This window comes from Vigna umbellata, chromosome 7, assembly GCF_029865625.1.
Source record: "Vigna umbellata cultivar VRB3 chromosome 7, Vumbellata_1.0, whole genome shotgun sequence".
Lineage (NCBI taxonomy): Eukaryota > Viridiplantae > Streptophyta > Magnoliopsida > Fabales > Fabaceae > Vigna > Vigna umbellata.
In genome coordinates, this window is record NC_142171.1 from 19,302,611 (window position 1) to 19,374,699 (window position 72,089).

Sequence of the window (72,089 nt, forward strand, 5' to 3'; positions counted from 1 at the left end):
CGGGTGTATGTGAGAGGAGGAAGGAGAGAGAAAAGGTTAGGTCGCTGAAAATTGGAATCTTTTTCCCTGTACAGAAACTTCTCAAATCACTTCTATCCGATGATGACGACAATTGCACACACTCTGTCAAGGTCAACTTGGATTAAACCCTAAATCCCCAAAATGATACCTCAATTTGTGAAATGGAATGAACGGTGGACGAACCCTAAAAATACTCAGAAGAATCTCAATCCCTAATTCGATCAAATAAAAATCTAAATCCCAAGTTTGGTTTAAAACTTTCATTTTCTGTTTACTTAAAAAATTTTATTATCCACGTACTTCAGCTGCCCCTGCTTCAGTCAGCCACGTTAGTTAAGAAACTGACTACGGTGTGCCACGTCAAACACACACTAACGCCGTTGGAGACAATTTAACAGAAAGGATCCAATTGTTGCAATTTTCATAAATTTGGGACTCAATTGAGGTTTCCAGAAACAACGGGAATAAATTGAGATTCCACACGAAAATAGGAACTTCGTGAATGATTAAACCTTGTAAATAGTAGGGAACAACATTTTACTAAAAACTGATAGTAAAAGGCGTGAAGGTAGCAATTGCTGGTGAAATCTCATCCATTTAAACAAAAAATTTCCTAAATGAATTCATTAACAGTATCGGTGAACTTTAATATCTATAAAATGAATTCAAAACAAAATGAGTATCTCATGATTATGCTAAACCCACTAAAAACACTGGGAATAACAAAGGCTAGAAAAATTTATTCTGGATATTCAAGTTCTCCGTCCATATCCAATTCGACAAACCCTTCTTTTCTTGTCGCCATCGCTTTTTTCATTATTTGAAGGCTTAGACTTATGTCAGAAAACCTTTTCTTCAATATATTTTGTTGCTTCTGTAAATGATTCTTTCGGTTCTCCAGTATGTTGATATTTGCTTCCATTTCTTTTACCTTGCGAAACTCTTAACGTGATTTCTCATCTCCATAGCAGAATCAACATATGGCTGGAGCCGGTTAAAATTAAAACATTGAAGTTCTTCCCATGCTACTTGTAGATGATCACATTTCTCATCATTCATATATCTGATTTGGGTTAAATATGTTTTTAGTCCCTAAGTTATTGGTCGTTTCTGGTTTTCGTCCCTCTTTCAAAATAAGGTACAATTTGGTCTCATTCTTTTCGAAACGTTCGTTTTAGTCCTCAAAACTTTGGTTTTAGTCCTCATTTTGTTGACTAAATGAGGACCAAATTTTTAGCGGTGTTAGTTTTCGAGAGTTAAGAAAATTTGCATAGCGCACCAGTACATTTGCGCTGAGCGAATTAATGAAGTTAAGTGGCTTTAAAAGACGTGACAGAAAGACAGAAACATTCTTCTAACAGAAGTTCTGGACAAAAAAAAAAGAAACGAAAACATCTCAGGAACTTCCGGAGACTACTTCAAGGCATCAAGACACCATTTTTGTAAGGGATTGCTTCAAATGTGTACGTTTAGATGACTAGGAGTAGTTTTTCTTTCGTTGGAATTGGATGTAATGAATTTACTCGGGTGTAATTTTCTTGTTTAATCAAAAACTTGTAACTTTTTGGCAAGTATACCAAATCGTTCCAAGTAATATAGAGTAAGTTCAAAGTATCGTTCTCCTATGGGACTTGTGCAACACATGACAATTCTTTCTTTTATAACTCAATTAGACATAAAAGAAACTTTGTTGGAATTGGGTTCATGAATCATATGAAAATAAAACTCTGTACAATATATTATTATTTCATTCAAACATTCACATCAAGGCATACTAGTCCTAATCCCTTAGCAACTAGTTCTAAATTAATATATCAAAATGCTAATTCCTTAGTCAATTTAACATACAATTTGCATTAAGTCCGATGTTAAGAATGACCAAGTTATTGAGTCTATCTCTAGATCCCAAATCACTTAGGTGCTCTATCTATGTTCATGTTCAAAGTTACTTTCCAGTAATCAGAAACATTCAAATAACATTATATTTCCATATAATGATAGTAAATTCAAGAAAGAGCATATGAACGAACAACGATATATTAAACAAGAAAATTACACCAGAGTAAATTCATTACATCCAATTCCAACGAAAGAAAAACTACTCCTAGTCATCTAAACGTACACATTTGAAGCAATCCCTTGCAAAAATGATGTCTTGATGCCTTGAAGTAGTCTCTGGAAGTTCCTGAGATGTTTTCGTTTCTTTTTTTTGTCCGGAACTTCTGTTAGAAGAATGTTTCTGTCTTTCTGTCACGTCTTTTAAAGTCACTTAACTTCATTAATTCGCTCAGTGCAAATCAAATGTACTGGTGCACTATGCGAATTTCCTTCTTCTGGCAGTGCAAATTTTGGCTTTCGCTTTGCGAAAATTGGCTGACAGTCTAAATAATATTCCTGTAGAATATTTTACATAACAATTTACTATTATAACTTTTCAATGAGGAACAACATGAATAATTATAAGATTGAGCTCATTTATAAGTATAAAAACAATTCATTTTCACACTTATCAAAACCTACTTACCTCAACGGCAGGGGAAGAAAGACAACCCAAAACCTCCACCAAGATGATTTAGACAAGCTCGCTCACATGCACAAACCACACCACACTCCAGCAAGACCCCTCCAAGAACAACCCTCGAACAACAACTCTGTAAGAAGAACAAACACATCACAGCAAGTGGAAGCCCACCCCTCGATGACAATCGGCATCCTTTAACTGCAAAACCAAGCGCTGAACCAATCTTTGCGATGGACGAACTCCATGACGATTGCGACACACCCAATCACGGGCACATGATTTCGACACAGCCAATCACCAACACGGTGACTGACGGTCACGCTAGCTGATGGAGAGGGCCTCTGCTAGTGAAATGCTGGTGAACGAAGGGGAATGATGGTAAGAATCGAACTCTCGAAGAAAGAAAGAGAAAGTGTTTGGCTCGAAAAATGAAAAACTCCCTTATTTGAATGATTAAAGACTCTTTACCTAAATCTATCTTTAGATTTCTTTATTCATTTCTTGGATTAGGAGATATTAAATTTCTTTCCGTAGAAGATAATGAAACATTTCCACTTCAACAAGACGCTAGTGTAAATTTCTTAGTCTTTAACTATAAAAACAAAATAAAATGTAGTCAATTCAACCAAACCTAATTATATATATATATATATATATATATAATATTTAATTCATTTAATTTAAATTTAAAAATAATATCTCTAATTTGATGTGAGAAAATACTAATATTTTATACCATCTCTATCTATTAGAATAAAATCAACAAAACATATTTATAAATAAATTTGGTATCGATTAATTAGTTAAGTTATGAAATCATATATTATAAATGTTTTACAAAACTTTTTTTTACAAAAGTAAAAGTTAAGGAATTTTCTCACATTTGCAAAACATTAATATAATTTTGATCATTTCTACAATATAAATACTACTTATATCATGAGAAAATATGTAACACGCATTTCGAAAATATTTTTATTCTTTTCTTAAATTATAATTGAATTATATTTTTGTTATTATTTATTTCACTTTACTAATCTTTATCTATATCTTTATCTTATTTTTATATAATTATTATTATTTATTTTGATTATTTTTTTAATAATTTTTATAATATTCATATAAAAATTTGATATAATGTATGAAAAAAAAAATTAAGTTTGTCTCTGTTGTACCTTAGTTATAAAAAACAATTTTTTAAATAAATGTCTAAATAGGTTGAAATCATAATTTATTTTATTGAAAAGGTTACTTTTCTGAAATGAAAAAGTTTAAACAGCATAGTATACTTGGTATCTAAAGAGTAGACATAACAATAATTTTAGCAATATATATATATATATATATATATATATATATATATATATATATATATATACATTTTATATAAAGATTCAACAATACTAATACTTTTAATTGTTACATCAAATCCTTTTCTATATATTCAAAGTTGTTGAAAGTACTAAGAACATTAAGAACACCAAATGGTGCACCGAGGTAGCTAGAGCTTCTGGCTTTTTTGATTAGTCTTGTGAATATTGTATTTCACTTAGCATTAGTGTGACATCCGGCACTGATGAAGGCGGGGAGTGATCGTCGATGCAAGAGACACGAAATGCAAGGGGCACTGACAAGGAGCGGTTCCTGACAGGCTTTCAGTGGAAGAGGCACATGAACGAATCAAACATACACCGGAATGAGAGGGATCTAGAGACTGTATAGGTATGAGACTATACATTTGAAGGATATCTTAAAGGGATTGATTTGGCTACTCATATCACTAAATGCATTTGCTTTTTGGTAGCCTACCTCATAAGAACTCCATGATTAAGCGTGTTGGGGCGTTACAAGTGGTATCAGAGCTTAGCCTCTCCCAGTACGGTGTGGTGAGGACAAAGCACATTGGCGATCGATATTCCCTGTAAATTGTCGGGGCATTACAAGTGGTATTAGAGTTTAACCTCTTCTAACGAAAGCCCTTCAGAAAAGTTTTCCAAAATAAATTGCCGGAAAGTTACAATGGTGAAACACATCAATAGTGCAAGCAATCACATGTTATGATCATAGGCGCAGCTTTATCTGAAGAATTCATATACTTGTTTTGGAGATATTCTTAACTCTGCAACAATGTTTAATTGACTGAAGTTTATCCATTTGCTATGATTCTAGCCTAGTTAAGTTGATTAAGCCTTTCTGAAATGACAATTCTCAAGAAATCATCGACAAAAATGTTTGATTTGACCAAAAAGAAAATTGCTTTTAATTCAAATGTTTACTAATTTGGAGTTTATTGCCCACTTGATTGACATATTAGGTGAGTATATCACCACCCATAAGATCGGTATTCAATATTAACTATTTAATAAATAGTTCAATCTAATCTATTTAATAAAATATGATCTAATTCTATCCCTTGATATTAACTATGTTAGTATGGAACTTAAAAACAAACACTGAATTGTTTCAATTTTTTAAAAATTAGAATTCAATTAAGATGAAAGAAAAATATAAAGAATCTATTTGAGAAAAGTTGTCAAGTTGTCAGGATTAAACCTTAAAAATATTATTTGAACCTCTAAAATTATTAATTAAGATCAATCACTGTAACATCCCAAAATATAGTAATTACCATAATTGAGAATTAATTACAATTAATAATATAAACAGTGCAGTCTTTGCATTAACTCAGATTTAAAAGCCGAACGACACCAGTACAAGGGAAGCGCGCATAAACGCTTACAAGGGAAACTAAAACGAATGCTTCAAATATATACTAACGTACGCTAAACAGAAGCAAAACAATAACTAGGACGAACGGCTATACAAAAACACTTGGCCGAACGTTCAATCGAAGCTAACAACTTCAGTCCTAATTTAACGAGCGTGTTCAGGCTCGGTCTTTACTTCCACTTCCACAAGATTTGCATCTTCCAAATTTCCTTCTTCCAGCATTTCTTCAACGGACGTACCACCATCTGCTCACATCCACAACGGATGATCATTGCATTTGACAAGACGGAGATACATGGACAGTAGACAACACAATGGAAAACGCAAGGGTAAGCTTATAATATTTAATTCATACGTTCAACATTCACATTCAACATTTCACATGCAAACGCACCACATACAATTTAACATAATATATCATAGAAATTTATAAGTATAAAAGACGACCGTCCGGACTGTATGAACCATGTAGCTACAGGCGTCCTTGCACCCGAGTGATGTAGTAGCTGGGATACCCTCAACAGCTGCCACTCGAGGTTAATCCTTCGCCCCTGCTAAGTGAGGGATACGAATGACCTCCTGCCATTCCCACACATGACTACCCCCTTCTACGTGAAGATGAGCATCACGGAATATCAGGATGGACCAAGCCAGCATTAGCTATCCACGGTCATACTTTACCAATTCAATGTTCAACATACATGAGACGTTCCTCCATGGAACGCTCGTCCAATATCCATAATCACAGATTCAATTCATATAGTCTTCACACCGTAATTCATGATAATGTAACATCAAATTCATCTTTAACTTTAAGAGAATAAAAGAACGAACGTTCAGTCCACTGAATAATCAGGACGAACGTCCAAATGACTTCACTGGATACGCAGGAAAAATACTTAGAACGAACGTAATTTCTGTTGATCCAGTTAAATGAACTGGCTCGACTTAAAGCGTACTGGTACTTAGAAAATAATCATGATAGAAACTTGAACCAGATTTAATGTACAAAGGAGGGTCAAGCACACTTAGAATTATCTTTCAAGATATTTACATATGAAAAACCAATTCCAGGAATGGAACGAACGTAAAGAAATGAATATTTGAATACTTTGAACGAACGCTATTTCATCAATTGAATACTCAATTAGTACGAACGCGAGGTATGAGACCTAGCGAGATTTAGAACGGACGCTCGTGATAAGAACGAGCGCTTATTAAGAACGGACGCTCGACATAAGGCCGAACGCTATGAAGGACGAACGCTCGACATAAGGCCGAACGCTATCAAAGACGAACGTTCACCATAAGGACGAACACTATCAAAGACGAACGTTCAACATAAGGACGAACGCTATCAAAGACGAACGTTCACCATAAGGACGAACGCTATCAAAGACGAACGTTCACCATAAGGACGAACGCTATCAAAGACGAACGTTCACCATAAGGACGAACGCTATTTAGGACGAACGCTTCGGTATAAGACCGAGCGTTACTTATTCATAAAGTTTTAAATATTTAAATACTGCTGAGCTGGACGAACGCTCAGACCATCAACTGGAGACGCTCGCTCTCGAGCAGAATTCTTTCCAAATGAAGGAATTCCATTCTAAGTTGTTTTAAAGAAAAAAAACCGAACGGTCTAAGACCGTACAGTGACGAGCGTCAATTATCAAGGGGATAATTTGGGTTTTCAGACTTCTCAAACTTAACAAATTTCCAGATTTCAACATCTCAGAATATACTTTATACTTCAAACAATTTTCAAATCTTTAAACTTTATAAATTCTACTTCCAGATTAATTCCCATTCCACAATCAACCTATTAAGAACTCATACATTAACATATTCATCCATCACTCATACGAATCAAACCAACATGCAGTTTCAAACCACCCAAACATATATAATACAGTCAACAGTGCTCGTTCATGACAGATAAATCAAAATCAGAATCACAATCCATAACAGTGGTCCTCCATACAGCTCAAATATCATGCTTCTATCACATGCAATTCAGTTTACACAACATACAAGTATCAATTAAAAATTATAAGCTTCCCTTACCTGGTCTAGCAGTGAACTCCCTATGCAAACACTTGTTAACTTGCCCAAATAAAATTTCCTACCCGCAACGTGCTTTCTCAAGCGTTTCACTAACTCTATCCAGGAAGAACGTAAGAAACTTAGAGTATATTCTAACATGCAGCTGTATTAAGGTCTGCATGCAACTTAGAAAAGGGTTTCTAGGGTTCGAGAGCTTACCAGTCCAGATCTTGGTTCTGTTCGGTTCAGAACGCTGCTCACGGTGCAGGGAACGTTTCTGCAGTATCTGAAATGGATTAGGAGTAAGCTTTGGTAAGTTACAGAAGAGAGAAGCTTGGGAGTTCCTAGAGAGAAGTTGGAGGAGATGAAAGGGTGAATTCGGAGGAAGAAGATGAGTGAGTGCAGGTGAAAGGGTTTTTTTTTTCTAAAATTTAGAGTTTTGTTAATTTCTTGTTCGTTTGAACGAACGTGTCTCAAGCCGACACCTGCACACCAACCTCTGATCAGGAAGCTTCTTCCGCAACACGTGGCGTGCTTGCATGCAAGGATTGGTGCGTTTTTAATGCACTGAGTGCGTGTGACGTGGAGCGGTTTCAGAGAATTATGGGGGCTTGGTTTCAGTGCACTGCAGAGGGATTTATCAGCTTTTGAAAGTGGGTTTTTAATGAGAATAAGCGTTGATTGTGGTGTGGATTAATTATGATGACAGGGAATTACTACTACTAATTATTTAGGGTTTCACAATCACTGTCAAAAAAATATATATGTCGACTATTTAAAATATATGTCAAATTCACTCTTATTTGTAAGATAAAAAGAATACACAATATACAAGTTAAAGAAAGCTTTATATATATGTCTTGTGTATTGAAATGTTCAAGGTTGTTTAGTGTGAGACCCTGGATAATTAGCAAATTTAATCCTGACATCACACCACTAACACACACACCACGTCACTGTTGCGGGTAATTAAAAACCCACTTTCAACTCTGATTTTCACCTCTGCAATGCACAGAAAACTGAACCACCATCATTCTCTGCAACATTAAAAACGCACCACTCCTTACATGCACACCTGCCACTTGTCACGTTAGAAACTTACAAATCAGAATTTAGTATGCAGGTGTCAGTCTTGGACATGTTTGTTCAAGCAAACGTTACTTTAACAAAACCAAAGTTTTCTGAGAACCCTTTCACCTGCACACTCATTCATCTTCTTCCTCAGAAAACCAAACTCTTCATTTTCTCCAAATTTCTCTCTAAGAATCCTTAACTTCTCTCTATCAGAAAACTCACGTTTCCTCTCTGATCACAATTGCAGCACCATAGGAATGTTAGTACTGCTGTGATCTCCATTTTGGACCAAACAGAAACTGAATCCAATCTGGTAAGCCTTCTTACTGTATTTCGTTCTTAGGTTTCTGGAAGAATAGAGTTTTAGTGCATGCAAGTATGTAGTCTCAGAGTTCTGCAATTTTTGATTAGATTTGTTTTGGAAGAATCAAGAATATAATAGAAGCATAGTTGGATAAAGCCATTTTCATCTAGGACAAGTTGGAACTTCAATCCGGGTAAGGGAAGCTTATATGTTTAATTCATACTGCTTGATTTTATAATCTGAGTTGCATGTATATGAAATCTGATATTTGAGCCTTATGAACGTTTACTGATATGAGATATAAATTCTGGTTCATTTGCATGTTGTTTTGGATACGCATGAAAGATGTGTGAATGTTATAGAGTTGGAATGATTAGATCGATTGAATCTGTCATGAATGAACACTGCTTAATTGTATTATATATGTTGTTGCTGATTTTTGATTTAAATGTATATTGATTTGATTCTGTATAAATGGAGTATGGTGATTGTATATTTGGAATGATCCAAATGTTGAAATCTGTATGATTTGATGTATTAAATCTGAAAGGAAAGTTGTCAAGTTCATAAAAATCGAAATCTGGAAAATTCTGTTAAGAGTTGAGAAATCTGGTCTCTGTACTGATAAAGGACGTTCGTCCCTGTACGGTCTTAAACCGTTCGGTTTTCAGTTAAGCTTACTTAGACTAGAATTCTTTCATTTGGAAAGAATTCTGCCCGAGAATGAGCGTCCCTAGTTGATGATCTGAGCGTTCGTCTAGCTCAGTAATATTTAAATATTTAAAACTTTATAAATGAGTGACGTTCGGCCTTAAGTAGAGCGTCCGTCCTTAATAACGTTCGTCCTAAATGAAGTTCGACCTTCTGTTGAACGTTCGTCTACAGAGCGTTCGTTTCTATATTGAACGTTCGTTCATAACTGGTGTTCGGTCATATACCTAAACGTTCGTCCTACCCAACGTTCGGTTTATACCAACGTTCGTTCTGATTGTGCTCGGTCATTGACTTAGCGTTCGTTCCAAAGCGGGGTTCGGTTTCTAAACTGAACGTTCGTCCCTATTATTGAATTTTGAGCGAACATAACTGGCGTTCGTCCAAATTGTTAAATTACGTTCGTACTTGGACTGCCAGTGCTGTTCTTCTGAAATCAATTATATTGCTGGTGTATCTAAACACTTATCACTGGTTTTATTCCTTGGGTTCTATCTAGATTCTTTACACTTAAAATCTTTCAATGTATTATTCATCTCTTCTAAAGATCAGTATTTTCAAATTATCAAGAGTTGAAGCATATTAAGTGAATAAATGACTCGTTTCTTTTGTCCAGAAACGTGAAATCAAAGGTTCTGTGATAAGTTCATTTTATTTGATTAAAGAATGCATGACGTTAATATTAAGAGAGTGAAATACAGAATGGAGATATTATAATTATGAAAGGATATGATGGTTGAACACGACATGATATGATTATATGATTTTGAACTTGAATGAGCGTTCCATGGAGGAGCTTCTCAGTTGTATTAAATGCTAAATTTGTAAAGTATGAACATGGACAAGTTACTGATGGCTTGGTCCATCCTGATATTCCGTGATGCTCATCTTCACGTAGAAGGGGGTAGTCATGCGTGGGAATGGCAGGAGGTCATTCGTATCCCTCACTTAGCAGGGGCGAATGATTAACCTCAAGTGGAGGTCATTCGTATCCCTCACTTAGCAGGGGCGAAGGATTAACCGCATGTGGAAGCTGATTAGGTATATCCCGGCTACCACACCACTTGGGTGCAAGGACGCCTGTAACTACATGGTTCATACAGTTCAGTACAGTCTGTTTTATATAGATTTATATGTTAAATTTTATGATTAAGTTGTTTGATGTATCTGTGAATTAAATTGTGAACTGTATGTATGTTGTATTAATTAAACAATATAAGCTTACCCTTGCAATTTTCCTGGTGCTGTTTACTGTCCATGTATAATCCGTCTTGTCAAAATGCAATGATCATCCGTTGTGGATGTGAGCAGAGGGTGATGCATCTCTTGAAGTATTACTGGAAGAAGAAAATTTGGAAGATGCAAACCTGGTTGAAGTTGAAGTAAAAGCTGAACAGTAGAGGCGCGATTCCGTAGCAGTTTTAGTCTAGTGTGTTGTGCAGTATTTTTGGCAGTTGTATATATATATATAGTTCTGCAGATCTGTTTTGTATTTATCTGAAAATTTGGAATTCTGTCAAGTGCTGGACTGTATTTTGATATTCTGTATTTAAATTCTACAGAATGGATAATCAGAACTGGTTTCTGTGAGACCCTGGATAATTAGCAAATTTAATCCTGACATCACACCACTAACACACACACCACGTCACTGTTGCGGGTAATTAAAAAACCCACTTTCAACTCTGATTTTCACCTCTGCAATGCACAGAAAACTGAACCACCATCATTCTCTGCAACATTAAAAACGCACCACTCCTTACATGCACACCTGCCACTTGTCACGTTAGAAACTTACAAATCAGAATTTAGTATGCAGGTGTCAGTCTTGGACATGTTTGTTCAAGCAAACGTTACTTTAACAAAACCAAAGTGTTCTGAGAACCCTTTCACCTGCACACTCATTCATCTTCTTCCTCAGAAAACCAAACTCTTCATTTTCTCCAAATTTCTCTCTAAGAATCCTTAACTTCTCTCTATCAGAAAACTCACGTTTCCTCTCTGATCACAATTGCAGCACCATAGGAATGTTAGTACTGCTGTGATCTCCATTTTGGACCAACCAGAAACTGAATCCAATCTGGTAAGCCTTCTTACTGTATTTCGTTCTTAGGTTTCTGGAAGAATAGAGTTTTAGTGCATGCAAGTATGTAGTCTCAGAGTTCTGCAAATTTTGATTAGATTTGTTTTGGAAGAATCAAGAATATAATAGAAGCATAGTTGGATAAAGCCATTTTCATCTAGGACAAGTTGGAACTTCAATCCGGGTAAGGGAAGCTTATATGTTTAATTCATACTGCTTGATTTTATAATCTGAGTTGCATGTATATGAAATCTGATATTTGAGCCTTATGAACGTTTACTGATATGAGATATAAATTCTGGTTCATTTGCATGTTGTTTTGGATACGCATGAAAGATGTGTGAATGTTATAGAGTTGGAATGATTAGATCGATTGAATCTGTCATGAATGAACACTGCTTAATTGTATTATATATGTTGTTGCTGATTTTTGATTTAAATGTATATTGATTTGATTCTGTATAAATGGAGTATGGTGATTGTATATTTGGAATGATCCAAATGTTGAAATCTGTATGATTTGATGTATTAAATCTGAAAGGAAAGTTGTCAAGTTCATAAAAATCGAAATCTGGAAAATTCTGTTAAGAGTTGAGAAATCTGGTCTCTGTACTGATAAAGGACGTTCGTCCCTGTACGGTCTTAAACCGTTCGGTTTTCAGTTAAGCTTACTTAGACTAGAATTCTTTCATTTGGAAAGAATTCTGCCCGAGAATGAGCGTCCCTAGTTGATGATCTGAGCGTTCGTCTAGCTCAGTAATATTTAAATATTTAAAACTTTATAAATGAGTGACGTTCGGCCTTAAGTAGAGCGTCCGTCCTTAATAACGTTCGTCCTAAATGAAGTTCGACCTTCTGTTGAACGTTCGTCTACAGAGCGTTCGTTTCTATATTGAACGTTCGTTCATAACTGGTGTTCGGTCATATACCTAAACGTTCGTCCTACCCAACGTTCGGTTTATACCAACGTTCGTTCTGATTGTGCTCGGTCATTGACTTAGCGTTCGTTCCAAAGCGGGGTTCGGTTTCTAAACTGAACGCTCGTCCCTATTATTGAATTTTGAGCGAACATAACTGGCGTTCGTCCAAATTGTTAAATTACGTTCGTACTTGGACTGCCAGTGCTGTTCTTCTGAAATCAATTATATTGCTGGTGTATCTAAACACTTATCACTGGTTTTATTCCTTGGGTTCTATCTAGATTCTTTACACTTAAAATCTTTCAATGTATTATTCATCTCTTCTAAAGATCAGTATTTTCAAATTATCAAGAGTTGAAGCATATTAAGTGAATAAATGACTCGTTTCTTTTGTCCAGAAACGTGAAATCAAAGGTTCTGTGATAAGTTCATTTTATTTGATTAAAGAATGCATGACGTTAATATTAAGAGAGTGAAATACAGAATGGAGATATTATAATTATGAAAGGATATGATGGTTGAACACGACATGATATGATTATATGATTTTGAACTTGAATGAGCGTTCCATGGAGGAGCTTCTCAGTTGTATTAAATGCTAAATTTGTAAAGTATGAACATGGACAAGTTACTGATGGCTTGGTCCATCCTGATATTCCGTGATGCTCATCTTCACGTAGAAGGGGGTAGTCATGCGTGGGAATGGCAGGAGGTCATTCGTATCCCTCACTTAGCAGGGGCGAATGATTAACCTCAAGTGGAGGTCATTCGTATCCCTCACTTAGCAGGGGCGAAGGATTAACCGCATGTGGAAGCTGATTAGGTATATCCCGGCTACCACACCACTTGGGTGCAAGGACGCCTGTAACTACATGGTTCATACAGTTCAGTACAGTCTGTTTTATATAGATTTATATGTTAAATTTTATGATTAAGTTGTTTGATGTATCTGTGAATTAAATTGTGAACTGTATGTATGTTGTATTAATTAAACAATATAAGCTTACCCTTGCAATTTTCCTGGTGCTGTTTACTGTCCATGTATAATCCGTCTTGTCAAAATGCAATGATCATCCGTTGTGGATGTGAGCAGAGGGTGATGCATCTCTTGAAGTATTACTGGAAGAAGAAAATTTGGAAGATGCAAACCTGGTTGAAGTTGAAGTAAAAGCTGAACAGTAGAGGCGCGATTCCGTAGCAGTTTTAGTCTAGTGTGTTGTGCAGTATTTTTGGCAGTTGTATATATATATATAGTTCTGCAGATCTGTTTTGTATTTATCTGAAAATTTGGAATTCTGTCAAGTGCTGGACTGTATTTTGATATTCTGTATTTAAATTCTACAGAATGGATAATCAGAACTGGTTTCTGTTTATTTTTTTTTATGAATTCTGAACACTGCAGATTTTACTGTACGTGCTGTATGTTAAGTTTTAAAATTCTGAGCTACTGTAATATTCTTAAGACTGCACTGTTTATCTCTGTAAATGTGATCAGTTCTGGTTAATGGTAATTATCATTATTTGGGATGTTACATTAGTGGTATCAGAGCAGTTTTGTTCTCTTAAGGACACTGTAGGGTTATGAGTGCACTGTGTTTTGCTGTGTGCTTATTATATGTTTAATGAGTTATTATTATTTAACTCTTGGACATAACGAACGCTCCAGCCATCTTCATGGATTACATGAACCGGATATTTAGACCCTATTTGGATAAATTTGTAGTTGTGTTCATAGATGATATTCTCATCTACTCCAAAACCAATGCTGAACATGAAGAACACTTGAGAACAGTACTAACCGTGTTGAGGGAGAAAGAGTTGTACGCAAAGCTGTCCAAGTGTGAATTCTGGTTAAAGGAGGTGCAGTTTCTGGGGCATGTGATATCGTCTGAAGGTATTTCAGTAGATCCCTCTAAAGTGCAAGCAGTGTTAGATTGGAAGAGCCCGCGTTCAGTCACTGAAGTGAGGAGTTTTGTGGGGCTGGCTGGTTATTACAGACGTTTCATAGAGGGGTTCGCCAAGATAGTGGCTCCTCTTACTAGATTGACTAGAAAGGATCAGCCATTCGCTTGGACTGATCTGTGTGAGGAACGGTTCCAGGAGCTGAAGATGAAATTGACGAGCGCGCCAGTTTTGATTATTCCAGACACGTCCAAGCCATTTGAAGTGTACTGTGACGCATCTCACCAAGGTTTGGGCTGTGTGCTCATGCAAGAGAGACGTGCAGTAGCGTACGCGTCTCGCCAGTTGAAGATTCATGAACGCAATTATCCCACACACGACCTGGAGTTGGCAGCTGTCGTTTTTGCACTAAAGATTTGGAGGCACTATTTATACGGATCAACGTTCCAAGTCTTTAGTGATCACAAGAGCCTCAAATATTTGTTTGATCAGAGGGAGCTGAATATGAGGCAAAGACGTTGGCTGGAATTTTTAAAAGATTATGATTTTGAACTGCTATATCACCCTGGGAAAGCCAACGTAGTGGCAGACGCCCTAAGCAGGAATACAGTACAAGTCTCATTGATGATGGTGAAGGAGCTGAACTTGGTGGAGAATTTTAGAGATCTAAGATTACAATTTGAATTAGGAGAGAACGTAATAAGGTGCTGTAATCTTAGAATTTCTAGTGATGTGTTTGACAGAATCTGGATGAAGCAACGTGAGGATGAAGAACTGTTGAAGATATTTGATGCACTCGGTTCAGAAAAAGCTAAGGAGTTTAATGCTGGAACGGATGGTATGTTGCGTTATTTGGGAAGAACTTGCATTCCCAATGATGGAGAGCTGAAACGTATTATATTGGAAGAAGCTCATCATAGTCGTCTTAGCATACACCCCGGTATGACTAAGATGTATCAAGATCTTAGGAAATCTTTCTGGTGGCCGGGAATGAAGAGTGATGTTGCACGCTTTGTGGCATCTTGCTTAACCTGTCAACGCGCCAAGGCTGAACACCAACGTCCAGGTGGATTGCTTCAACAATTGGAGATTCCTGAATGGAAGTGGGACAGCATTTCCATGGACTTTGTGACTCATCTGCCACGCACAGTCAAGAATCACGATTCAATCTGGGTAATTGTGGACAGATTAACTAAGAGCGCCCACTTCTTAGCCGTGAATTTGAAGATGTCAATGACAAATTTGGCTAAGCTGTACATCAAGGAGATAGTGCGTCTTCATGGAGTGCCTTCAAGCATAGTTTCTGACCGAGACACGAGATTCACATCTCGGTTTTGGCAATCTTTACAAGGTGAATTGGGAAGCAAGCTACAGATGAGTTCTGCGTATCATCCGCAAACAGATGGCCAATCTGAAAGGACCATCCAGACGTTAGAAGATTTGCTTAGGACGTGTGTCCTGGACCATTTAGGCGCATGGGATGAGGTCTTGCCACTGGTGGAATTCACATACAATAACAGTTTCCAGTCTAGCATTGGTATGGCGCCTTTTGAAGCTCTCTATGGAAGGAAGTGCAGAACGCCACTTTGCTGGTTTCAGGAAGGAGAGAATGTGCTAACTGGACCAGAACTTATCCAGCAAACTACTGATAAAGTGAAATTGATTCGGGACAGATTGAAGACATCCTTGAGCAGACAGAAATCTTATGCAGATAGGAGGAGAAGACCCTTGGAGTTTGCAGCAGGAGACCATGTATTTTTAAGGTTGAATCCAATCACTGGAGTGGGAAGAGTTGTTCGTCCAAAGAAGCTGTCTCCCAAGTTCATAGGACCGTATCAAATTCTGAAGAAGATTGGACCAGTAGCTTATGAGCTTGCTTTGCCTCCTCAACTATCAAACCTTCATCCTGTTTTCCATGTGTCTCAACTCAGAAAGTATATAGCCAATCCCTCTCATGTTTTAGAACTGGAAGACATTCAACTACAACCTGATCGAACGCTGGAGTTGCAACCAATCCGCATTGATGATGTTCGCACTAAATTACACAAGAGGAAGGATGTTCGATTGGTGAAGGTAGTGTGGGATGCCAAGAATGGAGATTCAACGTGGGAGGTGGAGAGTGCAATGAGGGACTTATATCCACACTTATTCATAGGTAAATTCTGAATTTTCGAGGACGAAAATTTTTGTAGTTAGGGAGAATGTGAGACCCTGGATAATTAGCAAATTTAATCCTGACATCACACCACTAACACACACACCACGTCACTGTTGCGGGTAATTAAAAAACCCACTTTCAACTCTGATTTTCACCTCTGCAATGCACAGAAAACTGAACCACCATCATTCTCTGCAACATTAAAAACGCACCACTCCTTACATGCACACCTGCCACTTGTCACGTTAGAAACTTACAAATCAGAATTTAGTATGCAGGTGTCAGTCTTGGACATGTTTGTTCAAGCAAACGTTACTTTAACAAAACCAAAGTGTTCTGAGAACCCTTTCACCTGCACACTCATTCATCTTCTTCCTCAGAAAACCAAACTCTTCATTTTCTCCAAATTTCTCTCTAAGAATCCTTAACTTCTCTCTATCAGAAAACTCACGTTTCCTCTCTGATCACAATTGCAGCACCATAGGAATGTTAGTACTGCTGTGATCTCCATTTTGGACCAAACAGAAACTGAATCCAATCTGGTAAGCCTTCTTACTGTATTTCGTTCTTAGGTTTCTGGAAGAATAGAGTTTTAGTGCATGCAAGTATGTAGTCTCAGAGTTCTGCAAATTTTGATTAGATTTGTTTTGGAAGAATCAAGAATATAATAGAAGCATAGTTGGATAAAGCCATTTTCATCTAGGACAAGTTGGAACTTCAATCCGGGTAAGGGAAGCTTATATGTTTAATTCATACTGCTTGATTTTATAATCTGAGTTGCATGTATATGAAATCTGATATTTGAGCCTTATGAACGTTTACTGATATGAGATATAAATTCTGGTTCATTTGCATGTTGTTTTGGATACGCATGAAAGATGTGTGAATGTTATAGAGTTGGAATGATTAGATCGATTGAATCTGTCATGAATGAACACTGCTTAATTGTATTATATATGTTGTTGCTGATTTTTGATTTAAATGTATATTGATTTGATTCTGTATAAATGGAGTATGGTGATTGTATATTTGGAATGATCCAAATGTTGAAATCTGTATGATTTGATGTATTAAATCTGAAAGGAAAGTTGTCAAGTTCATAAAAATCGAAATCTGGAAAATTCTGTTAAGAGTTGAGAAATCTGGTCTCTGTACTGATAAAGGACGTTCGTCCCTGTACGGTCTTAAACCGTTCGGTTTTCAGTTAAGCTTACTTAGACTAGAATTCTTTCATTTGGAAAGAATTCTGCCCGAGAATGAGCGTCCCTAGTTGATGATCTGAGCGTTCGTCTAGCTCAGTAATATTTAAATATTTAAAACTTTATAAATGAGTGACGTTCGGCCTTAAGTAGAGCGTCCGTCCTTAATAACGTTCGTCCTAAATGAAGTTCGACCTTCTGTTGAACGTTCGTCTACAGAGCGTTCGTTTCTATATTGAACGTTCGTTCATAACTGGTGTTCGGTCATATACCTAAACGTTCGTCCTACCCAACGTTCGGTTTATACCAACGTTCGTTCTGATTGTGCTCGGTCATTGACTTAGCGTTCGTTCCAAAGCGGGGTTCGGTTTCTAAACTGAACGCTCGTCCCTATTATTGAATTTTGAGCGAACATAACTGGCGTTCGTCCAAATTGTTAAATTACGTTCGTACTTGGACTGCCAGTGCTGTTCTTCTGAAATCAATTATATTGCTGGTGTATCTAAACACTTATCACTGGTTTTATTCCTTGGGTTCTATCTAGATTCTTTACACTTAAAATCTTTCAATGTATTATTCATCTCTTCTAAAGATCAGTATTTTCAAATTATCAAGAGTTGAAGCATATTAAGTGAATAAATGACTCGTTTCTTTTGTCCAGAAACGTGAAATCAAAGGTTCTGTGATAAGTTCATTTTATTTGATTAAAGAATGCATGACGTTAATATTAAGAGAGTGAAATACAGAATGGAGATATTATAATTATGAAAGGATATGATGGTTGAACACGACATGATATGATTATATGATTTTGAACTTGAATGAGCGTTCCATGGAGGAGCTTCTCAGTTGTATTAAATGCTAAATTTGTAAAGTATGAACATGGACAAGTTACTGATGGCTTGGTCCATCCTGATATTCCGTGATGCTCATCTTCACGTAGAAGGGGGTAGTCATGCGTGGGAATGGCAGGAGGTCATTCGTATCCCTCACTTAGCAGGGGCGAATGATTAACCTCAAGTGGAGGTCATTCGTATCCCTCACTTAGCAGGGGCGAAGGATTAACCGCATGTGGAAGCTGATTAGGTATATCCCGGCTACCACACCACTTGGGTGCAAGGACGCCTGTAACTACATGGTTCATACAGTTCAGTACAGTCTGTTTTATATAGATTTATATGTTAAATTTTATGATTAAGTTGTTTGATGTATCTGTGAATTAAATTGTGAACTGTATGTATGTTGTATTAATTAAACAATATAAGCTTACCCTTGCAATTTTCCTGGTGCTGTTTACTGTCCATGTATAATCCGTCTTGTCAAAATGCAATGATCATCCGTTGTGGATGTGAGCAGAGGGTGATGCATCTCTTGAAGTATTACTGGAAGAAGAAAATTTGGAAGATGCAAACCTGGTTGAAGTTGAAGTAAAAGCTGAACAGTAGAGGCGCGATTCCGTAGCAGTTTTAGTCTAGTGTGTTGTGCAGTATTTTTGGCAGTTGTATATATATATATAGTTCTGCAGATCTGTTTTGTATTTATCTGAAAATTTGGAATTCTGTCAAGTGCTGGACTGTATTTTGATATTCTGTATTTAAATTCTACAGAATGGATAATCAGAACTGGTTTCTGTTTATTTTTTTTTATGAATTCTGAACACTGCAGATTTTACTGTACGTGCTGTATGTTAAGTTTTAAAATTCTGAGCTACTGTAATATTCTTAAGACTGCACTGTTTATCTCTGTAAATGTGATCAGTTCTGGTTAATGGTAATTATCATTATTTGGGATGTTACAGGAAGAATACAGAGCAACAAATTCTGCACTCCAAGCCATGACAAAAACCGTGAGGTAGCTAGATGTATCTTTGTGCAGCTCTCCAAATTAATTAGTTGTTTTCTCCTCCATTCAAGAATTACGTTCCAAGCTAAAGGTGTGGCTGGACCATAAGCTGTGAGCTTTTGAAAAATTAAAAGCAAAACTTGAAGTGAAAGAACATGGAGAGTTAAAAGAAAATCTGCACCAAAACTTTTCATGTGGGCCGTGACACCACCTTAATAATACTAATTTAATCAATTTCAGCACTTCATTCTCCTGGCCGTGATATGCTTTCAAGCCTTAACTAACTTCCAAAATAAAGTGGAGAATAAAGCGTGAGTGGTGGCCCCTTTTTGGATTCCGTGTGTTTCTCTTCAATTAATGGCCAAGCCATTTGGAGATGTACGTTAGCCAAAGAAAGGTTGCGGCTCCCACTTCTATTCCAAAGCAAAATGTTGAATCTTGTAGCATCTTTGGACGTGCAAAAATATGGGAGGCCGTGTGATGTCTACATTTTTTTGTTCCAATTTATATTTTGGCTTGCCAAACTGAATGGCCATGGAATGTCTTCCAATTCATCATGCTTCTAGGAGAAATGAGTTGCCAAGTGAGCCAATATTCTACTTCAAATTTTCCATTTCAACACACAAAATAAATCAATACAGTGCAGCTTCTTCCAAGTAGATAACACAGTGTGCTCTTCCAAATGTCCTAAAAATATTTACAAAATTTTCCCTGCACTCAATAATGTAGATAATTAGACTCAGATAATTCAAATTAAGTAAAATAAGAATTTCTGATCAAATTAAGCACAATCAGTAAAAATGGGAAAATGCTGGACAATTAAGCACAATTCCCCGATTAATTCTAGTACAATAAACTAAATGAAGTGTAGAAAATAATGATTCATCACTTATGTACTAGCAGAGTCCGCTCGGCATAGATCGAGCGCTCAGCCATTCAGTAAATGGACGCTCGCCCATGGTGTCAAGGAGGGCGAACGTCTAGCCATTCAAGAGCTGGACGTTCGCCCAAGAGGGGACGTTCGCCCAAAGACTGGGCGTTCGCCCAAGGACTGGACGTCCGCCCAAGAACGAGACGTCCGCTCAAGACTGGACGTTCGCCCAAGATGGGACGTCCGCCCAGGATGGGACGTTCGCCCAAAGACTGAACGTTCGCCCAATGACTGGACGTCCGCCCGAGAATGGGACGTTCGCCCAAGATGGGACGTTCGCCCAAGATGGGACGTTCGACCATGGACCGGACGTTCGCCCAAGGACTGAACGTCCGCCCAAGAGCTGGACGCTCGCCCAAAATATGACGATCGCCCAAGGATGGGACGTTCGCCCAAGGACTGGACGCCCACCCAGGGTAACATCCCTGACCGACCACCATTCCCAACCGATCCGCACTTAGTTGATAACATTGTTAAAGCTAAATGGCACATTAAAGTCCTTAATGAAGATTAAGGTATTCTTGGGCCGTTTCGAGGCCCCCAAAAGGTAAAAGCCCATTGCGATCAGTATAAATAAAGGTCTCAGGTATGATTTCTGGACAGTTCGCTTAGAACGCAACGCATGCATGCATTATATAACGCCCTGTTATATAACTGACTTGAGCGTCGGAGTGCCTTTAGCAGGTACCCGGCCCCTCCCCAATTGGGAGTGTGGAGCAGCACTTGGAGTGGGAGGACGTCCGCCCAACTTGGAATGAAGATAAGCACCAGAAAACGTTCGTCCAGCCAGTACTGTTCGTGCGCGACCGTCCGATCTTCTACAGCGTTCGTCCGTAACCGAACGTCCGCCCGGTCTGCATCAGCTGGAGGGAAAGCGTCCGTCCGCTCGCCAACATTCGTCCGTCCATTAAAGTGTGTTTTAACAGGGTCCGTCCGGACACATCCGAAACATTTGGCGCCCACCGTGGGGCCGTGTGACTTTGGTTACCCAAAGGTGACCACGAGAAATGAGCACAGACAACCCCATCGACAGTACTTCCTAGCCGCACGACATATAGTCTCGGTCGTTCGGCCTCAACATATCCTTGGCCGGTCGGCCTCAGCATAGTCTCGGCCGTTCGTTCTCCACATTTAAGAACGTTCGGTCTTATCACAGTCTCGAACGTTCGGCCTCAACTTCTTCTCGGCCACTTGACCATACGGCCCCCATTCATGACCGTCCGACCTCAAGTATTAGCCATCCGGTACTGTTCAACCACAGATAAATTTGACATCCGCCGTCCGGCCGTTTGGCTGCCAAGGTACGTAATCTGAATTGAACCAATTGGCCTTTCAAACCCGGTGCTTAGCCAAATTTGGCCGTTCGGCCTCAACCTACTCTCGGCTGTTCGGCCTCAGCATGTTATTGGCCGCCCGGCCTTAACACACTATTGGCCGCTCGACCTCGACATATTATCGGCCTGCTCGGCCTCAGCGTATTATTGACCGTTCGGTCTCAGCCTATCCTTGGCCGTTCGGCCTCAGCGTGATCGTGGCCATTCGGCCTCCACATAATTAAGAACGTTCGGCCTCAGCATTGTCTCGGCCGTTCGGCCTCCACATATTAAGAACGTTCGGCCTCAGCATTGTCTCGGCCGTTCGGCCTCCACATATTTAAGGACGTTCGGTCTCAGCATTGTCTCGGCCGTTCGGCCTCCACATATTTAAGGACGTTCGGCCTCAGCATTGTCTCGGCCGTTCGGCCTCCACATATTTAAGGACGTTCGGTCTCAGCATTGTCTCGGCCGTTCGGCCTCAGCCTATCTTCGGCCGTTCGGCCTCGTCATGATTTCGGCCATTCGGCCTCCACATGATTAAGAGCGTTCGGCCTCAGCACAGTCTCGGCCGTTTGGCCTCAACCTGTTCTCGGCCATTTGGCCATAGCATATTTTCGACCTTACAAGGTACAAACACATCTTTCTTTAAACTTGAAATTCGCTATGTTCCCTTCATGGTGCAGGTAACCGGCAACAATGGCGACGAAGGGAAAGACCGTCCGCCCAACCAAACTCCAAGCTGGTGAAAAAGAGTGTTCCAACGAGAACAACTCTCAGCTTGGTTGGGCGACGAAGCGAAAGACCGTCCGCCCTACCAAACTCCAAGCTGGTGAAAGAGTGTTCCAACAAGAACAACTCTCAGCTTGGTTGGGCGACGAAGCGAAAGACCGTCCGCCCTACCAAACTCCAAGCTGGTGAAAAAGAGTGTTCCAACGAGAACAACTCTCAGCTTGGTTGGGCGACGAAGCGGAGGACCGTCCGCCCTACCAAACCCAAGCATGTGAAAAAGAGTGTTCCAACGAGAACAACTCTCAGCTTGGTTGGGCGACGAAGCAAAGGACCGGCCGCACGTAACTTAGCCAAATCTGGCATTCAGCAATCGACCGGCCGTCCATAACTTAGCCAAATCTGGCATTCATCAAGTGACCGGCCGTCCATAACTTAGCCAAATCTGGCATTCATCAAGCGACCGGCCGTCCATAACTTAGCCAAATCTGGCATTCAGCAATCGACCGGCCGTCCATAACTTAGCCAAATCTGGCACTCATCATCAAGAGACCGGCCGTCCATAACTTAGCCAAATCTGGCATTCATCAAGTGACCGGCCGTCCATAACTTAGCCAAATCTGGCATTCATCAAGCGACCGGCCGTCCATAACTTAGCCAAATCTGGCATTCAGCAATCGACCGGCCGTCCATAACTTAGCCAAATCTGGCATTCATCAAGCGACCGGCCGTCCATAACTTAGCCAAATCTGGCACTCATCATCAAGAGACCGGCCGTCCATAACTTAGCCAAATCTGGCACTAATCAAGCGACCGGTCGTCCGTAATCTAGCCAAATATGGCAGGCATAATCAACCGTCCGGCCATTTGTCCTCCAAGGTACACCAGTCAACCTCCATGTGGACCCGGCAATTCAGGGGCCATCTAACAAATCCCTTCACAAAATAAAAGTATGCTCGGGCTTGGGGGGCTTATGTACTAACAGTGTTGGAACAATCGGTACCGTTATAGAGTTGCGCAGCGGAATAAAATATTCGGAAAGCGTGTTACGGTCACAAATCAAGTTTTGATGGTTCGTTTTAGAAAAACAATTTTCTTAGAGAAAATTAATCAAACAGTTAACATGCGTAAAAGGTAAAGAGTATAGAGAGTAGAAAAATTGATACACTGGATTTTTATCCTGGTTCGAATCAAAAGATTCTACGTCCAGTCGTTAATCACTATAAATAGTGATTAACCTTTTTCACTAAAAATGGTTTCACATATTACAACAAATAGTGAATAAAGCAGATAAATAAACCTTCCTTCAACGAACGAACAGGAAGAAGAACACTCTGCCAACTCGAAGAGAACCGCTCCGACTATCGACAAACGAAACGCGAGCTTCTCCTATTCACGAGACCAGGCAGAGCACCTTGCTAACTCGAAGAGAGCTTGCTCCGACTATCGACACACGACACACGAGCCTCTCCTGTTCACGAGACCAAGCAAGGGAACTTGAACTATAGCTTCTGAGAACTTCCTCTGACAAACAGTATTCTGCAAGAGCTTCTGTTCAACAACATTACCTTCTGATTTCTCCAAATCAAAATATATAGCCAAGTACACTGAATGCCAAAGGACAGCTCCCAACTGCCATGAATAATCGATTATTGTAAGTGATAATCGATTATTCAAGTCCGTTACAGGTTTTCAAAAATGTGATAATCGATTATATGAAGTGATAATCGATTATTCAAGTATGACTTGTGATAATCGATTATTGCTTAATCATAATCGATTATTGCAGTTAAAAATGCAAGTTTTACAAGGTTTACAAGAATTTCCTACTACATTTAATTTCTACAACTTGCTTTTAACTAATTCTAATATCTTCTTCAACTAAAACTTCTTGTAGCATCATCAAAACAAATTTCTTCAAGATTTACCAATACTCCTTATTGGTAACAGTAAAGCCCTCTCAAAGCCGAACGGTAAAGCCCGTTCACTAGGAAGCACTCCTCGATCAAAGCAGAGAGGTAAAGCCCTCTCGATTAATGTTGAAGACCGAGAGGTAAATTCCTTTCGATTCCTGTTGAAGGACGAGCGGTAAAATCCCGCTCGGTTAATGTCGAAGGTCGAGAGGTAAAGCCCTCTCGGTTAATGTCGAAGACCGAGAGGTAAATTCCTCTCGGTTCCTGTTGAAGGACGAGCGGTAAGTCCCGCTCGGTTAATGTCGAAGGTCGAGAGGTAAAGCCCTCTCGGTTAATGTCGAAGACCGAGAGGTAAATTCCTCTCGGTTCCTGTTGAAGGACGAGCGGTAAATCCCGCTCGGTTAATGTCGAAGGTCGAGAGGTAAAGCCCTCTCGGTTAATGTCGAAGACCGAGAGGTAAATTCCTCTCGGTTCCTGTTGAAGGACGAGCGGTAAATCCCGCTCGGTTAATGTTGAAGGTCGAGCTGTAAAACGCTTTCAATTCCGCAAACGCAGCCTCCCTCAAACTCATCAGTCCTATAGTTAACCACGGCTAAAGCCAAACGCTTAACTCAGACTTTGGGGGCATAAATGTTTCGGTGGATAATTTTGGGACCGAAAGACTAACCTGTTGATGTGTCTGGGCCGCTCGCTCGCTTCCAAACTCCTGCTATTGGCCGATCGGTGTTGGCACAAACCGATCGGTCTTCCTCTTGACGTGGGAGGATGTACCTGCAAAAGGTACTCCGACGCTCAAGTTAGGCGTGTGGTTTGAAGAGCCTCGGCTCTTGGTTGAATATTTAGTCAATGATCATCGTAGCGTAGAGTGAATAGTGTATAAGTGGAACCTACCTGGCTTTTGGCCCTTCTAAGCTGATATAAGCCCAATAAAATATAAACAAAATAAGATATAAACAGATTACCTGAATATCCGGTTGGTTGTTTGTAACCACTCGGTTAATATTTTATACTGTACAATATATATAACTTAAATAAAAATAATTTACAATTTAAGACACTTTTCCTTATTTAAAAGTTGTTTGTACGGCAACTAAAAAAAACACCAAAAATCTTAAATACTTAATGAAAATGATCAACACAACTGAACGTTAAACCAACTCGTTAATTAATTGATAGAATATTATTTATCAATTAAAAAACTTGTCAATAAAACTAAAAATTAATAGTGAACAGATTTTAGAATAAAAATCAAGATTGATTTGATAAAAATATTGTCAACTCAGTTACCTTAAGTTAATAGGATGTGTTTTTATAAAAACGAAAAATTTAATCATAACTGAATACAGTACTTGGAAGGAGATGTAGAGAGAAAACGCATAAATAGAAGTAACAAAAGGGAAATAAAGGAATGGGCCTATTGGGCCAGGCTCTCGCACTATAATCCGTCCAAGAATAATAATCCTCTTACTTAGAAATCTTGAAAAATTTTGCAGGTGAAAAATGATATTTTAACACATATTTTATTTTACTTTTTTTAAAAAAATAAAAAATATTTTTTAAATCATTTTTATTTTTACGATACATATGAAGATAATGTAAATATATATCTTACTTTTACTATTTGCATTTGAGTTGAGTGTAAAATGCATCATGACATGGTCCTCGAGTTTCACCAAAGTTTGTGAAGGAAGAAAACTCAAGTCATTATCAAAATCCATGTTTTTGGCCCCATCTTTCTAATGTCATCGGATATAGTTAAGTTCAAAATGTTCCTTAAGCTACTTTTACGTCAGAACCAAGCCTACAAATTAAATACTTACCTATCAAATCTACCACATAACAACTTGACAACTAGGCCTTCATCGTAACTTAATTACCTTATTTTATTCATCAACATACATTTATTTTATTATAAATTTATTTTTATTTATGATCAATATAGAACCATCAAAAATATAATTCATATTTCCATAAAGCGTTATCCAAAGACGCCGTAAAAAAAAATTATTAAGTGTCTTCTATTCATTCAGCTATCATATTTTTATTAGTTTTGTGCAGTTCTCATAAAAACCTGTTAGGATCCTTTTTTTCTGCCATAAATTCGAACAATCAATGATACGATATTTTTAAAATATTATCTTCTTACAACAATATTTATTTGAATATAATTCTTTTAAATTTGAAATGTCATACCAGAATAAAATATGGGTTAAATATGTTTTTAGTCCCTGAACTATCAGACGATTTTGTTTTTAGTCCCTGCTCAGAACTTTGATGGTTTTTAGTCCTTATAGCTTTGAAACTCTGAGTATTAGTCCTTAAAAATGGACGGTGTTAAGTTTTTGTGAATGTGGCAAACGGCGATGCCACGTGATCACTGATCTCTGCCTTCACTCTCTGCCACGTGGGATGTTTAACTCTTGAACTGAGGTTATTTGCTGTAGTCAGAAACACTAAGGTTTTCAAGCTCTTGTTTGGGAGCTTGCGAGAGGTAACCATGGCCGCCACAACCAACGCCGCTGCCCCGCCGCGCCAGCTCTCTCAAAAGGAAGCCGACATCCAGATGATGTTGGCAGCTGACGTTCACCTCGGCACCAAAAATTGTGATTTTCAAATGGAGTGCTACATCTTCAAGCGCCGCAACGATGGTAACTAACATTTTTATATTATCTCTATCGTTATACAATAGACAACAGCCTTGTGTTGTGGTGTGGATTTGGTATTAGGTATTTATATTATCAACCTTGGTAAGACATGGGAGAAGCTTCAACTTGCTGCTAGGGTTATCGTTGCAATTGAGAACCCTCAGGATATTATTGTGCAATCTGCTCGGCCTTATGGTCAGAGAGCGGTTCTCAAGTTTGCCCAGTACACTGGTGCTCATGCCATTGCTGGAAGGCACACTCCTGGTACCTTTACCAATACTCAATACTCAGTTCAACAGTTAAACATCCCACGTGGCAGAGAGTGAAGGCAGAGATCAGTGATCACGTGGCATCGCCGTTTGTCACATCCACAAAAACTTAACACCGTCCATTTTTAAGGATTAATACTCAGAGTTTCAAAACTATAAGGACTAAAAACCATCAAAGTTCTGAGCAGGGACTAAAAACAAAATCGTCTGATAGTTCAGGGACTAAAAACATATTTATCCCATAAAATATTAATAACATTTCTCCGCAAAGCCTCCCAGATGAGCAGGACCATCCACGTATCAAATGTTGTTTACACGCGTTTGCTTGCTGCTTTCTCTCGTCATTGCCGCCATCTGACGCTGTTTTGTTTGGTCTCAACATCTGTTTCCCCAAATAAAAATAAAAATCACTTTTTTACTTGAAGATTACCGATGGTTTCAGGTATGACCAGTCTGAATTTCGTTATTTCCTCTAAAATAATTTATCTTTATCTTAAATTTAATAATTATAATTCTTTTTATTATTTTAAATATTAATTAAATAACCTGACTTATTTGTCGTCTCTAATTAAAATAAACTTAACTTTAACGCATTAACAGTCAACGGTTTCATTTTTCTTACATATGCATAACTAACTTAGTAACTAAGAGTGGTGTATATGCAAATATTTTTAATAAAATTTGGCTAATACTTGTGAATATTTATTATTTGAAAATAAATATTTTAATATTAGTTATAAATGAGTGAAATGTAAATATAGTATTAGTGAATTATTTGTAAGAAGTTAAAATTAAAATTTAATTTATATTTAATTAAAATTAATTATATTTTATTAGATAATATTTAATTAAAATAAATTTATAATTTATATTATATTTTTTCATATCTTTTAAAATTTTATAAAATATATGTAATATTAACATATATCTAAAAGTATTTTAAATATTATTTATATATATCATATTCTTATTAATAATTAGGATTACATTGAGTTGAGTCAGGCACGTATAATGTTTAAGGATGACAAAAAAATTTGTGTCTCTAGATATCCGCGGATAAAATTCGCAACGAATAGTTAATATCCACGGATATTTACTATCCGTAAGTTGCGAATAGTGAATATTTTAATATCCGCTTATAAATGAATCGAATGTGGGTATTATACTATCTGTATCCACAAATATCCGGTTATCGCAAAAAATAATAATAAAAGTTTATATTATATTATATTAAGTTAAATTTAATTAAAATTAACATTAATTTATATTTTATATTAAATTTAATTAAAATTAAATTTTAATTTATATCTAATTTAATTTATATTATATTTTTTGTAATTTTATTTTAATATTTTATAAAAATATATTTTTTTAAATATTCGTAAGTATCCGCGGGTTTTAAAATATCCGCAGATATTTTTTAAGCGGATATCCGTGTAGGTAGTGAGTAGATTTTTTTTTATCAGGTCGGGTAGCGGGTAGACACTATCCGTATCCGATCGGATTTAAAAATCTACGGATACTTATTGGCACTCGCAAATATTTTAAAAAAGTATTTAATAAATTTTTAAAATAAAACTTGAATAAAATTACAAAACATTATATAAAATATATTATAAATTAAATTAAATATAAATTAGAATTTAATTTTAATTAAATTTAATCTAATAAAATATAAATTAATTTTAATTTTAATTAAATTTAACTTAATAAAATATAAATTAAATTTTTATTTATATTCTTTTGCAAGTAACATATATTCAGATTACAAATATTATCATACCCACACTCAATGTATTTATAAGTGAATATAAAATCTCCAACGTCAATAATAAATATTCATATAGACTAACTATGAGAATTTTATTTATGGTATTCGCATACGCTACTTTTTTTGTGATATCCTTATTAATAATGCATATTAATATCAGTTTGTTTCCATCCTCAACCGAGTGTTTTGAGTCTCCATTACTTAAAGAACGTGGGGGCTATGTTATTAGATGATGAAAAGATTAATGGTGATATATGAGAAAATGAAGTAACGATCCACAATAGATTAAAAGAGTAAAATATGCCTTATGATAGGAGGAAGTGGACAAAGAAGGTGACTCCAAAATCGTAAAAGAGCTAAGATTTTGAAATGAGATTGTGTGGGTAGAAGAGGTGGTTGTAAAAGAAAAATAGTGGTTAGAATTTGATACCAAGTAGAACACGAGATGGTGCCAAAAAAACGGATCGCTAACTTTATTTATTCAAATTATTAATTTAAACTGAAAATGTAATGATTAAACTAAGGACCGCGATATTCCAACAACAGATTTTTAACACTCTTTTGACAACGCCACGTGTCGCCACCTCATTGGTTCGTTTAAATTTTTTTTTTTTAAACCTATGACCGTAACCCTTATTTTGAGTGAAAATCCTAAAATACCCCTTTCCCTTTCTCTGTTCCATTGCCTTTCCCTTTCTCTGTTCCATTGCAAACGAAGGTCCGTTCTCTTGAGAGGTCGAAGGTTGCGTTTCGTCTCGCTTCGTTCCATTTGCATCCTGTTGTCTCCGGCCAGTTTGGTCTCCTGTTATCGTGCGTAATGGCAAGTTCCGATGACGATTGTCCGACGACTAAGGTAAGTGGTTTTCCATTCCATGTCGTAGCTTGGTTATTCGGTTTGGGCATCACGTAGCATGGTTATTTGATTTGGGTTAATGTTTGGGGTTCGTATCGTTGTGTTGTGGTGCTTGGGTTATTGGGTTTCGTTGTTTTGATGATTTGATTTTGGTTTATGCAGTTGAGTGTTCGTCACACTTTTTCGACAAAGTATATATGTACTTTGAACGAACGCTTAACAAAGGAGCATCGATCATTGATTGCGACAACTCCATTTGCTTGGTTTTTAGATGTCAATGTCAATGTTAAAGTAGGTAGAAATATACTGAGTGAGTTATTGGGTAAGTGGGACGACTGTAATAGTGGTTTTATAGTTGGGAATAAAGTTTTGAATATAAATGAAAATGATATTTATTTAGGGTTGGGACTGAGTACAGATGGTGCAAACATTAACTTAAAGGAAGAGCTGGGCAATAGTGAATGTGTGAAATACATAGGCAAAGGAACAAAGGAATTGAATTCAATATACAAAATTCTAATGCGAAAACAAAAGAAGAAGATTCCTTGTTCTCATTTTTGTAGCCTTTACCTCCTGGTAGGGATAAGTGAGATTTTATTTCCAAAACGTAGCGGGAAAGTGTTTCCCGTAATGTTTAATGTTGTTGACAACTTAAGTGCTTTGGGTAGTTATTGTTGGGATAGTCTAGTTTATCGTTTTCTGTTACATAGTTTGTGCAAAGCTTCAAAAGGCTTGAAGAAAGGCAAAGGTATTTCAAACGTTTACGTCAACGGTTGTGTGTACATGCTGCAGGTAATTAATAGTATTTGATGTACTTACTTAAAATGTTATTTGAATTAAGTTTGTTACAAGTTAAGATGATTTATTTGTCTTAGGTATGGTTTTTTGAGCTGTTTGTTCCACCAAAAGGTCCTATTGATAAATTTCCACGAATATTGCATTGGATGAATATAAGTGTTGGAGACAAGTTCGTTAAACGGTGTATGGAGACAGGTTTGGTAAGTTGTTTGTTATCGAAAGTTTTGTTATGTTTTCATATATTGACCAAAGTTGTGTAATCTGTAATGTGTTGTTAAATTTCAGGTTGTTGACGATGTTTATGGTGGTCCTTCAACGAAGGATAAGGAGGAATACAGACCAACACCTAAAAGAAAGGATGCTAAACCAAGAGGAAAGAAGAAACAAAAAAGAGCTCGCAGAGAAACTTTTATGCGTGCCTTAGAGGAACAAGAATTTCTAATTGAAGAACTTAAAAGGAGGGTTGCAACTTTGGAGGCACAATTGGCTGAAGAGAAGGCAAGAAGGCAAAATAAAGATGACGTTGGACAAAGTGTGCCTCGTACAGAACCATCTGTGAACACTGGTTTTGTATCCCCTACTGACATTGACGGAAATGAACAACCTTTGAAGACGTATGTTAGGGTTGGATCACGAAGGCGTTACAAGGGAAGAGCACTTAGGACTCCATACACCGGGACCGTAGTGCTTAGAATAAAAAATGAGTGATTTGTGTATTTAGTTGATTGAAAATGTTATTTGGAAAGTAATGAAAATTGTAATCATTGTAAATAGATTAAGAAAACAATGTTCAATGTATTCGATTTGGTTCAATGAAATAAAATTTGAGTTTTGGTTTGAATTGGTCTCATATTTTATCTATTCAATACCATTGTTATTATGAGTTGTGGGTTTGTCGATTTCAGAATGTCGTAATTTTTTTTGTCTCCTAAGTTGCAGGCTTGTTTGTAACATGTTGGTGTTTGAGTGGTCATTTTGAGTAACATGTGATGTGATGTGAGTCCAAGGAGTGTGGGGTGACCCCTCATGAGTTGGGGGAGCAACCTGTGCAAGGAATGAGTGAGAGTGCTGAAAAAAGGAGCTGGTAATCGTTTACAGGACCCCTGTAAACGATTACCCGAGAGAAATTGCCAATTTGTACAGAAAGTCCAACACAGGTACTCAGTCAGGTGAACACAGGTCACCATTGGAAAAAAAAGTGACTTTTAGGCAGTTCTGCACCTGTCTGAGGCTGGTGAAGGTGTTGCAGTGGTGGGAGAGGGTGGGTGGTGATGTGATGTCAGTCCAAGGAGGGTGGGGAGACCCCTCATGAGTTGGAGGAGCAAGCTGTGCAAGGAATGAGTGAGACTGCTGAAAAAGGGGCTGGTAATCGTTTACAGGACCCCTGTAAACGATTACCCGAGAGAAATTAAGAATTTGTACAGAAAGTCCAACACAGGTACTCAGTCAGGTGAACACAGGTCACCATTGGCAAAAAAAGTGACTTTTAGGCACTTCTGCACCTGTCTGAGGCAGGTGCAGGTGTTCCAATGGTGGGAGAGGGTGGCTGGTGATGTGATGTGAGTCCAAGGAGGGTGGGGAGACCCCTCATGAGTTAGTAGAGCAACCTGTGCAAGGAATGAGTGAGAGTGTTCAAAAAGGGCTCTGGTAATCGTTTACAGCACCCCTGTAAACGATTACCCGGGAGAAATTGCCAACTTGTACAGAAAGACCAACACAGGTACTCAGTCAGATGAACACAGGTCACCATTGGCAAAAAAAGTGACTTTTAGGCACTTCTGCACCTGTCTTAGGCTGGTGCAGGTGTTCCAATGGTGGGAGAGGGTGGCTGGTGATGTGATGTGAGTCCAAGGAGGGTGGGGAGACCCCTCATGAGTTGGTGGAGCAACCTGTGCAAGGAATGAGTGAGAGTGTTCAAAAAGGGCTGTGGTAATCGTTTACCGCACCCCTGTAAACGATTATCCGAGAGAAATTGCCAATTTGTACAGAAAGTCCAACACAGGTACTCAGTCAGATGAACACAGGTCACCATTGGCAAAAAAAGTGACTTTTAGGCACTTCTGCACCTGTCTTAGGCTGGTGCAGGTGTTCCAATGGTGGGAGAGGGTGGCTGGTGATGTGATGTGAGTCCAAGGAGGGTGGGGAGACCCCTCATGAGTTGGTGGAGCAACCTGTGCAAGGAATGAGTGAGAGTGTTCAAAAAGGGCTGTGGTAATCGTTTACCGCACCCCTGTAAACGATTATCCGAGAGAAATTGCCAATTTGTACACAAAGTCCAACACAGGTACTCAGTCAGATGAACACAGGTCACCATTGGCAAACAAAGTGACTTTTAGGCACTTCTGCACCTGTCTGAGGTTGGTGCAGGTGTTCCAATGGTGGGAGAGGGTGGCTGGTGATGTGATGTGAGTCCAAGGAGTGTGGGGCGACCCCTCATGAGTTGGGGGAGCAAGCTGTGCAGATTACCCCTATAAACGATTTATGGTAATCTGCACCTGTCTGAGGCTTGTGCAGGTGTTCAAGTGGTGGGAGAGGGTGGATGGTGATGTGATGTACTTTTTGAACACTCTCACTCTCACTCATTCCAGAGCCCTTTTTGAACACTCTCACTCATTCCTTGCACAGGTTGTACCACCAACTCATGAGGGGTCTCCCCACCCTCCTTGGACTCACATCACATCACCAGCCACCCTCTCCCACCATTGGAACACCTGCACCAGCCTCAGACAGGTGCAGAAGTGCCTAAAAGTCACTTTTTTTGCCAATGGTGACCTGTGTTCACCTGACTGAGTACCTGTGTTGGACTTTCTGTACAAATTGGCAATTTCTCTCGGGTAATCGTTTACAGGGGTCCTGTAAACGATTACCAGCCCCTTTTTCAGCAGTCTCACTCATTCCTTGCACAGGTTGCTCCACCAACTCATGAGGGGTCACCCCACACTCCTTGGACTCACATCACATCACCAGCCACCCTCTCCCACCACTAGAACACCTGCACCAGCCTCAGACAGGTGCAGAAGTGCCTAAAAGTCACTTTTTTTGCCAATGGTGACCTGTGTTCACCTGACTGAGTACCTGTGTTGGACTTTCTGTACAAATTGGCAATTTCTCTCGGGTAATCGTTTACAGGGGTCCTGTAAACGATTACTAGAGCCCTTTTTGAACACTCTCACTCATTCCTTGCACAGGTTGCTCCACCAACTCATGAGGGGTCTCCCCACCCTCCTTGGACTCACATCACATCACCACCCACCCTCTCCCACCACTAGAACACCTGCACCAGCCTCAGACAGGTGCAGAAGTGCCTAAAAGTCACTTTTTTTGCCAATGGTGACCTGTGTTCATCTGACTGAGTACCTGTGTTGGACTTTCTGTACAAATTGGCAATTTCTCTCGGGTAATCGTTTACAGGGGTGCTGTAAACGATTACCAGAGCCCTTTTTGAACACTCTCACTCATTCCTTGCACAGGTTGCTCCACCAACTCATGAGGGGTCTCCCCACCCTCCTTGGACTCACATCACATCACCAGCCACCCTCTCCCACCATTGGAACACCTGCACCAGCCTCAGACAGGTGCAGAAGTGCCTAAAAGTCACTTTTTTTGCCAATGGTGACCTGTTTTCACCTGACTGAGTACCTGTGTTGGACTTTCTGTACAAATTGGCAATTTCTCTCGAGTAATCGTTTACAAGGGTGCTGTAAACGATTACCAGAGCCTTTTTTCAGCAGTCTCACTCATTCCTTGCACAGCTTGCTCCTCCAACCCATGAGGGGTCTCCCCACCCTCCTTGGACTCACATCACATCACCACCCACCCTCTCCCACCACTGGAACACCTGCACCAGCCTCAGACAGGTGCAGAAGTGCCTAAAAGTCACTTTTTTTGCCAATGGTGACCTGTGTTCATCTGCCTGAGTACCTGTGTTGGACTTTCTGTACAAATTCCCAATTTGTCTCGGGTAATCGTTTACAGGGGTCCTGTAAACGATTACCAGAGCCTTTTTTCAGCAGTCTCACTCATTCCTTGCACAGCTTGCTCCTCCAACTCATGAGGGGTCTCCCCACCCTCCTTGGACTCACATCACATCACCACCCACCCTCTCCCACCACTGCAATACCTGCACCAGCCTCAGACAGGTGCAGAACTGCCTAAAAGTCACTTTTTTTCCCAATGGTGACCTGTGTTTATCTTACTGAGTACCAATGTTGGACTTTCTGTACAAATGGGCAATTTGTTTCGGGTAATCGTTTACAGGGGTCCTGTAAACGATTACCAGAACTTTTTTTCAGCAGTCTCACTCATTCCTTGCACTACTTCGTCCCCCTACTCATCACGGGTAACTCCACGCTTCTTGCGTTCACATCAATCACCAACACCCATCTCCCCACTCAGAAATTGATCAAATCCTTCGCATTAATTACCATTAATTTTAGTGGAAATGCTCTCGTACTTTTCAAATTTTTATTATAATGCTGTGTTCATTTTTCAATCACTAATTTTGTCATTATAACAAACACAAACGCAAAGTAAAAACAATTCATTTCGAAATCCAACCACTATTCTTATTACAAACACATACTGTACATTGTCAAATAACATTAGGTACATATTTCAACATCTTATACATGTCAAAATTGTCAAATAACATTAGGTACATATTTGAACATCTTATACATGTCAAAATTTGATAATTTCTTAGCAATCCTAGACAATGCCGTATAGATGTAGGGCTTCCATTCTGCTAGTGTTCTCGTTGTCCAGGATCCAGTCACACACATATTTCTTTCTAATCCCAAACAGCTCCTCCTGAAACCAACATTTTCCACATTAGAAACCAGGACATACAAGAATATTATCAAACACACAGTTCCAACTTACAGTTGTATATTCAGGCATGCTTTTCCCGTTGTATTTTTCATCTCCATCCCAGATTTCCATTGCTTTCAACATTATTACTCCACAATCATGTCTGAAATAATATACCCACAACATCAGATTACTTTTGCCCATATACATCACAATATAATCCGCCACTACAGTTCAAGAAACTTACAAGTTTGGTTGGGATGGGATATTTGCTTGTTTAACTGTCAAAGGAGCAATACTACCTTCCGGTATATTCATCAGGATGCAAAAAAAACCGTGCCATATTTTCAGCCTACCAGTTAACAAAAACAATAAATACTTAAACAATGCAGGGTTATGTCATAATCACACGGTAATCAACAATGAAAGATGTCGAATCTTACAACGGCTGTGTCTATCCTTTTGCGGTCTCTGATCCCCTTCCCCAATGAATCAATCACAAAAATCTCCATTGACCTCAACTTCACTGAATAACACCACCAATGATCATCGTGGACAAATGGCAGAAACAACTACAAAAAATATAAACAATTTCAGTAACACATTTACAACCAAAAGTCGACAAGATTTGCAAATTCAAGGTTACTCACAAAGTCCGCCGTGGGTAATTCTTCAAGTCCAAAATGATCGGAACGCAAATAAGTGTTATAGTTATGAAGCGTGAATACATGGCGATTCTGTGGACGTTTCCTATAATCTGTAAGAATATGGTGCTGTGGACAATTTCAAAATCATCAATAAAAAATCGATCAAAAATACTTTCTTCAATCATAAATATGAGACAATATCAAATTTTATTTACCGAGTATAACGGACTAAAATGAAACCTCTTAACAACACCGCACAACCTTTTCTCAAAGTACATAAAGACCGTACAAGCAAAGAACACCACCTACACAATAAAAAATTTTCACATTACTAAAATAAACTATAACATGAAACACAACCAAATGTGACAATACTAACCATGTTATCAACGTATTTCATTGGGGCCAAAGTGTAAATTGAAGTCGTGCTCAAGCTTTGGCCAATTATCTCGCTTACAACCCTAAACATACAAATATTAGTCAATGACAAACAATACATATTCCTCAACCACAACTACAATTCATACCACATACCTGTGTACGTTCATCTCTCTAATGCTGACTGCTGTATACAATTGGTTTACATCAACACTAGTGCTTGGATCACCAACAAAACTCCGCAATGGGGGTATAGCCAATGGAACGACCTCCGGTTCTCCTTCATCAGCATCATCTTCTATTTCAATAAAATTAATGTTACGAACAGTTTCATCATCCCCTCTTACTTCAGCATGTGCACCTAGGGGGTCATCAACTTCATTTCCATCACCTTCTTCTTCTCCCCCAACTTCAGCATTCTCCTCACCTCCAACTCCATGTCCATCACCTTCTTCTTCTCCCCCAACTTGAGCATTCTCCTCACCTCCAACTCCACCCCCAACCTCTTCATCAGTGGCACATGCATCTTCTTCATGAAAGATTGGAGTTTGATAAATTTCAAATAGCTCCCTAGTCAGAACTCCAATCTTGGCATTCAATGCTCTGATATGTTCGTTCTTTTTCCTCAATCTCTCCTCCGCACCTGCTTCCCATGCCCCGTCATCAGAGCTTTCGTCTTCATCATCGTCTTGGTCAACCTTGGATCCTTCACTCATTCCTCCGTCATCCATGTTGAAAGCTGCACGGATTTCCGGCCTATGACGATCTTCATTTCGTATATACCACTCCATATTTAACTGCACCAATAGCACACAAAAAATTCAGACAAAATACACAATCCATTTTAACATACAAAATAACGAAAAACAAAACACTTACATCTCCGGTCATAAAAATATTTTCAATTTTTTCGGTCCTTGATTTAAACGGGAACCATCTCATTATGCGGGGGAAAAACCGGTGCGAAGGATGACCATGCAAAGAAAGTCTCTCAACCGCCCAAGCCTAAAACATCATAAAATTATTTCATCAAACATAATTCACAATGTTCTGCACTACATCAAAATAGTGAACTACATATCATATTACCTGCAACACTGCCACATTGCCACTGAGAGTGACTGACTGGGGGATACCTGCTCCCATAATTTTCTTCTTACATTTATTTAAATTCTCTACAATGTGTTTATGTACACCGGTGCACCAATCATATAGACACAAACGGTCTAAGTCATCTAACACTCCAAAAGGCATGTTACAAACATGCCTTGATTTCCTAGGGAAATAGAAAACAACCAAACAAACTAATATATATAACCTACACACTACATCGACTTCAATGTTTTTATCATCAACAATGACATTAAACATGTCTGTCAAGTCCTTCAAACTGATGGTTTTTGATTTGAACAATTCACCAACCAATCCACCAACTACTTCATCAAAGGGAATCTCTAAACCACCTATTTCTAAACCTAAGCTCATCAACACATCAACAACTCTAAACGGCACCAACTTTTGACGAACTCTAAAACTGTTATCATTTCCAACCCACCTGCTAACCATAACCTTCAATAATTTTAAATTCACCTCCACAGGGTTATTAATATTCACACACCACATAAATGGTGTCATCCTAATCCGATCCACATGACACTGTCGGAGCAAACGATTCATTTCAATAATGATGGATGAATCCATCGAGATAAGAAGTCGCCACTACAAAAAAAATCATAAAAATTTATTACTAACTACAATCCGTAAGATAATTAAATAATATATAAACAAAAAATTTAATTTTTTTCTTACACTTGCTTTTTTCCCTTCCATTGCAACGGCCCTAAGAAGACAACATTCCACACTCAGTTATATCATTCAACTTAATGAAAACCAAAAACACAGAGTAAAACACAATGTCAGGGCTCGCCCATTTTTACTTACACCAAAATGTAAGGGTTTCAACGCACGTTTTGAAGAAGGAGGACAGAACGAAACCGAGGATGGAAGCTTCGAACACGGCAAGAGAACGAAGGCTTGAACGAACGAGAAGACGGACGACACAGCGAGAGAGAAGACGGACGACAGAGAAGGCTTGAACGAACGAGAAGAACGAAGGCTTGAACGAACGTCTGTGGCACCCTAAACCGCGAAACCCAAATTTTGTCAAAATTTAATTTGGAAAGCCCAAAATACCCCTATGACCGTAACCCCTTCTCTGTTCCATTTTCAAATTACTGAGCCAATGGCAAGCTGCCACGTGCACGTTGTCAAAACTGTGTTAAAAAAGCGTTGTTGGAATAACATTTTCCTTGTAAAAATGGTTTTGCTGACTAAGTTGTGTTTGTGAACAACATCCATTCACCACTCCAATTCGAGAGATTTCCGAACACAACGGCGGCTTCACCACTATCAGCCACCATCAAACCATGGCGACCTGAAACTCGTTTCACAGAAATACCAGTAATTTTTCGGCAATCGCCACTTTAGACTTGAGCAATCGTCATATCCCGTTAGGGTTTGCAGACTCTCCATTGTGGAGCTTGCTTCAGGTGAATAATTTGCAAGTCTTGCTTTGTCCGCGCAATGATTAAGCTTTGTTCCCATAGAAAAAATATATTATCCAAATGGGTATTGTTTGCAAAAATGCACAGCACAAATGAGGCGATTCAGGAGGTTGGAGAAGCGAGCGAGAGAGTGAGCAAGGTTATGATGACGTGTCCCACACTGGCACTTGACACTGCTCTTAATCAAACTGGAGTTAAAGTTTCCCCTGATTTAGTTGAAGATGTTCTCAAACGATTTGAGAATGCGGGCATGTCAGCATTTCGGTTCTTTGAGTGGGCAGAGAAGCAGAGAGGGTACTCGCACAGCATAAGGGCATATCACTTGATGATTGAATCTCTGGCTAAGATTAGACAGTACCAGATCGTGTGGGACCTTGTTAATGCCATGAGGAAAAAGGGCATGCTAAATGTGGAGACTTTTTGCATCATGATGAGAAAGTATGCTAGGGCTAACAAGGTCGACGAGGCTGTTTACACCTTTAATGTCATGGATAAGTACGATGTGGTCCCAAATCTTGCTGCATTTAATGGTTTGTTAAGTGCTTTGTGCAAGTCCAACAATGTGAGGAAGGCTCAGGAGATTTTTGATGCTATGAAGGGTCGATTTGAACCAGACGCGAAAACTTATAGCATTTTGCTGGAGGGGTGGGGAAAAGCTCCCAATCTTCCCCGGGCAAGGGAGGTTTTTGGAGAGATGGTTCATGCTGGGTGTGATCCTGATGTTGTTACTTATGGTATAATGGTTGATGTTCTTTGCAAAGCAGGGAGGGTCGATGAAGCAGTTGAGGTTGTGAAGGAAATGGATGAGAGCAATTGCAGGCCTACATCTTTCATTTATAGTGTCCTGGTTCATACTTATGGAGTGGAGCACCGAATTGAAGATGCTATTGATTCATTCCAGGAGATGGAGAGGAAGGGAATCAAGGCTGATGTTGTGGTTTATAATGCCTTGATTGGTGCCTTTTGTAAAGTAAATAAGTTTAAAAATGTGCGCAGGGTCTTGCAGGAGATGGAGATCAATGGCGTTGCGCCGAATTCAAGGACCTGCAATGTTATCATAAGCAGTATGATTGGTCAGGGACAGACTGATAGAGCTTTTAGAGTTTTCCGCCGGATGATCAAGTTATGTGAACCGGATGCTGATACTTACACAATGATGATAAAAATGTTTTGTGAGAAAAATGATCTGGAAATGGCTCTGCAAATATGGAAGTTTATGAAGTCAAAACAATTTGTTCCAAGCATGCACACCTTTTCTGCCCTTGTCAAGGGGCTGTGTGAAAAAGGTGATGCCGCAAAAGCTTGTGTTGTGCTTGAAGAGATGATAGAGAAGGGAATTCGACCATCACGTATTACGTTTGGGAGGTTGAGACAGTTGCTTTTAAAGGAAGGGAGAGAAGATGTGCTCAAATTTCTTCATGAGAAAATGAATCTTCTTGTCAAGGAGCCTTTGCATGATTAAAAAAGGTGAATGCAGTTGGCAACTAGAAACATATAGCAAGCTTTGAATACTATTTTGTTGTCAAAACAGTTTTGTAACCACAGTTTTGTATACTTGGGATCTGCCTATTATGTAATACAGAAATCAGACCGCTTAACTTACTGGTAGACTTTTTCCTTTACTTATTCACTCTGATTTCTGTTATTATAATTTTTTATGTTGCTTCTTTTCATAAGATTTTCCTTTTACTTTGGCAGATATGCGGATACTGCCAAGTCCTTCCCAAATATAAAATGCATTGATGATCAAACATTGTATGCCATGTCATTGCTGATGAGATCACAAGACCATTATCCACTAGATTTTCGAATGTGACATAATGATGCCCTGCATGTTATAGGGAAAACTTCCTCTAAAGTTAGAATATCTCTAAATTAGCATGGGTGTATTCACCCTTTGAATTTGAGTTAAGATTTTATGCTTGATGATCGATGAAGTTTTATTGGAAGTGAGCGGGGGTTAAAAGTATTTGCTTTGGATTTGTCCCTAGTGAATTGGAAAATATCCTGATTATCATTTAGTGAAGAAAAACCTTGCGCTAGTGGCTGTTCATGATCTCTGACAAATCAGTGATGTCACTTACCCTGCTGGTAAAGCTCCCTTTAAAACTTACTTTTATTGATCGCAGACTTAGAATGATATTCTTAGATTTTCAGTATGTTGTTTCTTTTGGCCTAAATTTTCAGCTGTTAAAATGCCATTTGAGGTGGGTCTGCATTTTATGATGTCACTTTGTTACTAGCTTATGTTGTATACAATTTAATAATGTTCTACATGATACAAATGTGTTAATTTTCTGCAAAACCGGAATCAAATTAAGCATTGTTATTGGGACTAGAAAAATTATTATATTACACTTAGTTGGATTGATTTTAATCCTTGATTAAGATAAAGGTTGCAGTGTAGTTGCACCGGGTTCTCCACTTTGACTCTAAGATCATCCAAAATGATTTTCATCCAGAGTCCTTCACACATTCCTTGAGCAAGGGCTCGAAATTCAGCTTCTGCACTAGAACGTGATACTCTATCTTGCTTTTTGCTTCTCCATGTTACCATACTATCTCCAAGAAATACACAATATCCAGAAGTAGATTTTCTGTCAGTAATTGAACCTGCATAGTCAGCATCAATATATATCTTCATAGTCAATGTGTCTTCTCTTTTGAATAATAGCCCCTTTCCTAGACTTGACTTCAAGTATTGGAGAATTTTGTCAACTGCTTGCATGTGTCTCTCTCTTGGATCATGCATAAATTGACTCACTACACTAACTGCATAAGCAATGTTTGGTCTTGTGTGTGATAGATAAATCAATTCCCCACCAATCTCTGATATTGGGCCTTCTCTACAGGAGCACTTTCTTCACTTCCAATTCTGTGATTCTGTTCTATAGGAACTGTTGAGGTTCTACATCCTATCTTTCCTGTTTCTTTGAGGAGATCAAGAACATATTTCCTTTGGGAGATGAAAATTTCGTTCTTGGAGTAGGCAACCTCTATTCCAAGAAAATATTTGAGTTTTCCTAGGTCTTTCGTTTCAAATAGAGCTGCCAATTTTTCTTTTAATGCCAATTTTTTTGTTTCATCATCTCCTGCAATAATCATATCATCCACATGGACAAGCAACAGAGTGAGTTTACCTGTAGAAGAGTGCTTTATGAAGGAAACCATTGCTTTTGTAAATCTTCCAAACCATGCTCTAGGGGATTGCTTAAGACCATACAATGCTTTCTTCAAGAGGCATACCTTGTTTCTTTCATTTTTCACTTCAAGACCTGAGGGAATCTCCATGTATACTTCCTCATCTAGATTTCCATGAAGAAAGGCATTCTTCACATCCAACTGGTGTAAGTCCCATCCAAAATGGGCAGCCAAAGCGAGAAAAGCGAGAATAACTCGAACTGTATTCATCTTTGCCACCGGGGCAAATGTCTCCTCATAATCAATCCCATATGTTTGGGTATATCCTTTTACCACCAATCTAGCTTTATATCTTTCTATTGTCCCATCTGCCTTATGTTTCACTGAATATCCATCTACACCCTATTGCCTTCTTGTCTCTTGGCTTATCAACAATTTCCCAAGTGGAATTTCTTTCTAATGCATTCATCTCTTCTTTCATGGCTTGATTCCAATGTTCAAGTTTCATGGCCTCCTGGATTGAGGTAGGAATTTTTGTGGCATCAATGGTAGCAATAAAACTTCTGTGCTTATCAGAGAGATTGTTAGTGCAAACATACTGAGAAATAGGATATTTAGCACATGATCTTCTTCCCTTTCTCAATGCAATGGGTAAATCCTTAGTAATACTTACGGGTAAATCCTCAGTAATACTTACCTCCTCCTCATTGATATCTTCAGGGATCCTCGCCTCTTTAGTAGACAATTTTTCTTGCTTGAGAGTCGAAGTGGGTTGTTCTCTTCTTTCATATTTTTTGCAAAAAATTTTGTCTTCTTCCTCTTCTTCCTCACTGTGGACTATGGTAGCTTTATTGCTGAAGTCTTGGGCATCCTGCAAAGACAAACATGGTAAAGACAAGAAGGAGAGTTCATCCACTTTAAGTGCTTTCTCCCCCTGAAGTGGTGGACTGACATAAAAGGATTGTGTTTCATGAAAGGCGACATCCATGGTGATAAAGACGCGACGACTTTGAGGATGATAACATTTGTACCCGTTTTTATTAGAATGATACCCAATAAAGACACATTTAAGAACTTTGGGATCTAATTTACCACGATTAGGATGATGAGAGTGAACAAAAACAACACATCCAAAGACTCGACTAGGTAAACTCGTTAGTAGGGAACAAGAAGGAAGAAAAGACAATAGAGACTCTATAGGACTAATGCCATTTAAGATACGAGTGGATAACCTATTGATGAGATATGTTGCAGTTAACACAGCTTCTCCCCGATAATTTTTTGGAACAGACATTTGAAAAAGAAGAGCTCTAGTTACTTCAAGAAGATGACAATTCTTTCTTTCTACAACCCCATTTTGTTGAGGGGTGTTAACACAAGTTAGTTCCTGAACAATACCATTATGAGACAAAAAATTGAAAAATTCATGATTCACATATTTAGTATCATTATCAGACCTGATTCTTTTGATATTTTTTTCAAATTGATTTTGGACAAGATAGAAAAAATTAACAAAAATTTGAAAAACTTTGGATTTATTTTTCATAAGGTATGTGATGAGTCAATATTTTCTCAATTTCACTTAGCTTATTGTACTGAATTTAATCAGGGAATTGTGCTTAAATGTCCAGTATTTTCCCATTTTTCTTAATTGTGTTTAATTTGATCGGAAATTCAAATTTTAATTAATTTGAATTATTTGAGCTAATTATTTGCATTATTAATTGTAGGGAAATTGTTGGATAAATTTTGGAACATTTGGAGGTCAAAAGAAAGATGCCACATCAAATATATTTTAAAATAAAATGAAAGAGAGGTGTGGATTTAAATTGGGGGGTGCACATTGAGAAGCTGGATTCGTTTGGAGAGGTGCACACGGTGAGCAGCCACGCGTCCTAAAATGTTTCTTCATTTTAAAGCAGCCACATGCCATAGGTCACGGCCCACATAATGGAAAAGAGGTGCAGATTTTAATTCTCGGTGCTTTCCACTCTACACATAAACTTTTGACTTTTCAATTGGAGATGAGAAGCAACTCTCGGTGTGTGCTTATTGGAGGGGCCCTCATGGTTTTGCTACAAAATTAAAAGCACACGGCCTAGGGCCCATGAAGCAGCATAGGAGCAGGTGGTGTCACGGTTTGGGCCATTCAATTCTTCTAGAGAAGATGCCTTCACACGTTCCAGCAGTAGGGGCTGTAGCTGGACAGCAAGCACACGGAACTGTAAGGGTGCACATCCAGCTTTCAAATGGAAAAGAATTCCACACGTTCACGGTGCATTCAGCAACTTGGAGAGATTCGGCCCACACTTGGCAGCACCCACGGTCCCATTTTGTTTGGCACGGTCCAGCAAATTTTGGAAAGGAATCCACGTCCAGCTTGGAGAGAATGGAGGGAAGCGGTCCAGAGTTGAATGGAGAGGTGCACCTAGCACATTAACGCCCAGCAGAGGCACGAGGAGAACACACAGCCGCCACAGTAGAAAGGAGTGTGACCTAACGGGGGAACAGCTACCAGCTTCACGAGAGTTTTCCTTGGAGCAAATTTTTTTTCATATATTGTAGAAATGGAAGGTTACGGGTGACGGCCTGGACGGGTTTGATGTGCACACTTGGAAGCTCCAGCCGCCACTCTCTCTCATTTTATTTTCCAGCTGCCGTGGATGGCTCTTTGCTTTGCTTTTGAATGTTATTTTGATGGCATTTTAATGCTTATGCTTGAACTGAGTTTTTTTTTACGTTGTCACAATGGATGAGAAATGAAGCACATTTACTTCTCCGTTTAGTATTCTTTTTGCAAGCACAAAGGGATGAATGAAACATCTTGGTTTTTATTCCAGTAGGGAAATCAGTTTTTCTTTTCTTTCTTTAGACAGTAGCAACACAAATGTTTTCTTCTTTCTTTTGGATAAGTGTGGATGATGAGCTGAGAGAGAAATGGAGCGGTGATAGAGAATGAACATACGGGAATGGTGACTCTCGGCTTGCTGGAAGAAAAGTGAAGCGTGACTCACTTTGCATGAAGAGATGGAACGGTGATTGACTTTAGGAGAGTATTTCTATTAGCTTAGCTGGAGTAGAGAATGAAAGGTGGACACTTGGAAAGAAGAGCACGGTGTAGTGTTTCTTTCGGTTTGAAGCACAAGCATGGGAGCGTCCTGGAATGAAGCGGTAATGAGTTTTTAATTTCTTTCTTGGAGAAAGAAGTGAAATGGTGACACGTTTAGGAAGCACGCAAGGGGGAGAGAGTGGTATGCGGTTGCTGTGAAGGTGGATGGTGTCTTTAATTTTATTCAGAGAATAAAAAGAGTGGATTAGGATAAAGTATAGGGTGATGGGACATTTGGCAGAAATTGTTGGAGGATGAAGAAGTGATTTAAATGTGGTAGGTAGGAGCTGGATGAGCACGGTCACGTGGAGCTCTCGGAGGGCAGATTCATTTTCTTTTTAGAAGCGCACAATGATTGATGATTTCACTTGGAGAAGTTGGCTGATTTCATTTTTATCTTTACTGTTCATGAATTTACTTTTAAGTGTTATGTGCGTGAATGATATGCGTTGGGGAATGTCTTCAATCAGCAATTTATTTCTTTACCTCAATAGTTGCATTTAATAGCTGAATTGCATTTGCTGAAGTGTCTACTGCATCCTAAGTGGTTAACGCCCTTTTTTCCAATTAAAGTTTAGTCTCGCTACATGTGCTCATGAATCGTGTTTTCATTCCAACTATTTTACTTTCGCTAAATTGTGCTTCTGTTGATGCGTTGAATTCAATAGTGTTAGATGAGTTTTCAGATTTTTCTAGTGCATTTAAATTAGTTCACACATCTTGCTTTAGGACCATTCAGTTTACTCTCTTTATTTAATTTAATGTTTTCAATTGTATTCGGTTGTGTTTAATTTTAATTTTAGCTTTAAGTTTTTCCGCAACAAAAAAAAAATCACAACCCCCCCCCCACTATGTGTTTGACCTAAGACTCGAACCACATTTGGTCCTTGAGAGACGACCTAGGAGTCACTTCCTAGTCTATACTGCATTCTTATATGCACAACTTTTGTGGGAGGTGCGACCCTCACAACAAAATGGCGCCGTTGCCGGGGACCAATGGTTCGGTCTTAGGTCTTTCTGTTGTGTTAGTATGTGTTGTGTTTTGTCTTGTGTTGTGATGTGACGTGACGTGATGTTCTGTTGTGTGTGTGTGTGTTGCATGTATAAATGTGTTGTGTTTTATTTGTTTCGTGATTTTTAGTATTATTCTTTTTCCATGTCTACCTATTTTGATTTCGTGAATACTGCTTGTTTTGCTAGTGCCTCTGATTATGATTCTCCTTCTGCATGTTACTCTGATTGTAATTCATATTCTGCTGATTTCTATGTTGAGAACAATATGACTCATCCTCTAATTTATGAGAGTGCTCTTTGTGAGCCGGTTTCACTTAAGGAGGATGATCTTCATTGCGATCTCACCCCTGGACTGATACATTTGCTGCCTAAGTTTCATGGTTTTGCAGGAGAATGCCCACACAGACATTTGGAGGAGCTCCACATCATGTGCTCTTCAATGAAGCCTCCAAATGTCCCTCTTGATTACATTTTCTTGAGCGCATTTCCGCATTCATTACAAGGAGCAGCTAAGGATTGGAAAGATTCTCTTCCTCTGAGATCCGTTACCGATTGGGGATATCTTGAGCACCAGTTTCTGAGCAAATTTTCCCCTGTGCAATATGCTTACAGCAACGGTCTTGGATGGAATGACCCTACATTGGGATGGTATGATGCTCCACAGCATCAATATCAAGAACCACCATTCCAGAGTACTTTTATGCCTCCACCAGTCCAGCAATACCAAAGTCAGCAATATGATGCTCCTGCCCAAATAACTCCTCAGCCTTCTACTTCTGAGCCTACATTGCAGGAGTTGTTGGAGCAGATGACCATGCAGAACCTTCAGTTTCGGCAAGAGAACATGCAGTTCCAGCAAGAAATAGGAGCTGCCATTCAGAGTATGACTGATCAGATAGGGCAGATGGCCACTCAACTCACTGAGGAACAGTCTCAAGATTCAGAGTTACCATTTCAGACTGTTCAGATTCCAGATGATGATGATAGTGGCATCAACATAGAAGATGGGGAGAAGAGTCATGAACTTACTATGGTGCCATCTACTTTCCCATCATCCTATGTCCCTACTCTTGCACCTGAGGAGAGTGATGAGTATTTTGAGGAGCAGGCAGGTATAAGCAGCAATTTTGAGCCAGGTAGACCATTTTCATCCTCCACCACTATTCCAATCTTTAGGGAAGTGGAGGTAAACATACCTCAAATTGATTATTCTGTTGATGATTGTGCGATGCATGATTATGATGTTGATAGGTGTGTTGATGATTATATTGTTGATGAGTCTGTTCTTAATTGTCCTTCTCTGCATGATGAGAACCACTTTTTGCTATCACATCCAAATGTTTATTCTCCATGCACTGAACATGAATCTGAGTCTGTTGTTGATATTGCTTTTGAATTTGAAATTGATTCATGTTCTGAGAGTATATCTGTTGTTCAGCCTGTTACACTGGGATTGGGTGTTATACCCCTGCATATCATTTCTTTGGAAACACATCGCACTAACCATGTTGCAGGAGGTACACATGAATTTGATAGACAAACACCCACAGTGGAAAATAAAGGTGCTAACACTGACAAAAGCTTCAAGATCAATAGGCACCAGCTGAACCTGCTCATCAACAATCTTTGCTTCTTAAATCCAGCTGTGGATGATATCTCCCTGCTAGATCAAATCTGGAGGATGAAGCAGTTCGTCCTCAAAACCTTCTTGCTGGATACTGTGGTGGAAGACATCTCCCTGAAAGTCCAAAATTGGCAACTGCCACCATGATCAGGGGAGTTTTCTTTTTCTCTTCTCCCCCTTTCCCTACTTTTATTGCACTTGTCCATGATCTATTGACTGTTCTGATTGTTTGATCTGCTGATTGTGACACATTGAGGACACTGTGTAGTTTAAGTGTGGTCTATTGGGGGAGATTCTGATTTTTCTTTGATAGTTTTTGTTTTCCGTGTTAATTTTTTTCTTTTCTAGGTAGTTTTTGTTTTGTTTTGTGTACAGTTTTACATGTTTCTCTTGATTTCTGGACTTTGTTTGGGTTGTAAATATGTCTTCCACTTCATTGATACTCTGATTGGTTGGAAATCCTTGCTTTTCTCTGCTTGGAAGATGATTATGATTTTTGAGAGTTGAATTGATTGTGACAGAATTACCCTGTGTGAGATTTGAGCCACTTTATGTTCTTTCTTGTGTGTGATATGTCTCTTGATTGCTTGCGCATATGCCTTGGCTTGACTCTTGTTGATAACTCTTGATTGATATGCATGTTTGGAAGTGATAAAGGCAGTTTTGTTTTTTAGCCTCTCTAGCCGAATAAGCTTACCCTGCTCTGATTCTTTGAAAACCCTTTTTGAGCCTATACTTTCCTCATTTCTTTGTTTTGAAGCTCATACACTGGCCCTAAGTGAAAAACCATGATTACCTTAACCTTAGGGAATTTTGGAGCTTTGGAAGTGTTTTGGGAACAAGTGTGGTCTCCTTAGGGATTCTTATGAGTTGGCTAGTTGGTCCCTCTTCTTGTGTTGTTGTTGTAAATATATGTGTATCTTGTCTCTTGAAATTGTGTGCTGAATAGAGAAAAGAAAAGAGACAAGATGAAAAAAAAAGAGAGCAGAAAAATAGTGAAAAAAAATGTGAATAATTGTGAATAATGGAGTCAAGAAGAGGATGGAGTTAGAGGTTGTGGGTGTGTTTGAATGTGTTTACACTTGTTCCCCATTGCTCCTCTGTTCCTTATGGTTTGTAGCTTCTTATCCAGATATATCATGCCTTGTCCTTGGCCCCATTACAACCATGAAAAGACCTTTTGATTTAAACATGCGTATGTGCTTGAGTGTTGATATTAGAGGCTTGCCAAGTCTGTTTGTGATTGCTTTCTTGAGTGCATTGAGTGACATTGATTTACCTTAAACACTTGAGAGAAACACTGATTGTGTGCACCTGTGAGGCTCTGTTGCTTTTGATTCATCTCTTGAACTGATTGATAATTTTGCCATGCTTGGAAGTGCTTGGATGATTTCATGAGTATCTGATTTCCTTGATTTTGTGTTGGATATTGTCTACTTCCCTTCTTGGTCCAGATTCATTGAGAATTGTGTAATTTTGTTCTTGTCCTAGTTAGTGTTTGTTTTCTGTGTGCTGAGTTTGTGTCACTTCCCTAATGTCCTTTGAACTATTCCTTGATCTGCGTCTTGATTTTGCCCGGGAGTGCAAAAGACTAAGTGTGGTCTATTTTGATGAGTCAATATTTTCTCAATTTCACTTAGCTTATTGTACCGAATTTAATCAGGGAATTGTGCTTAAATGTCCAGTATTTTCCCATTTTTCTTAATTGTGTTTAATTTGATCGGAAATTCAAATTTTAATTAATTTGAATTATTTGAGCTAATTATTTGCATTGTTAATTGTAGGGAAATTGTTGGATAAATTTTGGAACATTTGGAGGTCAAAAGAAAGATGCCACATCAAATATATTTTAAAATAAAATGAAAGAGAGGTGTGGATTTAAATTGGGGGGTGCACATTGAGAAGCTGGATTCGTTTGGAGAGGTGCACACGGTGAGCAGCCACGCGTCCTAAAATGTTTCTTCATTTTAAAGCAGCCACATGCCATAGGTCACGGCCCACAAAATGGAAAAGAGGTGCAGATTTTAATTCTCGGTGCTTTCCACTCTACACATAAACTTTTGACTTTTCAATTGGAGATGAGAAGCAACTCTCGGTGTGTGCTTATTGGAGGGGCCCTCATGGTTTTGCTACAAAATTAAAAGCACACGGCCTAGGGCCCATGAAGCAGCATAGGAGCAGGTGGTGTCACGGTTTGGGCCATTCAATTCTTCTAGAGAAGAGGCCTTCACACGTTCCAGCAGTAGGGGCTGTAGCTGGACAGCAAGCACACGGAACTGTAAGGGTGCACATCCAGCTTTCAAATGGAAAAGAATTCCACACGTTCACGGTGCATTCAGCAACTTGGAGAGATTCGACCCACACTTGGCAGCACCCACGGTCCCATTTTGTTTGGCACGGTCCAGCAAATTTTGGAAAGGAATCCACGTCCAGCTTGGAGAGAATGGAGGGAAGCGGTCCAGAGTTGAATGGAGAGGTGCACCTAGCACATTAACGCCCAGCAGAGGCACGAGGAGAACACACAGCCGCCACAGTAGAAAGGAGTGTGACCTAACGGGGGAACAGCTACCAGCTTCACGAGAGTTTTCCTTGGAGCAAATTTTTTTTCATATATTGTAGAAATGGAAGGTTACGGGTGACGGCCTGGACGGGTTTGATGTGCACACTTGGAAGCTCCAGCCGCCACTCTCTCTCATTTTATTTTCCAGCTGCCGTGGATGGCTCTTTGCTTTGCTTTTGAATGTTATTTTGAGGGCATTTTAATGCTTATGCTTGAACTGAGTTTTTTTTACGTTGACACAATGGATGAGAAATGAAGCACATTTACTTCTCCGTTTAGTATTCTTTTTGCAAGCACAAAGGGATGAATGAAACATCTTGGTTTTTATTCCAGTAGGGAAATCAGTTTTTCTTTTCTTTCTTTAGACAGTAGCAACACAAATGTTTTCTTCTTTCTTTTGGATAAGTGTGGATGATGAGCTGAGAGAGAAATGGAGCGGTGATAGAGAATGAACATACGGGAATGGTGACTCTCGGCTTGCTGGAAGAAAAGTGAAGCGTGACTCACTTTGCATGAAGAGATGGAACGGTGATTGACTTTAGGAGAGTATTTCTATTAGCTTAGCTGGAGTAGAGAATGAAAGGTGGACACTTGGAAAGAAGAGCACGGTGTAGTGTTTCTTTCGGTTTGGAGCACAAGCATGGGAGCGTCCTGGAATGAAGCGGTAATGAGTTTTTAATTTCTTTCTTGGAGAAAGAAGTGAAATGGTGACACGTTTAGGAAGCACGCAAGGGGGAGAGAGTGGTATGCGGTTGCTGTGAAGGTGGATGGTGTCTTTAATTTTATTCAGAGAATAAAAAGAGTGGATTAGGATAAAGTATAGGGTGATGGGACATTTGGCAGAAATTGTTGGAGGATGAAGAAGTGATTTAAATGTGGTAGGTAGGAGCTGGATGAGCACGGTCACGTGGAGCTCTCGGAGGGCAGATTCATTTTCTTTTTAGAAGCGCACAATGATTGATGATTTCACTTGGAGAAGTTGGCTGATTTCATTTTTATCTTTACTGTTCATGAATTTACTTTTAAGTGTTATGTGCGTGAATGATATGCGTTGGGGAATGTCTTCAATCAGCAATTTATTTCTTTACCTCAATAGTTGCATTTAATAGCTGAATTGCATTTGCTGAAGTGTCTACTGCATCCTAAGTGGTTAACGCCCTTTTTTCCAATTAAAGTTTAGTCTCGCTACATGTGCTCATGAATCGTGTTTTCATTCCAACTATTTTACTTTCGCTAAATTGTGCTTCTGTTGATGCGTTGAATTCAATAGTGTTAGATGAGTTTTCAGATTTTTCTAGTGCATTTAAATTAGTTCACACATCTTGCTTTAGGACCATTCAGTTTACTCTCTTTATTTAATTTAATGTTTTCAATTGTATTCGGTTGTGTTTAATTTTAATTTTAGCTTTAAGTTTTTCCGCAACAAAAAAAAAATCACAAACCCCCCCCCCCCACTATGTGTTTGACCTAAGACTCGAACCACATTTGGTCCTTGAGAGACGACCTAGGAGTCACTTCCTAGTCTATACTGCATTCTTATATGCACAACTTTTGTGGGAGGTGCGACCCTCACAACAAAATGGCGCCGTTGCCGGGGACCAATGGTTCGGTCTTAGGTCTTTCTGTTGTGTTAGTATGTGTTGTGTTTTGTCTTGTGTTGTGATGTGACGTGACGTGATGTTCTGTTGTGTGTGTGTGTTGCATGTATAAATGTGTTGTGTTTTATTTGTTTCGTGATTTTTAGTATTATTCTTTTTCCATGTCTACCTATTTTGATTTCGTGAATACTGCTTGTTTTGCTAGTGCCTCTGATTATGATTCTCCTTCTGCATGTTACTCTGATTGTAATTCATATTCTGCTGATTTCTATGTTGAGAACAATATGACTCATCCTCTAATTTATGAGAGTGCTCTTTGTGAGCCGGTTTCACTTAAGGAGGATGATCTTCATTGCGATCTCACCCCTGGACTGATACATTTGCTGCCTAAGTTTCATGGTTTTGCAGGAGAATGCCCACACAGACATTTGGAGGAGCTCCACATCATGTGCTCTTCAATGAAGCCTCCAAATGTCCCTCTTGATTACATTTTCTTGAGCGCATTTCCGCATTCATTACAAGGAGCAGCTAAGGATTGGAAAGATTCTCTTCCTCTGAGATCCGTTACCGATTGGGGATATCTTGAGCACCAGTTTCTGAGCAAATTTTCCCCTGTGCAATATGCTTACAGCAACGGTCTTGGATGGAATGACCCTACATTGGGATGGTATGATGCTCCACAGCATCAATATCAAGAACCACCATTCCAGAGTACTTTTATGCCTCCACCAGTCCAGCAATACCAAAGTCAGCAATATGATGCTCCTGCCCAAATAACTCCTCAGCCTTCTACTTCTGAGCCTACATTGCAGGAGTTGTTGGAGCAGATGACCATGCAGAACCTTCAGTTTCGGCAAGAGAACATGCAGTTCCAGCAAGAAATAGGAGCTGCCATTCAGAGTATGACTGATCAGATAGGGCAGATGGCCACTCAACTCACTGAGGAACAGTCTCAAGATTCAGAGTTACCATTTCAGACTGTTCAGATTCCAGATGATGATGATAGTGGCATCAACATAGAAGATGGGGAGAAGAGTCATGAACTTACTATGGTGCCATCTACTTTCCCATCATCCTATGTCCCTACTCTTGCACCTGAGGAGAGTGATGAGTATTTTGAGGAGCAGGCAGGTATAAGCAGCAATTTTGAGCCAGGTAGACCATTTTCATCCTCCACCACTATTCCAATCTTTAGGGAAGTGGAGGTAAACATACCTCAAATTGATTATTCTGTTGATGATTGTGCGATGCATGATTATGATGTTGATAGGTGTGTTGATGATTATATTGTTGATGAGTCTGTTCTTAATTGTCCTTCTCTGCATGATGAGAACCACTTTTTGCTATCACATCCAAATGTTTATTCTCCATGCACTGAACATGAATCTGAGTCTGTTGTTGATATTGCTTTTGAATTTGAAATTGATTCATGTTCTGAGAGTATATCTGTTGTTCAGCCTGTTACACTGGGATTGGGTGTTATACCCCTGCATATCATTTCTTTGGAAACACATCGCACTAACCATGTTGCAGGAGGTACACATGAATTTGATAGACAAACACCCACAGTGGAAAATAAAGGTGCTAACACTGACAAAAGCTTCAAGATCAATAGGCACCAGCTGAACCTGCTCATCAACAATCTTTGCTTCTTAAATCCAGCTGTGGATGATATCTCCCTGCTAGATCAAATCTGGAGGATGAAGCAGTTCGTCCTCAAAACCTTCTTGCTGGATACTGTGGTGGAAGACATCTCCCTGAAAGTCCAAAATTGGCAACTGCCACCATGATCAGGGGAGTTTTCTTTTTCTCTTCTCCCCCTTTCCCTACTTTTATTGCACTTGTCCATGATCTATTGACTGTTCTGATTGTTTGATCTGCTGATTGTGACACATTGAGGACACTGTGTAGTTTAAGTGTGGTCTATTGGGGGAGATTCTGATTTTTCTTTGATAGTTTTTGTTTTCCGTGTTAATTTTTTTCTTTTCTAGGTAGTTTTTGTTTTGTTTTGTGTACAGTTTTACATGTTTCTCTTGATTTCTGGACTTTGTTTGGGTTGTAAATATGTCTTCCACTTCATTGATACTCTGATTGGTTGGAAATCCTTGCTTTTCTCTGCTTGGAAGATGATTATGATTTTTGAGAGTTGAATTGATTGTGACAGAATTACCCTGTGTGAGATTTGAGCCACTTTATGTTCTTTCTTGTGTGTGATATGTCTCTTGATTGCTTGCGCATATGCCTTGGCTTGACTCTTGTTGATAACTCTTGATTGATATGCATGTTTGGAAGTGATAAAGGCAGTTTTGTTTTTTAGCCTCTCTAGCCGAATAAGCTTACCCTGCTCTGATTCTTTGAAAACCCTTTTTGAGCCTATACTTTCCTCATTTCTTTGTTTTGAAGCTCATACACTGGCCCTAAGTGAAAAACCATGATTACCTTAACCTTAGGGAATTTTGGAGCTTTGGAAGTGTTTTGGGAACAAGTGTGGTCTCCTTAGGGATTCTTATGAGTTGGCTAGTTGGTCCCTCTTCTTGTGTTGTTGTTGTAAATATATGTGTATCTTGTCTCTTGAAATTGTGTGCTGAATAGAGAAAAGAAAAGAGACAAGATGAAAAAAAAAAGAGAGCAGAAAAATAGTGAAAAAAAATGTGAATAATTGTGAATAATGGAGTCAAGAAGAGGATGGAGTTAGAGGTTGTGGGTGTGTTTGAATGTGTTTACACTTGTTCCCCATTGCTCCTCTGTTCCTTATGGTTTGTAGCTTCTTATCCAGATATATCATGCCTTGTCCTTGGCCCCATTACAACCATGAAAAGACCTTTTGATTTAAACATGCGTATGTGCTTGAGTGTTGATATTAGAGGCTTGCCAAGTCTGTTTGTGATTGCTTTCTTGAGTGCATTGAGTGACATTGATTTACCTTAAACACTTGAGAGAAACACTGATTGTGTGCACCTGTGAGGCTCTGTTGCTTTTGATTCATCTCTTGAACTGATTGATAATTTTGCCATGCTTGGAAGTGCTTGGATGATTTCATGAGTATCTGATTTCCTTGATTTTGTGTTGGATATTGTCTACTTCCCTTCTTGGTCCAGATTCATTGAGAATTGTGTAATTTTGTTCTTGTCCTAGTTAGTGTTTGTTTTCTGTGTGCTGAGTTTGTGTCACTTCCCTAATGTCCTTTGAACTATTCCTTGATCTGCGTCTTGATTTTGCCCGGGAGTGCAAAAGACTAAGTGTGGTCTATTTTGATGAGTCAATATTTTCTCAATTTCACTTAGCTTATTGTACCGAATTTAATCAGGGAATTGTGCTTAAATGTCCAGTATTTTCCCATTTTTCTTAATTGTGTTTAATTTGATCGGAAATTCAAATTTTAATTAATTTGAATTATTTGAGCTAATTATTTGCATTGTTAATTGTAGGGAAATTGTTGGATAAATTTTGGAACATTTGGAGGTCAAAAGAAAGATGCCACATCAAATATATTTTAAAATAAAATGAAAGAGAGGTGTGGATTTAAATTGGGGGGTGCACATTGAGAAGCTGGATTCGTTTGGAGAGGTGCACACGGTGAGCAGCCACGCGTCCTAAAATGTTTCTTCATTTTAAAGCAGCCACATGCCATAGGTCACGGCCCACAAAATGGAAAAGAGGTGCAGATTTTAATTCTCGGTGCTTTCCACTCTACACATAAACTTTTGACTTTTCAATTGGAGATGAGAAGCAACTCTCGGTGTGTGCTTATTGGAGGGGCCCTCATGGTTTTGCTACAAAATTAAAAGCACACGGCCTAGGGCCCATGAAGCAGCATAGGAGCAGGTGGTGTCACGGTTTGGGCCATTCAATTCTTCTAGAGAAGAGGCCTTCACACGTTCCAGCAGTAGGGGCTGTAGCTGGACAGCAAGCACACGGAACTGTAAGGGTGCACATCCAGCTTTCAAATGGAAAAGAATTCCACACGTTCACGGTGCATTCAGCAACTTGGAGAGATTCGACCCACACTTGGCAGCACCCACGGTCCCATTTTGTTTGGCACGGTCCAGCAAATTTTGGAAAGGAATCCACGTCCAGCTTGGAGAGAATGGAGGGAAGCGGTCCAGAGTTGAATGGAGAGGTGCACCTAGCACATTAACGCCCAGCAGAGGCACGAGGAGAACACACAGCCGCCACAGTAGAAAGGAGTGTGACCTAACGGGGGAACAGCTACCAGCTTCACGAGAGTTTTCCTTGGAGCAAATTTTTTTTCATATATTGTAGAAATGGAAGGTTACGGGTGACGGCCTGGACGGGTTTGATGTGCACACTTGGAAGCTCCAGCCGCCACTCTCTCTCATTTTATTTTCCAGCTGCCGTGGATGGCTCTTTGCTTTGCTTTTGAATGTTATTTTGAGGGCATTTTAATGCTTATGCTTGAACTGAGTTTTTTTTTACGTTGTCACAATGGATGAGAAATGAAGCACATTTACTTCTCCGTTTAGTATTCTTTTTGCAAGCACAAAGGGATGAATGAAACATCTTGGTTTTTATTCCAGTAGGGAAATCAGTTTTTCTTTTCTTTCTTTAGACAGTAGCAACACAAATGTTTTCTTCTTTCTTTTGGATAAGTGTGGATGATGAGCTGAGAGAGAAATGGAGCGGTGATAGAGAATGAACATACGGGAATGGTGACTCTCGGCTTGCTGGAAGAAAAGTGAAGCGTGACTCACTTTGCATGAAGAGATGGAACGGTGATTGACTTTAGGAGAGTATTTCTATTAGCTTAGCTGGAGTAGAGAATGAAAGGTGGACACTTGGAAAGAAGAGCACGGTGTATTTAAATGTGGTAGGTAGGAGCTGGATGAGCACGGTCACGTGGAGCTCTCGGAGGGCAGATTCATTTTCTTTTTAGAAGCGCACAATGATTGATGATTTCACTTGGAGAAGTTGGCTGATTTCATTTTTATCTTTACTGTTCATGAATTTACTTTTAAGTGTTATGTGCGTGAATGATATGCGTTGGGGAATGTCTTCAATCAGCAATTTATTTCTTTACCTCAATAGTTGCATTTAATAGCTGAATTGCATTTGCTGAAGTGTCTACTGCATCCTAAGTGGTTAACGCCCTTTTTTCCAATTAAAGTTTAGTCTCGCTACATGTGCTCATGAATCGTGTTTTCATTCCAACTATTTTACTTTCGCTAAATTGTGCTTCTGTTGATGCGTTGAATTCAATAGTGTTAGATGAGTTTTCAGATTTTTCTAGTGCATTTAAATTAGTTCACACATCTTGCTTTAGGACCATTCAGTTTACTCTCTTTATTTAATTTAATGTTTTCAATTGTATTCGGTTGTGTTTAATTTTAATTTTAGCTTTAAGTTTTTCCGCAACAAAAAAAAAATCACAAACCCCCCCCACTATGTGTTTGACCTAAGACTCGAACCACATTTGGTCCTTGAGAGACGACCTAGGAGTCACTTCCTAGTCTATACTGCATTCTTATATGCACAACTTTTGTGGGAGGTGCGACCCTCACAACAGTATGTCCACGTGACACGGATACAATCGTCAATAAAGGTAACGAACCATTTGGCTCCGAAAATGGAATCTATGACAGAACCCCAAACATCAGAGTGAATTAAATCAAATGGCGAAATACTCTTTTTGTGACTAATAGGATAAGATGCACGATGATGTTTTTACAATTGATAAATATCACATTTAAAAGATTCAACAGACTCTCTGGTAAACAATTGGGGAAACAAGGACTTGATAAGACTAAATGAAGGATGCCCAAGCCTTTGATGATGTAACCATATTTGATATTTTTTGCCCACGTCTCAGATGTATCTTGTTGACTCATGATTTTTGTGTTGCTTTGGTCATTAAACACTAAAAAATACAACCCACTCTACTCCTTAGTAGTTAAAATTGTCTTCCCCGTGCCAAGGTCCTGAAAAACACAATAAGTTGGAAAAAATGTTACTGAACAATTTAAATCCTTTGTGATTTTTTGCACAGAGATAAGACTATTAGCTAATTGAGGAACATGTAAAACATCCTTTAATACAATAGATGAATTCAAAATTATATTCCCAAAGTTGCATATAGGTATACCCTGACCATTCACAACTGTAATAAGTTGTTCTTTATTTCTTTTACCATATGAGTTGAAGGACATACTGAAAGGTGTCATATGATCAGTTGCACCCGAATCAAGGATCCAAATACCTTGAGACACATGATCAACAATATTGAGGCAAATCTTACCTTTTATTGACAGAGTACATGATCCAAAGGGCTTACTTATTGATTCATCCATTGTTTTCAAAGGAATAATTTTTACTTCAGACATCCCGTAGAATGCAACCAGGAGTCTCCAAGACGATAACGGCGTATGAGTCACACCGAGAAAAAAGGAACAGAACTTAAAACTTAGATCTACTCAAATATAGGCCAAACAGGATTGTCACCAACCCTAAAAACAGACTCAGGAGGCTCCAGCAACTCTTCTGTGGCGGCAACGACGAGTGGGTCACACCGAGAATAAAAGAGCAAAACTTAAAATTCAGATCTACTCAAATACAGCCAAAAAGAGTCGTCACCGACCCTAGGAACGGACTCAGGGGGCTCCGGCGACCATGTTTGTGGAGGCGGCGGCGAGTGGGTCTCGTCGGAGGTGGGCGCGTGGGCTACACGCGGTGGCGGCTCCTCTCACGAAGCGACTTCAGGCGTTGTGATCGCCAGTGTTGGGCGCACTTTTCTGCCCCATTAACGACCCCAACAGGCAACGGCGATGGTCGGACAACAGCGGTGGTGGTCGGACAACGGCGGCGGTGCGACTTGTTGTAGCGGAATCGAGTCCCAAAATCAGGAGCTCTGACACCAAGTTGAAAATAAGACTTATTTTATTATTCTCAATTCATAAAAAATACATTTTCATACCCTCTATTTGTAATAATCTAGTTCTCCTAAATAGGAAAATGGGGAAACTAGGAAAACTAGAAAAAAATAAAATAAAATAAAAGATTATGTATTTATTTCCTCTAATTAAGAAGATTCTGAAGATATTATCTCAAATTACAACAGGAAACTTATATGGTTGGGCCATATTCCGTTTGATTTGCTGTAGTTAACCACTGCAATGTGCATCGACTACTGGTTTAAATTTGCAATGAAGCCAATTACATAAAAGACAAATGAGGACAATATAGAGACATCTAGAAATAGGTCACATGGCAGCTGAAATGATGAAAAAATAAGGAAAATCCCACAACCCAAAATAATTAACATACGGTTCAAGGACTATGTGTGTGAGACAAATATAGTAAAGGTCAAGCTGATGGTGGAGAGAAAAAGGATTGGGCAGAACCTTCCTCTCCCGTGTGGTTCATTCTTGTTTTCCTATGTTCATCTTTGTTGCTATGTAATATACTCATAGCAGTGTTTGTTTATTAAATTATATACAACATAAGCTAGTAACAAAGTGACATCATAAAATGCAGACCCACCTCAAATGGCATTTTAACAGCTGAAAATTTAGGCCAAAAGAAACAACATACTGAAAATCTAAGAATATCATTCTAAGTCTGCGATCAATAAAAGTAAGTTTTAAAGGGAGCTTTACCAGCAGGGTAAGTGACATCATTGATTTGTCAGAGATCATGAACAGCCACTAGCGCAAGGTTTTTCTTCACTAAATGATAATCAGGATATTTTCCAATTCACTAGGGACAAATCCAAAGCAAATACTTTTAACCCCCGCTCACTTCCAATAAAACTTCATCGATCATCAAGCATAAAATCTTAACTCAAATTCAAAGGGTGAATACACCCATGCTAATTTAGAGATATTCTAACTTTAGAGGAAGTTTTCCCTATAACATGCAGGGCATCATTATGTCACATTCGAAAATCTAGTGGATAATGGTCTTGTGATCTCATCAGCAATGACATGGCATACAATGTTTGATCATCAATGCATTTTATATTTGGGAAGGACTTGGCAGTATCCGCATATCTGCCAAAGGAAAAGGAAAATCTTATGAAAAGAAGCAACATAAAAAATTATAATAACAGAAATCAGAGTGAATAAGTAAAGGAAAAAGTCTACCAGTAAGTTAAGCGGTCTGATTTCTATATTACATAATAGGCAGATCCCAAGTATACAAAACTGTGGTTACAAAACTGTTTTGACAACAAAATAGTATTCAAAGCTTGCTATATGTTTCTAGTTGCCAACTGCATTCACCTTTTTTAATCATGTAAAGGCTCCTTGACAAGAAGATTCATTTTCTCATGAAGAAATTTGAGCACATCTTCTCTCCCTTCCTTTAAAAGCAACTGTCTCAACCTCCCAAACGTAATACGTGATGGTCGAATTCCCTTCTCTATCATCTCTTCAAGCACAACACAAGCTTTTGCGGCATCACCTTTTTCACACAGCCCCTTGACAAGGGCAGAAAAGGTGTGCATGCTTGGAACAAATTGTTTTGACTTCATAAACTTCCATATTTGCAGAGCCATTTCCAGATCATTTTTCTCACAAAACATTTTTATCATCATTGTGTAAGTATCAGCATCCGGTTCACATAACTTGATCATCCGGCGGAAAACTCTAAAAGCTCTATCAGTCTGTCCCTGACCAATCATACTGCTTATGATAACATTGCAGGTCCTTGAATTCGGCGCAACGCCATTGATCTCCATCTCCTGCAAGACCCTGCGCACATTTTTAAACTTATTTACTTTACAAAAGGCACCAATCAAGGCATTATAAACCACAACATCAGCCTTGATTCCCTTCCTCTCCATCTCCTGGAATGAATCAATAGCATCTTCAATTCGGTGCTCCACTCCATAAGTATGAACCAGGACACTATAAATGAAGGATGTAGGCCTGCAATTGCTCTCATCCATTTCCTTCACAACCTCAACTGCTTCATCGACCCTCCCTGCTTTGCAAAGAACATCAACCATTATACCATAAGTAACAACATCAGGATCACACCCAGCATGAACCATCTCTCCAAAAACCTCCCTTGCCCGGGGAAGATTGGGAGCTTTTCCCCACCCCTCCAGCAAAATGCTATAAGTTTTCGCGTCTGGTTCAAATCGACCCTTCATAGCATCAAAAATCTCCTGAGCCTTCCTCACATTGTTGGACTTGCACAAAGCACTTAACAAACCATTAAATGCAGCAAGATTTGGGACCACATCGTACTTATCCATGACATTAAAGGTGTAAACAGCCTCGTCGACCTTGTTAGCCCTAGCATACTTTCTCATCATGATGCAAAAAGTCTCCACATTTAGCATGCCCTTTTTCCTCATGGCATTAACAAGGTCCCACACGATCTGGTACTGTCTAATCTTAGCCAGAGATTCAATCATCAAGTGATATGCCCTTATGCTGTGCGAGTACCCTCTCTGCTTCTCTGCCCACTCAAAGAACCGAAATGCTGACATGCCCGCATTCTCAAATCGTTTGAGAACATCTTCAACTAAATCAGGGGAAACTTTAACTCCAGTTTGATTAAGAGCAGTGTCAAGTGCCAGTGTGGGACACGTCATCATAACCTTGCTCACTCTCTCGCTCGCTTCTCCAACCTCCTGAATCGCCTCATTTGTGCTGTGCATTTTTGCAAACAATACCCATTTGGATAATATATTTTTTCTATGGGAACAAAGCTTAATCATTGCGCGGACAAAGCAAGACTTGCAAATTATTCACCTGAAGCAAGCTCCACAATGGAGAGTCTGCAAACCCTAACGGGATATGACGATTGCTCAAGTCTAAAGTGGCGATTGCCGAAAAATTACTGGTATTTCTGTGAAACGAGTTTCAGGTCGCCATGGTTTGATGGTGGCTGATAGTGGTGAAGCCGTCGTTGTGTTCGGAAATCTCTCGAATTGGAGTGGTGAATGGATGTTGTTCACAAACACAACTTAGTCAGCAAAACCATTTTTACAACTCCATACTAAATGCAAGAATGGATTTTTGTTTTCTTAAAGTTTACAATATTCTATATAAATTGGAAAATGATATTTGAACAACCACTTTTGACAACATTTAGACACGTCACACGTGTCTAAATTTGAGTGGTCCAGTTGGAAAAATTAAATGAAAATGAAATATGACGTGGAAAGGGAGTGGTCAGGGTTTGCAGGTCCGCGTTTCAAATTTGAAATTGATTTTGGAACAATTTAAGAGAGAGAAGCGCGAAGGTTCAGAGATAGAGAGTGTAACCTAGAGAGGCCGAACAACTTGGAGAAAGGGAGTTGGAGAGAGAGACGTCCGACGGAGTGCTTGCCGGAGTGTCGCCGGACAACGTTGAAGGCTGTCTGGGAGCTATCGAACCCCTCCAGGCGATTCCGATTCACGGTCGCCACAGGTTCGACGTTGGCGAAGGAAGGGAAGACGCCATCGTCTTTCGTCCGGTCCGGCCCAGCGAACTAGGGGCGCGTTGAAGGTCTCGCGTCGTCCCAGCTGCTTCCGTCCCTGTCCCGGAGTGCCGACGGAGTGCCGTCGGAGCATCGCCGGAGTGTCGCCGGAGTGTGGACTGTTCGGTGGACCAAAAAGAGGGGTTTTCCGGGTTGTCAGTCCCACCCACACCTTTATCTTCGTCTGTGTTCCAACCGCCGCACCTCGTGCTGAGTGAAGGTTCGTTTTTTTTTTTATTTCAGTGGAATGTGTTACCAATAAGGAGTATTGGTAAATCTTGAAGAAATTTGTTTTGATGATGTTACAAGAAGTTTTAGTTGCAGAAGATATTAGAATTAGTTAAAAGCAATTTGTAGAAATTAAATGTAGTAGGAAATTCTTGTAAACCTTGTAAACTTACATTTTTAACTACAATAATCGATTATGATGAAGCAATAATCGATTATCACAAGTCATACTTGAATAATCGATTATCACTTCATATAATCGATTATCACATTTTTGAAAACCTATAACGGACTTGAATAATCGATTATCACTTACAATAATCGATTATTCATGGCAGTTGGGAGCTGACCTTTGGCATTCAGTGTACTTGGCTATATATTTTGTTTTGGAGAAATTAGAACGTTAACGTTGTTTTTGAACTGAGAAAGCTTAGAACACTGTGTGTCAGAGGAACGTTCTCAGAAAGCTTTTTGTTCATTGTTCCCTTGCTTGGTCTTGTGAAAGGAGAGGCTCGCGTATCGTGTGTCGATAGTCGGAGCAGACTCTCTTCAAGTTAGCAAGGTGCTCTGCCTGGTCTTGTGAAAGGAGAAGCTTGTGAATCGTTGGTCGATTGCTGAAGTGGTTCTCTTCAAGTTGGTAGAGTAGTTCTATTCATTTTTATTGTTCATTATCTTGTAATCTGTTAAACAATTTTTAGTGAAAAAGGTTAATCACTATTTATAGTGATTAACGACTGGACGTAGAATCTTTTGATTCGAACCAGGATAAAAATTCTGTGTTGTTCTTCTTATTCCCTATACTTATTTTATTGTACGTACATCAACGGTTTGGAAATTTGTCTCTAAGAAAATTAAATTTCTAAAACTGACCATCTTATTAAGAGTTTGACTGAACACGCTTTCCGCTTTATAAGTTATTCCGCTGTGCAAAATTCTATAACGGTACCGATTGTTCCAACAATTGGTATCAGAGCTTGCTTTGATATTTTTTCAAATTTTTTTTCGAAAATGGCCGGTCATCAAACTCAAGTATATGCCGAGGGTGCTTCAATCAACAGACCACCACTCTTTACTGGTGATAACTATGCATTCTGGAAAGTCAGAATGGAAATTTTTATGGGGTCTGTTGACAGAGGCATCTGGGAAGCTGTACTAAATGGTCCCTATATTCCAAAAAGAACTATTGATGGTGTAGAAGTAGAAAAACCATACTTTAACTGGACTCCAGAGGAAAATAGAAGAGCTCAATTTGATATTAAGGCTCGCAACATTATTTCATCTGCTGTTGTACTTGATGAGTTTTATAGAATTTCAGTTTGTAAGACAACACAAGAAATGTGGGAGGTTCTCAGAGTCACACATGAAGGAACAGAGGACGTGAAACGTGCAAGGAAGAACACTCTCATTCAGGAGTATGAGATGTTCAGAATGCAACCTGGAGAAACAATTTCTGATGTCCAAAAGCGGTTCATTCACATAGTGAATCACTTGACAGGGTTGGGTAAGACTTTTGATACTGATGAATTAAATGTAAAAATTTTGAAATCATTGGACAGGTCTTGGCAACCAAAGGTGACTACCATCTCTAAGTCTCAAAATCTTACTCAAATGTCTATGCCAATCTTGTTTGGGAAACTCCGTGAGCATGAACTTGAGTTGAGAAGATTGACGGCTGAAGAAGATCAAGGCAAAAGAAAGACACTAGCCTTCAAGTTCGAGATCTCCAAAGGAAAGAACTCTAAAAGGATTGAAGATGATGACTCCGATGATGATGAAGAAAACATGAGTCTTATGATTAAGAAGTTTGCAAAATTTATGAAAGCCAAGGGAAAAGACAAATACCGTGAAGAAAGGAAAGAAAATCATGGATCTTCTTCAAGCATTAAATGTTATGGATGTGGAGAAAGAGGTCATGTGAAGACTGACTGTCCTAAAAATAAGAAAAGTGAAGAAAAGAAAGAAAGAAAGTTTCCAAAGAAGAAGAAAGCTTACATAGCTTGGGAAGAGAATGCTTCTAGTTCTTCAAGCTCAAGCGTTTCAGATGAAGAAGCAAATTTGTGCTTAATGGCAGACCTAGAAGATGCAGGAAGCCAAGTAAGTGATTCTAGCTTAGAGTCAAGTAATGAGTTTGCTTACAAAAGGCATTTCTTGATTTGTTAAATGAATCTGAAAAACTTGATGTTGCTCATAAAAAGCTAAAGAAAGAGCATAATGAATTGAAATTGAGGTATGAAAAAGTACTAGATGACGAAGTTGTTTTAAGAAACAAAGTTAGTAATTTGGAAACTAAATTATCTGAATCTGATACTATTGTACAACCTATTGAATGTCTATCATGTAAAAGTCATCTGTTTGATATAGATATTCTTGAGAATTTACTTGCAAAGGCAACTAAGTCTAAGTCATATGCCAAAACAAACCTTGAGAAAAGCAATGCAAGAAGTGGAAACACGCATCTACACAAAAAATCTAAAGTGATAAGAACTCGTAGAATTTGGGTAGAAAAAGGAACTTTTGTGAAAAATAAAGTGTATGAGGCTTGTTGTTTTTACTGCATGAAACTTGGTCACACCTCAAACAAATGCAACATCAAACATTTTGGTGTTCCAAATGGTAAATATGCATGGGTTAAAACTGTAAAATGATGTATGTTTGCATAAACTAACCCCAAGGACCCATAATAAGATTGGGGACCTAAAGTCTTGCTCAAATTTGTTTTGTAGGAACTTATTAAGTCAAAGAAGTCACTGTGGTATCTTGACAGTGGTTGTTCAAGACACATGACCGGTGACAAGAAAAAGTTTATTTCTTTTGAGAAGAAGAAGCAAGGCTTTGTGACTTATGGAGATAACAACAAAGGTAGAATCATTGGAAATGGAGACATTGGAGGAGGAAACACATTGACTATAAAGGACGTATTATGTGTTGAAGGTCTCAAACACAATCTCCTAAGCATAAGTCAATTATGTGACAAGGGTCTCAAGGTAACTTTTGAACGTGATAGATGCAACGTATATTTTAAAGATTATACTGAAATTGCTTTGCAAGGTGTTAGGCATAATAACATTTACTTGATTGATATTGAAAATGCATCTAGTCATAATATAACATGTTTAGTTGCTAAAGAGGAAAACCCTTGGCTATGGCATAAAAGAGCTGCACATATACATATGCAACATTTGAATAAATTGATTTCAAAAAATCTTGTGATTGGTTTGCCAAATTTAAAATTTGAGAAAAATAAACTTTGCTCTGCATGTCAAAAGGGAAAGCAAACCAAATCCTCATTCTCATCGAAAACTATGATTTCAACATCAAAACCTTTAGAACTTCTGCATATGGACTTGTTTGGTCCATCTAGAATTAAAAGTTTTGGTGGAAACTACTATGCTCTTGTGATTGTTGATGATTACACTAGATTTACTTGGACATTCTTCTTAACCCTTAAAAATGAAGCTTTTAAAGCATTCAAATCGTTTGCAAAACGTGTTCAAAATGAAAAGGAATTGAAAATCAAAACCTTGAGAAGTGATCACGGTGGTGAGTTTGAAAATGAATCTTTTGAAAAGTTTTGTGAAAAACATGGAATTGCTCATAATTTCTCTGCTCCAAGAACTCCCCAACAAAATGGTGTTATTGAAAGGAAAAATAGGTCATTAGAAGAACTAGCTAGGACTCTTTTAAATGAATCAAATGTGCCAAAATACTTTTGGGCTGATGCAGTTAGTACTGCTTGTTACGTGTTGAACAGAATGCTAATTAAGCCTATTCTTAAGCTAACTCCCTATGAACTGTTTAACGGTAGAAAACCAAATGTATCTCACTTGAAAATCTTTGGATGTAAATGTTTTGTTTTGAATAATGGTAAAGATAATTTAGGCAAATTTGATGCTAAATCTGATGAGGCAATCTTCTTAGGATATTCTTTAACTAGCAAAGCATATAGGGTGTTTAATAGAAGAACCTTGACAATTGAAGAATCAATGCATGTTGTCTTTGATGAAATTGTGGACCTTGAGGTGAACCCTCTTGAGTCAAATAAATCAATTGCAGGTGATGAGGATTATTTGAGGGAAGCTCTTGAAGAGATGTATCTAAATGAAAACTATCCACCAGAAACTCAAAATGAACATCAAGTAGTTGATCCTAAAAGCTATCAACAACCAAGAGGACTTTCTCTGGACAACATCATCGGAGATATATTAAAAGGGGTAACTCCTAGACACAATCTTAATAATTTCTGCTTAACAGTAGCTTTTGTGTCTCAGGTAGAACCTAAGAACATAAAGGAAGCTCTTCAAGATGATAAATGGTGTGTTGCTATGCAAGAAGAACTTAATCAATTTGAAAGGAATGATGTTTGGCAACTCATTCCTAGACAAGATGATTTTCAAGTCATTGGAACAAAGTGGGTGTTTAGAAACAAGCTTGATGAAGATGGAAACATCACAAAGAACAAAGCCAGGTTAGTTGCAAAGGGCTACTGTCAAGAGGAAGGTATCGACTATGATGAAACTTACGCTCCAGTAGCCAGGTTAGAAGCAATTAGATTATTACTTGCTTATGCCTCTTTGATGAAGTTTAAATTGTACCAAATGGATGTGAAAAGCGCATTTTTGAATGGTTTTATTAAAGAAGAGGTATATGTTAGTCAACCTCCTGGTTTTGAGGATTTTAAATATCCTAATCATGTTTATAAGTTAAAAAAGGCCTTGTATGGTCTTAAACAGGCACCTAGATCTTGGTATGAAAGACTTAGTACCTTCTTGATTGAAAATGATTTCTCTAGAGGAAAGGTTGATTCCACCCTATTTATTAAGAAAGTAGGAAAACATATCTTGATTGTTCAAGTATACGTAGATGACATTATTTTTGGGTCTACAAATAATTCATTATGTGAGGGATTTGCACAAATCATGCAAGGTGAATTTGAGATGTCTATGATGGGTGAGCTTACCTTCTTCTTAGGGCTGCAAATAAAGCAAATAGATGGGGGGACTTTTGTCTCTCAAACTAAATATTGTAGAGAAGTACTTAAGAAGTTTGGTATGGATACTTGTAGAGAAGCCAACACACCTATGGCAACGTCTTGCTATTTAGATAAGGATGAATCTGGTGAAGGGGTAAATGAAACCATGTTTAGAGGAATGATAGGATCCTTACTGTATCTAACTGCTAGTAGACCAGACATTATGCAAAGTGTATGTGTGTGTGCTAGGTACCAAGCTAATCCTAAAGAATCTCATCTAATTGCTGTCAAAAGGATTTTGAAATACCTTAAAGGAACCACTTCTTTTGGACTCTGGTATCCATCTGATGCTTCACTTAGTTTAATAGGTTATTCTGATGCAGACTATGGTGGCTGTAAAATTGATAGGAAAAGTACTAGTGGCACTTGTCATTTTCTGGGTTGTTCTTTAGTGTCTTGGCATTCAAAGAAACAAGCTTGTGTAGCTTTATCTACTACTGAAGCTGAATACATTGCTGCTGGCAATTGTTGTGCCCAAATCTTATGGATGAAACAACAACTGGAGGATTTTGATATCTTCCTTGATCACATTCCTTTGAAATGTGATAATACTAGTGCTATCAACCTAACTAAGAACCCCATAATGCACTCAAGAACTAAGCACATTGAAATTAGACATCATTTCTTGAGAGATCACATTCAAAAGGGAGATTGCCAAATTGAATACATTGACACGATACATCAATTAGCTGATATCTTTACTAAAGCCCTGCCTAAAGATAGATTCTATGAGCTTAGAAGAGAGTTAGGGGTATTAGACATGTCTTAGACTCCACATTTATGGTTCTTTGCAAATTTTCATAAGATCAGCGTTAATAATCGATTATCATCAGGTCATAATCGATTATTACAAACCTGGGATACATCCTCTACACTAAGATAATCGATTATCTTACCCCATAATCGATTATGAATCTTCAAACTCATCCCTGGAAAATCATGAGCAAATAATCGATTATCTTCATACATAATCGATTATCGCACAATTTCTGGAAAGTGACCAACGAGCAGATAATCGATTATCACTTACGATAATCGATTATCACGCAAACAGTTTCGAAAATAAAGCCGTTGGAGCCTCCCATAACGGCTCCAAACGGCTATAAACGGCTAGTTTTTCCCTTCTTCTTATAAATAGGCCCCTCTAATCGATTATTGGCCATCTCTTTGCTCCCAGAAACTGCTGAAATCAAAATCTTGAGCTTCAAATCTCTCCAATTTTACTCAATCTCTCAAACATCACTCCCTCAACCTTTCTCCATGGCAGATTCAAGGAGACATCGCCGCAGAGCTGTTGGAGCATCTTCTTCCTCTCAACCACGTCCGACAACGATTGATGGATGGATTTCAGATCAAGAAAGACATGCGGACTATGTTTCTTCCTGGCAAGAGAGAAGAATCATGGCAGTAAAGTATATTCGCCTTGATTTTTTCCGTTTCTATGGATTTCAATTTCCAGAGTTTTTTAATGATCAAGGACTCTCAAATCTGGTGGAGCAAAAAGGTTGCATTTATCCCGATCTTATCAGAGTGTTCTATTTCAACATGAGATATCGAGATGGGATTATTTCCACTAAAGTCAAGGGTGTCCGCATAATTTTAGATGATGATGTGTGGACCAACGTTGCCCAACTACCCATCTGGGATGATGCTGTCAAAGTTCATCTCGGACTCCAAGATTTCGATCGATTATTGACCTTCCAATCCTTCCTACGTCACCCTGAACAACAGACTAATCGAAGGCAATTGCTTGTTGGAGGTTTCAAGGTTGAAGAAAGGATGATTCACTACTTACTTGTCTGGATCCTATGTCCTAGAGCAACCAATCATGCTCAATGCTCTGAACAGGATCTACTTCTTCTGTATGGGATCCTAAATCACATACACATCGATTGACCTGCTCTCATTGCTGACACTATGGTAAAAGCTAAGAAATCCCCTTCCTATCACCTTCCTTATGCTCTTCTTATTTCTAGAATCTTGGAGTACAAAGGTGTCAATGTTGAAGGAGAACTTGTCCAAGCCACTCAAGTTGTTGGCTCGAAAATTGGCGATACTACCTTTCGTCAGATGGGATTCATTACTAGAGGCAGAGTCCTTATTCACAAAGATGATGATCATCCTGATGTCGATGAAGATGATGACATGGACACTCATATGGCTGACCCAGTAAGTGTTGCTGCTCCATCTGATGCTGGACCATCCAACATACCCTCTTCTTCCTCAACTTCTATGGAAGAACATTTTGCAAGGTTATCTAAACAATTGGAGGATATGAGTCTTGCACAAAAGACTCACTTTGAGGAGATTTATGATTGGCAACGATCTGTTGAAGAGTACATGGTTGATCAATTTCTTGATCTTGATGTTCGCCTTTCTAACATCGAGCATCATCTCAACATTCAACCTCCCGAGAGATCTCCTAGTCCTGAGTTTTAGATATAGGTTCTCTGTAAGACTGTTTTGTTGTTTACTTGCCATTTCATCTATGTTATAATTCAGTCTGTTATGTGTCTTCTTCCAATGTAATCTTTATTTTCATAAATAAAATGATCTCTTGATTATATGCATCCTTTGATTAATTAAGGGGGAGATCATATTTAGGGGGAGCCTTTAACATCTGATCTTTTTGCTTCTGATCAAAAAGGGGGAGAAGTATAAATTATTACAGGTATTGCTAACCTTGTTGTTGTTTGTTAGCTTGTATGTTTTGCAGGTAAGCCAAATTTGCTTTTAAAATTGAATTTTTGATCATCATCAAAAAGGGGGAGATTGTTACCAATAAGGAGTATTGGTAAATCTTGAAGAAATTTGTTTTGATGATGTTACAAGAAGTTTTAGTTGCAGAAGATATTAGAATTAGTTAAAAGCAATTTGTAGAAATTAAATGTAGTAGGAAATTCTTGTAAACCTTGTAAACTTACATTTTTAACTACAATAATCGATTATGATGAAGCAATAATCGATTATCACAAGTCATACTTGAATAATCGATTATCACTTCATATAATCGATTATCACATTTTTGAAAACCTATAACGGACTTGAATAATCGATTATCACTTACAATAATCGATTATTCATGGCAGTTGGGAGCTGACCTTTGGCATTCAGTGTACTTGGCTATATATTTTGTTTTGGAGAAATTAGAATGTTAACGTTGTTTTTGAACTGAGAAAGCTTAGAACACTGTGTGTCAGAGGAACGTTCTCAGAAAGCTTTTTGTTCATTGTTCCCTTGCTTGGTCTTGTGAAAGGAGAGGCTCGCGTATCGTGTGTCGATAGTCGGAGCAGACTCTCTTCAAGTTAGCAAGGTGCTCTGCCTGGTCTTGTGAAAGGAGAAGCTTGTGAATCGTTGGTCGATTGCTGAAGTGGTTCTCTTCAAGTTGGTAGAGTAGTTCTATTCATTTTTATTGTTCATTATCTTGTAATCTGTTAAACAATTTTTAGTGAAAAAGGTTAATCACTATTTATAGTGATTAACGACTGGACGTAGAATCTTTTGATTCGAACCAGGATAAAAATTCTGTGTTGTTCTTCTTATTCCCTATACTTATTTTATTGTACGTACATCAACGATTTGGAAATTTGTCTCTAAGAAAATTAAATTTCTAAAACTGACCATCTTATTAAGAGTTTGACTGAACACGCTTTCCGCTTTATAAGTTATTCCGCTGTGCAAAATTCTATAACGGTACCGATTGTTCCAACAGAATGAAGGTTTCATACATGCATGATGTTGTTTGTGGATGGTTTTGCTTATGTATGAAATGTCTCCCAAGTGGATTTTGTTGTGTTACTGATTTGTATACTTGTTGTTTGCTTAATCTTACATTGTTGTTGTAATTTTTTTCGATTGATAGTCATGGACCGCGTTGGCCTTGCTGTGAAAAAAACAAGCCACCTCAAAATGAGAGTGGTGAACCTAGTTGGCCTTGCTGTGAAAAAACTTGAACCCAATTACCCAGTTCATTCGACTTTGGTACGAGTTATGTTGGTGAACCCAGGGTCCTAGAAAATGTATTTTTATGTGACACGAATTTGTTAAAAAAATGTTAAGAAATTGTTCCCAGATTACTTAGAAGTAGCTGAAACGAGGGAAAACAAACAAGGCACCCCAAAATAAGAGTGGTGGACTTAGTTGGCCTTGGTGTGCAAAAATTGGAACCCAGGTACCCACATATTCTGCCTAAGGTACCAGTTATGTTCCTGTTCCATGAGTGTTAG

General features: G+C 38.7%; 3 protein-coding genes, 3 long non-coding RNA genes and 2 pseudogenes across 6 annotated transcripts; 5 read left to right on the forward strand and 3 right to left on the reverse strand.

Moving 5' to 3' along the window:
• Window positions 1-2,042: 2,042 nt before the first annotated feature.
• LOC148195325 (uncharacterized) lies at window positions 2,043-3,067 on the reverse strand. The gene is made up of 2 exons (XR_015780572.1): window positions 2,546-3,067; window positions 2,043-2,415 (listed from the first exon to the last, which is right to left on the reverse strand). It is a non-coding gene; the product is annotated as an uncharacterized LOC148195325 (long non-coding RNA).
• A 5,571-nt stretch (window positions 3,068-8,638) lies between these two features.
• On the forward strand, window positions 8,639-10,991 carry LOC148195326 (uncharacterized). Its single transcript, XR_015780567.1, has 3 exons — window positions 8,639-8,708; window positions 8,807-8,892; window positions 10,722-10,991. It is a non-coding gene; the product is annotated as an uncharacterized LOC148195326 (long non-coding RNA).
• Window positions 10,992-11,592: 601 nt separating this feature from the next.
• Window positions 11,593-13,786, forward strand: LOC148195327 (uncharacterized). Its single transcript, XR_015780624.1, has 2 exons — window positions 11,593-11,677; window positions 13,507-13,786. It is a non-coding gene; the product is annotated as an uncharacterized LOC148195327 (long non-coding RNA).
• A 13,111-nt stretch (window positions 13,787-26,897) lies between these two features.
• LOC148195328 (small ribosomal subunit protein uS2-like) lies at window positions 26,898-27,371 on the forward strand. The gene is made up of 2 exons (XM_088095160.1): window positions 26,898-27,048; window positions 27,127-27,371. Exons 1-2 carry the CDS (start codon window positions 26,898-26,900, stop codon window positions 27,369-27,371), a joined length of 396 nt encoding a protein of 131 aa, XP_087951286.1.
• A 2,708-nt stretch (window positions 27,372-30,079) lies between these two features.
• On the forward strand, window positions 30,080-31,444 carry LOC148195329 (uncharacterized). Its single transcript, XM_088094944.1, has 3 exons — window positions 30,080-30,730; window positions 30,814-30,936; window positions 31,022-31,444. The coding sequence occupies exons 1-3, from the start codon at window positions 30,095-30,097 to the stop codon at window positions 31,442-31,444; spliced, it is 1,182 nt and encodes a 393-aa protein (XP_087951070.1). The 5' UTR covers window positions 30,080-30,094.
• Window positions 31,445-36,523: 5,079 nt separating this feature from the next.
• Window positions 36,524-38,400, reverse strand: LOC148195330 (uncharacterized). Its single transcript, XM_088093753.1, has 5 exons — window positions 38,380-38,400; window positions 37,660-38,289; window positions 37,450-37,575; window positions 36,727-37,367; window positions 36,524-36,653 (listed from the first exon to the last, which is right to left on the reverse strand). The coding sequence occupies exons 1-5, from the start codon at window positions 38,398-38,400 to the stop codon at window positions 36,524-36,526; spliced, it is 1,548 nt and encodes a 515-aa protein (XP_087949879.1).
• A 507-nt stretch (window positions 38,401-38,907) lies between these two features.
• On the forward strand, window positions 38,908-40,611 carry LOC148195331 (pentatricopeptide repeat-containing protein At1g77360, mitochondrial pseudogene; annotated as a pseudogene).
• An 18,779-nt stretch (window positions 40,612-59,390) lies between these two features.
• Window positions 59,391-62,093, reverse strand: LOC148195332 (pentatricopeptide repeat-containing protein At1g77360, mitochondrial pseudogene; annotated as a pseudogene).
• Window positions 62,094-72,089: the final 9,996 nt, after the last annotated feature.

Excerpts from the sequence above, each read along its gene's own strand:
- LOC148195328 (XM_088095160.1), top strand. The coding sequence starts at position 26,898 with ATGGCCGCCACAACCAACGCCGCTGCCCCGCCGCGCCAGCTCTCTCAA. Across the intron at positions 27,049-27,126 it reads CTTCAAGCGCCGCAACGATG|GTATTTATATTATCAACCTT; the intron begins GTAACTAACATT and ends ATTTGGTATTAG.
- LOC148195329 (XM_088094944.1), top strand. The coding sequence starts at position 30,095 with ATGCAGTTGAGTGTTCGTCACACTTTTTCGACAAAGTATATATGTACT. Across the intron at positions 30,731-30,813 it reads GTTGTGTGTACATGCTGCAG|GTATGGTTTTTTGAGCTGTT; the intron begins GTAATTAATAGT and ends TATTTGTCTTAG. Across the intron at positions 30,937-31,021 it reads GGTGTATGGAGACAGGTTTG|GTTGTTGACGATGTTTATGG; the intron begins GTAAGTTGTTTG and ends GTTAAATTTCAG.
- LOC148195330 (XM_088093753.1), bottom strand. The coding sequence starts at position 38,400 with ATGGAAGGGAAAAAAGCAAGT. Across the intron at positions 38,290-38,379 it reads TGGAAGGGAAAAAAGCAAGT|TGGCGACTTCTTATCTCGAT; the intron begins GTAAGAAAAAAA and ends TTTTTTTTGTAG. Across the intron at positions 37,368-37,449 it reads ATATTTTTATGACCGGAGAT|TTAAATATGGAGTGGTATAT; the intron begins GTAAGTGTTTTG and ends CTATTGGTGCAG.